Consider the following 72,089-nt stretch of genomic DNA (forward strand, 5'->3'; position numbering starts at 1 on the left):
TAGTTCATTGCATTCACATGCAAAATGCTCTCTATTACCACAATTATAGCATTTCACATTTGCCATGTTTTTTTTTTTTTGTTGTTAAGGGATTACAAGCTGGTCCCTTACGCTTTCCATGTTAACTCTCAATTTTCTCAAAACAAGCACCTTTAGCTTTATTTTGGACATAGTTTCCCTTTTGTCCTTTGCGAGAAAATTTTCGTTTAAACTTGGGAACACCTTTGGAGCTAGATGCCATCACATAAATGTCAGCATTATGTCTAAAGACCTTAATACGGTCATTTTTCAACTCCAAATGACGTGAAGCATCTGCCATTGTCTTAATGTTCATATTATGCGTGAGATAAATCTTTATGTGTTCCTGGTTGTGGGGTAGGGATCTGATAACAACATGCACTTGTTGTTCATCAGTGACGGTTACACCAGCATCTTTGAGTTTATTGACCATATTGGTTATCTTTCGAAGATGCTGCCTCATGCTATGGTTTGATTCCTTTTTATATATATCAAACTTAATAGTTAGTTACCTTACCTTTGCAACTAGAGTCACCCCAAATTGCTCCTTAAGAGCATTCCATATTTCATTTGACTGCTCATACTTTCTGAATTCATGCATGATTTCTCCATAATGCTGAGCAATGTAATGCAAGCAATAGAATTCTTCTTCTTCCAGGAATTGTAAGCTTCTCTATCTCTCCTATGCTGTGCAATGGTTCCTTCAGTAAGTTCCACCATAAACTAATTTAGAGATTCAATTGACTCTTGTTTCTCAAGAACATATTGGATCTTTATATTCCAAATCTCAAAGTTATCCCATTCAATTTCTCGTATTTTATCAAATCAGCTATAATGTTTTTGGAAGAAGCCATTCTCAAAGTATAATTTACATAAAATTTATTTTATTAATGCCATACCTTACACACATTTACCAAATTAAATTAAGAATAAATATTCAATTGGATTCGGGGTTAAAAGTTTACTATGTTCCCAATTATCGCCCATATTCCAATTGTCCAAATATTATTAATTTTATTTTCTCTACCTCAAAACAAATTTGAGAATGTTTAATCCAACTCAATAAGGAATTATTGTGACATATTTAATCACAAAGATTAATGATTAATAATAAAGAATTAATCATAAAAATTAAATAATCAACCATAATTCATTTCATAAAATAAAATAATAAACATAGTTTAGAAAATTGCTCCAAAAACAAAATAAACTAGATACAAAAATGATCTAGAAATAATTCTAACTCTTTAAAGAAAAGCATGAGCAACAGCATAAAGAATAAGCACAAAAGTTCTAACCACAATATCACTAATGATATCTATTGGTAGATTGCTTGGATACAAAGCCAATACAATTTCTTTTCTTCTATATGCATGTATAAAAGAAAACAATAGCCAATCAAATGTTTTATTTGGGAAGCCTGTTAGGGTGGAAATTTTCTCTAATTATAGCATAGAATATTGTACATTAATTTTTTCCTAGAATGGCTTCTTTCCTAGAATAGCTTCTTGTATCACCTTATATATATTAGTCTTGCATATTGTAAAATTGACTCAATAACATCAAATATTCTTCAAATATTCATTAGTTCTAAATTTAACATGGTATTAGAGCAAGGGAATCACTACCTCTTGAATTTTCCAAAGCTTCTTATCCTCTTTATCCACCTACCATGGGACAGCCAAGTTTTCATGCTATACATGCAACAACAACCACATCAATACCTATGAGCAACACATGTACCACTCCACAAGGGCTTGTCACTGTTCCCTCCTCCATCAGTCTTGATTTGTAAGCTATTTATCCAGGATTATCCATCGAACAATATCAACAATTAACCACTGTCATGGATAATATGGCACACTTGCCTAAGGGTAATACTGATGTTTATGCAAATGCAATAGGTTTATATAATCCTTCTCTATTAATTCCATTTTGTCAAATTCTTAGATTTTAGGTGCCTTAGTTTTTGTTTTTAAACCTCTCACAGTACCAGGGCTATCGACGGCTTAGCTCAAGCCTTTTTTAAATAAAATTAAGCTTCGAAATGCAAAAGAAATATTTAAATTAAATATTACCAGGACTACCTTCTATTTAATTCTAATTAATTTTGCATTTACCTTAACTGTGTTGTCCGAATTTCCTACTAAGCTTGCTGCCTTCCTTCCCGTTCTTCAAATTCCTTTCTAGCCCCCTCATATTTATAGGCCTGACAAAATGGGTGAGTGGCAAAAATGCCACGTGGTAGCATGAGATTGCGCTAAGTGGCATAGCAGCAAGGCTACTTGGTGGCAGCTGCTACACGTGGCAACAACAGCAAGGGCTACGTGGACCTTGCGTGTCGTGCTTAACTCGTTCTACACATATGGGCTTCAAACGACTTCTTTTTGGCTCCTGATGGATAGATTAATTCCAGCAAAAAATTCCAACCCCCATGTACCCCAGGCTCAAACCCATGAACATCGCCAACCCCTTGCGTGCGTGTGCCACTCGATCTACTAGCTTCATCACTTATCAATATGTATATTTTATATTTAAGGGAATCGCACTCTCAATTTTTGAAATTACACTTAAACCCCAAATTTTTTGAATATTTGATATTATTTCTTAATTTAAAAATACATCAAATTTAACATCTTTTACCTAATGCCTCAAACCCATAAATTGACATTAAATCGTGGATAAATGGGTCATTACATATAGTATAGGTTTATTTGAAAATTTGGGTACTAGTGTAGTTATCAAGATTTTGGGGAAAAAAAATTGTTATGGTTAATTTTTAAGGAAATGTCATGAAAAGAAAGTAGTGTTTGAGGTAAGTTAATATGTAATTAGATAATAGTATAATTTACTAAAAGTATTTGGCTTTAGTAAGGGGCATTAGCAAACTTTTTTTTACATTATTTGACATGTTGATTTGATCTCATGGATGCTATTTTAAGTACTTCGTGAATAAAATTTGAAAATAATTTTGCATATGCTTATTAGGTATTCTTTAGAAAAATACATGTTATATGTAAACGTTTGATGCATTTGAAACATGTTGAAAATGAGATAGATGTTAAATGGTTTATGTAAATGTTTGATAAGTGTACAACTCACCCTAAATATATTTCCTTTACAAAATGTATATATGTGTAGATGTGGGAGCAAATCTTTTAGTAACAAAGAGAAGATTGTTGAATCAAAGAATATGAGATATGGATGAATATTTAATTTAATTTTGACTATATATTATAAGTCTGTGTTCTTGTAAAATTTTAATTATATTTTTAACATAAACCAAAATGTGTATCAAACCTTTGATGCAAGATCATTGAAAAATTATTTTCTATATTTAATTATGAATTCTCTTATGAAATTTGTCCAAACAATCTAAAATAAAACACTTTTACAAACTAGTCAATTTTGGTGGCTTCTTGGGAGCAGTAGATAACATATTAAATCACAAAAAAATTTCAAAAGTTATGGGTCAGGAAGTTTAGTCTCTATAAAACTTGGATTTGCATATGTTTTATTTTTGTGAAAATTAAATGTCAATTTAGTAATTATTACGTAGCTTGTTCTGATAAGATAAGTTGAATTTGAATTAAATTCAGAAAGACCAAATCTTAATAAAATCAAATAAATTATGAATTTATAATAGTTCATCAAATGATATTTCTAAGAGTGTATGATTTTTATGAAAAGATAGAGATTTGATCAGTCATATACTCAAAGATATAAAAATGTTTTGGTAGGAGTAAAACTGTAAATGGTTAACATTATATAATTTTTTGGATGCCTAAATGATGCCCTTTGAAGTTGATATTTTTTCTAATTGTTGTGAAATTTTCATGAATTTAATAATGTTTTATTTATTTTAAATATCTAATTTCAATAAGATGTCGAGTCATAATCATATTAAAAAAAAAAACTCCAAGTCTCTTAAACTTAAGGGTAGTTAAAATTGATTAAAAAAGAGTATAAAATAATAATATTATTGACATTCAACCTAAATATGTTTAGAGTATTGAAATTCTGATTATTAAACATGATTTTATAATAATTGATAGTATCTTCAAAATGGATTAAGGATTAGGCTCTCTAGTAATATTTTTACAAATTTACATAACCAAACAAAAAGGTAGCTTATGCCGATTCCTTAGATGAGGATTCTCTAAGGGGGAGGAAAATTATTTAACAATGAAAGTTAGAATAATTATTTCCTTTTTCAAAATAAAATCCCTTAATTTTTTAACAATGTTTCAATAAATTGGGGTTAGCTCTCCAATAATGATGTTTGTGTTGAAAAAATTGTCGTTTGAAAAATGCACTCTTCAAGAGTTTTTTTTTTTATATTAGTCTCAACATCATGTTAAACACCTCTATCACGAGCATTTTTAAGGCAACCCAACAAATTCAAAAGTGAAAGTGCCCTATAAATGCCCCTACAAGAGCAATTTTTAGCCCATTCCTACTAGAAATATTTTTCTTTCAGGCCAGGCATACAATCATTTCGTGAGAGTAATACATTGATGCTAAGAGCAAAGATGAAGGATCAAAGCCCCATAGATCAAACGGTCGGATTAGCAATATACTAGTGTCAATCTGATAAGTTGCGAGTTCGACCATCGTCCTACACAAGGGTCAAAGGCTCAATCTGCGATTTAGTTCTCTTAGAATAATTGAGAACATGAACACTGAGAGTCACACAAAGGCGATCATCCCAAGATGAAGGATCAAAGATAAAGAAATCAATTGTCCTTTCTAAATGCAAAAACCAATGCATCATAATCCATGAAAAGACAGAATATATCATAGGCTTCAGGGTGGTTGGTTTACAGCGTTCAGTTGGGTGGCAACAGTGCCCAATACATCAAATACATCAAAGGCAAGCTATTTGCGCTGATTCCTTTTCTTACGCCTGTAGTAATGTTTGCCAGAAAATCTCTTTTTGACTCCTCCATCACACATCTTCGCATATCGGACATCATTTGTCTCAAATTCAGTTCCACAATCAGGGCACTTGCAGCCCCACGTCTCTAGAAGACTTTGAAGACAGGGATTGCAAAACAGATGACCGCACTTGAGAATAACGGCCTGACAAATAAACCAAACAAGCAAAATGAATTATCAAATCGAGGGGCAAACTGCAAGAGAGTGTGGATGGAGTGAGTGAATGAATGAATAAAGCCCCATCAGAATGGAAGAAGTCTATAACTTAGCACGCCGCCTGGTGGTGATAGTGAAAGAAAGAAACCCTACGAGGTTACAAGAAGGATGCACCCGTACCTCCTTTGGCCGAGTAAGACACACGCCACACAAGAGCTTAGCCTTGAAGTCCTTGATTTCATCGCAGAGTTTCTGTATTGTAGCCTCTCTAGCTTCGAGACTCATTTTAGCAACTTCACTGTTTACCTCCTTCAGCTCTTCATCAAGCTTTTTCCTTTCACATCTGTTTTTATATAGAGGAACAAGTACATGGTTAAATTTAGAACTTGTAAGCCCATTTCACAGGAGAAAATGAATTCATTCTTCACAGGCAAATGCATTGACCCTTTCAAACCCAAATGCCACACTTGGGTTTGGGATTTACCAGAATGTTTTCTTCCTTTTTGTTTCCTAATAGAAGGCAAGGACTATAGGCATGCAACAAACATGAGTGGGCCTTTACCTACGGGATCCGATTCAGAACATATATAACCCACAGGGGGTAGCCATTGAATAAGAAAATTCTCATATCGGAACAAGACAGTTGCAGCCCAATATGGCACAAAAGAAAACAAAGGCCATTTGGCTTCAAGCCAAACAAGGTTCTCAAGAAAAGAGGCATAGACTTAATATGCATGAGCCCAAAAAGTAAAATGTAAAGACAAGCACCTTTCCCTTTCCAACTCCATTCGGGTTTCGTCAATTTTTCTTTGTATCTGCTCGTATTCATTTTCATAAGAAGAGACAGCAGATTTAAGCCATTTCACTTCCTTCTCTGCATCATCCAATTTCCACACTGCAGCTTGCAGATTAACTGCAAGGTTTAATTCTTCTTTTGCGGATTTTACTTCTTCAAGAATGCAAGCTTTCACCTGCAAGGTTCTCATATTTGAGGGGACACGTGGGGACTTTAACTACGAACTATTAATGAATCGTACCTGGTGGTCAGTGGAAACAGTCCTCAACTTCAACGACTCTAGTGCTGCATGAACTTGTTGAAAATCTTCAGATAAAGTGTGCCTTTCAGAGTTCAAAAGATTTCTCTCTTGCTCTATTTTAACAATCTCAGAAACCAACTGCAGTATAGAACAAACAACTTAATCACGAATTGCCAGAACTAACATCCAGGAGCATATGATAGTGCAATGACAAGAAGATGCTAAACGGAATCATGAAGTTCAGCTATGGGAGGCAAGAGGTGCACAGACCTTGTTGTTATAATCTTCCCTCTGGCTCACAAACTGCAACAAGTGTTGGTTCTGCGTCCGCATATCTTCATATGCTTTACCCATAGTCTGCAAATGAGTACAAAGCATAAAAAGTGAAGAGCAAATGAACAAAGATAGAATTGGGATGAAAAACAAGTGTGTATTTAGGATTTTCTTTTCTAAGTTCAAAAATGGTTTATCATGCCTCAATTTCAGAAACATAAGCATCTCTCTCATTGTCTTTAATTTGAATAGCCTCCTTCAGCTCTAAAACATCTCTGCAAGTACAGTAACAGGAGAACAAGATCAAGAATTTAAATTAAAAAAACAAATCAATAAGAAAAGTTGTATATGTCTTTCTATAGAGAGGACAAAAAGGAGACACAATTGATGATAAAATATGATTTGCAGTTATAAAGGGGAGTGCAGGGTGCAATGTCGTGAACAGTTGCAGCAGTAAAACTGGCAAGTTAGACAATCAAAAAAGTATTTCCATATAATTATTTCTCAAAAAGTATTTCCAACAAATGAATTTTTTATTTACTTAATGGGTTTAATTGCACTTAGCATATGGAAGCTTCTAAGAAAATCCCTTAGTCGCTCTTTTCTTAACTTGAACAATGTACATAGTATACTACTGGTAAAGTTGCAAAGCAACCTTTTCTCTCCCTTTTTCTCTAATGGAAAACTTCCCACATGATGTGTACATGTTGTATTTTTAAGGTCAGCAATTTAATTTAATAAATTTTGGAAATGATAAGATTGACCACACTAGATGGTTTTAAATGAACCATACCAGATAAAACCTAATGGCTAAATCTTCCAAAACTTCAACACCACGATTCAAACTCAATTCCAAGCCAAGATCTGAGTATTCAGAACTGACAATGGGTGAGAGTACTTTCACTCCATCCTTGGATCATACCTGATGAAGCAAGGCATAGTTCATCAAAGTTCATGAGTAGATACTCTTTAGCAAAATGGTGTTGCTGAAAGGAAAAATTGACACATACTTGAAGTTGCTAGATCCCTTATGCTATCCACTAGTTTTGGGGAGAACCTGTACTTACTGCAGCTTATCTAATCAACAGAATGTGATCTCAAGTTCTCTACTTCCAAACTCCATGCCAAATCCTCCTCCATTCCTATCCTGACATTCGCCATTGGGTGTACTGCCTTTGTTCACCAACACCCCAAACACCGGAGCAAGTTAGACCCCAAATCTACTAAATGTATCTTTCTGTGCTACTCTGGAAATCAGAAAGGCTAAAAGTGTTACTCACCCAAGACACTGAAATTTTACACTTCTATGGATGTAACCTTTTTTAAACATCAGTCTTAGAATGCCAAACCTGCTATTCAGGAGGAGAATCCTCTTACTCATGACTAACAACTTTGGCTAACTGATATTACCAAACCATCAACTAGTCCTCAACCTACTCCTCACCCCAATGATCTTCCAAATCAAAAGACCACACAGGAAACAGAAAACACAGAACTAATTGTCTACTTAAGGAGGCAGAAAACTCAAAAGGACTGCACACTATCAACGCAAAACCAGTAATTGAAACCGAATCTAGAGACACTTGAAACTCTCACAGGTAACTCCCTTACTGAATCTGATCCTATTTAATCTCCTACTAATCTTGACCAACCAATTGCTTTGAGAAAAGGTGTGAGATCATGTACTTAACATCCTATAAGTAATGTTGTGTCTTATGAAGGATTCTCCTCTAAATACTGAGCCTTTGTCCCTACCCTAAACAGCTTACAGGTCCCAAATTAACAGAGTCATTATATGGTCTCAAGCAGTCCCCATGTGCATAGTTTGATAGACTAACAAAGGTGGTAAAAAAGTATGGATGTTCTTAGTGCCAGTCAAATCACACCCTGTTTGTTAAACACTGGCCTGAAGGGAAAATGACCATCCTCATTGTCTGTGTAGATGATATTATCCTCACTAGAGATCACGAGGATTGAAAAGTCTCTTAGAACTAGGAACACCTTAAATACTTCCTTGGCATGAAAGTAGCTCAATAAAGAAACGGTATTTCTGTCAGGGCAGAAGTATGTCTTAGATTTACTAAAGGAAATAGGAATGCTTGGATGCAAACCTGTTGACACTCCTATGGACTCTTGAAATAAGGTGGGAATGGAAGGAGGAGTTAATCTACAGATAAGGGTAGATATCAAAGACTTCTTGTTAAATTTATTTATCTCTCACGCATAGGGCCTGACATTAGTTTTTCTATCAGTATGGTGAGTAGGTTCATGAGCAATCCAACTGAGCAACACTTAAGGGCAGAATATCAAATCTTACAATATCTAAAGAAGAGTCTCGGCAAAGGCCTATATTTCAAGAAGACATCAAATAGAGACATTGAAGTATTTTCTAATGCAAACTGGGCAAGAACAGTGACAAACTGAAGATCAACTACTGGATATAGTACCTATGTGTGGGGAAATTTGGTTACTTGGCGAAGCAAGAAATAGTCAGTTGTGGCAAGGAGTAGTGCAAAAGTTGAGTTTAGGGCTATGTCTCATGGCACATGTGAGGGATTTTGGCTAAAAAGGTTACTGGGGGTGTTAAAGACGTTAGCATGATAGTCCATAAAATTATCTTCTCCCAAGGTCTTTTGGTCAGAATGTATACTTACAAACACATATATCATTAACCGGTTACCTTCATCTATGCTCCATTGGAAATCACCCTACCAACTTTTATACAACAAAGATCCCAATTACTCACACATGTGGGTCTTTGGATGCCTTTGCTATGCCACTAACACCACACCAAAGAAAGACAAATTTCAACCAAGGGCCCTTCCATCTTTGTTCTTTGGTTATTCATCCTCCCAAAAAGGTTATAAACCATACAACCTCCAAACAAAGACCATCTTCATTAACCATGATGTCCATTTTTTGGAACCACCTTTCCTTTCCTTCACCTTAATCCTCCCAACTCACTTCACAGTCCATTGATTCCAATAATTAGCCCTTCTCTTGATTCACAATTTCCTTTGCCCCATTCTTCCTCTCCCACACTTACTGATCACTCTTTTTCACCACCCTTAATACAAGAGATAGTTCTAAATACAAGGAAAGTATCAAATCAGAAAATCAAATCAAAGAGATAGTTTCCTAAACTAAAGCTATTTACAAATTTAGAATAGAAATTATGGAAGAAATTTTAGGGATTCTAACAACCATCAATATTGTAATTCCAGAATCAAGAATTACCAAATGTGCATGGCCAGTTGAAAAGAAAAATTAGAAATGAAACCTGTCAGAAGCATCCAACTCGGCCCTTAGACGAGCTATTTCAGCTTCAGCAGCAGAAAGACTTCTTTGCCTAGCAGCCTTAGCTTCATTGGCTTCTTTTAGTCTCAATTCCAGAGCATGTTCAGCCAGAGCATTTGGCAAATGTTTGGCTTGTGAGGGAGCTCCCTGTTCTGATTCCTTGATTTCCATTTCATCTCTAGAATCATAAAGATATAAAATTAATTGACAAAAACAATAGGATTATGCATAACAAATTATGCTGAATGCTGTGAGAAAATAAAATGAAACAATCAAATAAAAACTATGCTAAGAAAATTGACCAACTCACAATTTGATAAAAGTCTATTAAGCTAAAAAAATTTGGACTGGTACAAGAAGGCTGTATAGACCTGTGTTGTCCTTAATATAATCACCTCCATTACAAAATTTTCCAAGTTCCTTTTCTATGCAACAACATTCAGTCTACTTAAGTGTATAAATGTTTTCCTATCAATCCAAGAAGAAAAAGGAAAAAAAAAAGTAAAAAAATTTGGAGAAATAAAAAGTGTACAACTTTTTGCCCCCCTGGAATATACTTGCCATCATAAATGGAAAAATGGAAAGATAAAAAACTATATGTATGGATAAACATATAAGACAATAGTAATAAATAAATAAAATAAATATACATATTTTAGAATATATAAAAAAGGGAAGAGAGTTTTTCATTTTTCAGAAATTCAATTTGAAACTGAATCAATTTGAAATCCGATAGCAAATAGGATGTGGAATGACAGCAGTGGTGTAACCCAAAAGAATTGTGGACAACTACTTGAGCGTATAACATATGAGAGGAGATAAAGATACACAAAGAGGGAGAAGAAATCCAATCCTACGCCATGACAACTTAAGTCATGTTTGTGATAGAACCCTTACACAATTGATTGAATTTAGCAATAGAACAGTAGGAATTCTTCAATTACCGAAGCTTACAGCAGTAACTATGAGTGAATACAAACAAAAGAAAGCAAAATCGGCCTATTCGAGAGGGCCTTCTCTCTCCCATGACTCCTTCCAAAATTTTCCAGATCCCTCCTCTTTCCTTCCCCTTCCCTTTTATATGTAATCCTTAGTCCGTTATAGTCACGTGAGTGGCTATTCCCTCCCTAACTGAATGTGACTCTTTTGCCCTTGAGTCATTTTCATTGGCTACCCCTGCTTCCCCCCTCCTTTTACGTCGCTAGTAAGTGCAACTAATAGGGGTCCTAACATTACTCCCGCCCATGAGACTCACCTTGTCCTCAAGGTGAAACTCAGGGAATTGATCCAGTATCTGCTGGTATGACTCCCAAGTTGCCTCCAAGGGTGGCAACCCCTTCCATTGGATGAGAACATCAAGACTCCTCAAGTTTTTTCTCGTGCCCTGGCCTTATCCCCAGCAGAAATTCCAGCTCCACCTTCATCTCCAGCTCGACAATTAGCTGGTCAGGGATCCCCTACACTGCTCTTTCAGCTTTGCGAAGCTGGGAGACATGAAATACGGGGGTGAATAGCACAGGAGGGTGGTAGAGCTAGCTTGTATGCCACCTTCCCGATCCTTTTCTCTGCTGTAAAAGGCCCATAGAACTTCGGTGATAGTTTCTCATTCAGCTTAGTAGCCAATGTCTTCTGTCAGCAGGGACAGATTTTCACATAAACCAATTCGCCAACCTCAAAATAAACGTCACGCTGCCTTTTATCTGCTATATCTTTCATTCTTGCTTGCACTCGCAACAATTAGCCCTGCAACTCCTCCAAAACCGAATCACGCTCCCGTAATGTTCTATCACAGAAACAACCGTTGTTCCCTTTTCAAATCTCAACAAGGGGGGAGGTTCACGCCCATAGACTATCTGAAATGGAGTTAATTTTGAGGAACCATGGCAAGAGGTATTATACCAATATTCAACCCAAGGAAGCTAACTACACCACGCCTTTGGCTTGGTGGAAGAAAAACATCTGAGGTACTTCTTCAAAGTGCGGTTAAAGACCTCCGTTTGGCCATCGAACTGAGGGTGGTAGGAGGTGTTTCTATTCAACTTAGTGCCTTGTAATCTGAATAGTTCTTCCTAAAAATGGCTAACAAAAATTTTATCTCTATCGGAAACGATAAAGTTTGGAACACCATGTAACTGGACAATCTCTTTCACAAATATCCCTCTATGCTGGCTGTTGTAAATGGATGTTTCAAAGCAATAAAATGTCCATACTTAGTCGATCCACAACCACCAAAATAGAATCCATTCCAGCTAATTTGGGCATCCCCTCAATGAAATCCATTGACACATCCTCCTAGTTTTGATGAGGAATAGGGAGTGGTCGCAGCAGACCACCGGGTGATAATGCCGCATACTTACTCTGCTAGCATACTGGGCACTGACAAACATATTGATGAATGTCCCGCTTCATCCCAACCAAATATACATTGGCAGATATTCGTTTATAAGTCTTGAGGAAACCGGAATGGCTCCCAATCTGCCCATCGTGTCCTTCCATCAACATCAGTGGAATTATAGTGGAGCCTTTAGGAAGATACAACTTCCCTTGGAATAGCAAATGGCTAACCCACCCAAAGTTGGGTTTGCTAGAGGTATCAACTTGCACCTCCCTAATGATCTGCTGAAGTGTATTATCTTCCTCGACCTCTTTTTTAAGTTGGTCCAGCTGCAAGACTCGATGAATGATGAGGGCCATCAATGTGACAGGGGACTGGAGGCGTGAGAGGGCATCTGTTGCTCGGTTCTCCAACCTGGGGCAATATTGGATCTCAAAATCGTATCCCATTAGCTTCACCACCCATTTTTGACATTTCGAACTGACCACCTGTTGCTTTATCAAAAACTTAAGGCTTTGTTGATCAGTCCGAATAACGAATTTCCGCCCCAATAGATAATGTCTCCACTTCCTCACTGCAAATACTATCACCATTAGCTCCTTCTCGTACACCGATTTATTTTGACCACTTGAATTTAGGGTGTGGCTAAAGAAAGCAAAAGGTCGTTGCTCCTGCATCAAAATTGCCCCTAATCCATGCCTCGAAGTATCTGTCTCCAGAATGAATTCCTTTGAGAAGTCCAGTAAGGCCAACACCGGCAGTTCTGTCATAGCCCTTTTGAGGGACTGAAAAGCTTGCTCCTCTAACTCATCGCGAAAGAAGTTATCCTTTTGAAGGCACTCGGTCAATGGCCACGCCAATTTGCCGTAGTTCTTCACAAATCTCTGATAATACCCTGTAAGGCCTAAGAATCCTCGGAGTTCGCGTAGAGATTTAGGTTTGGGCAACTCCATAACTGCCTTAACTTTTGCGCTATCTGCAGCCACACCTTCTTGTGAGATGACATGCTCCAAATACTCAATCTCCCGCTGCCCAAACTGACATTTTTTTGCACTAGCATACAATCGATGAGCTGTTAGGACCCATAATACATACCTCAAATGCTACTTGTGTTCTGCCATACTCTTACTGTAAACCAATGTCATCAAAGAATACCAAAATAAATTGCCTCAAGTGCTCCTTAAAAATCTCATTTATTAAGGATTGGAATGCAGCAGGTGCATTTGTTAACCCAAACAGCATAACCAAAAATTCATAATAACCCTCATATGTGCGAAAAGCAGTCTTCGGAATGTCATTAGGTGCGATTCGTATTGATGATACCCCGATTTCAAGTCCAACTTAAAAAAAACAACAACCCCATTTAGTTCATCCAATAACTCTTCAATAACTGGAATTGAAAATTTATCAGCGATTGTTACCTTGTTTAAAACCTTGTAGTCCACACAAAATCTCTAACCACCATCATTCTTCTTAACTAACAACACAAGATTGGAAAATGGGCTAATACTCGGCCTAATGAGCCCTGTTGCCAGCATCTCCTGAACCAGCCTCTCAATCTCATTTTTTTGGAGATGAGGGTAACGGTAAGGTCGTACAGTTACCGAAGGGACCCCTAGTTACAACATGATAGTGTGATCCCGCCTCCGGTGTGGGGGAAGCCCACACGACTCCTCAAAGACTTCCCTGAAGTTTGTTAGTAGCTCTCGCAGAATGCTAAGAATTGCCACTTTCACTTCTTCAACCTCAGTTGTCAAGCTTCCCAATTCTAGCAGCACTCCTCCTCCATTTTCTCAGAATGCCTTCATCATCGACTTCAACGTTACCAATGTTTTGCTGAGGTTGGGATCCCTAAGCAATGTTACGGTTGTGCCCCCCACTCTAAACTTCATAATTAATGAGTCCCAATCCACTTGTGTCTCCCCAAGCGTGGCTAGCCACTTCATCTCGAGGATTACATCTGAGCTTCCAAGCTCTAATGGCAGGAAATTCTTGACTACCTCAACATTTTGCAATGATAGGGTCACCCCCTAACATACTCCAGTCCCCTGCATTGCCAGTTTGTGTCAAGATCAGTCCCAATTTCTGCACCAGATCAACAGCTATGAAGTTATGGAAGCTCCACTATCAATTAGGACCACCACTTCCTGGCCCTCTATTTTCCCCTTTACCTTTATAGTCTATGGAGGTGTTAATGTAACGGCCCGCCTCCCGAGCCTTCGCCAGCATAGAGGATCTGTGAGAGAGTCATTATTTGAATGATACAGAACAATTCCCACTAAACATCTAGCAAGAGAAAATATGGCACATGACATTTCATAATCATCCTTACATAGTCAGCCACGTGGCAACTCAAGTCAGGTTCTTACATAATCATACATAACATGAGACGTTTTGGAACTACATAACATACATTGATCTTAAAAACAAAAGACCATCAACCTGACCAACCAAAACGACACCCAAGACCCTGGTTTCGGGAGAACTTTGCACATACTACCATGGCTCAACGATCTAGATCCAACCCCACTGTACGTTTTTGCCAACTCAGGCGTTTCCTTTACCTAGAATGATGTTCAAACAAAGGGTGAGTCACAAGACTCAGCAAGCTCAAGGAAAAAAGGCAATAGGTTAAGGGTAGAACTCTCCCCCTATCACAGGCGTTTCATGCCAATGCAGCAACATACCATGCCATGTTCAATACGTGCATTAACTCTAAATGCATAGACATAAAGTAAACTGCACATAGAAGGTCCTTGGGGCCCACATAAGGTACACACATTGACGCCCAAGCCCTACATACAAACCTGTTAACAGCTCACTATAGGCTACCATATCATTCTTCCTGATTTGCCTTTTATAACATCATTTGGTTTTTCCTTTCATTTATAACATATCGCCTCACTTGGCCTTTCCTATCATTAACATAATACATCATCGTAACATGTTGCTGTCGTGGGTCCGTTCCACGGTTTTACGTGCTTTTCTCATGTTAGTCACTCTTCCTCACCATGCAATGCAACACATAGGAAATATAACGGCTTCTGCAGCATAAACATAATGTCAAGGCCCCTTATAAACCAAGCATCAGGCCATACTACGCCCACATAAGAACACACATATGCGAAATGCTCTAAATGCATATACTCACCTAATATACCCAAGTTGGCTCTTAGGCCAATCGGGTCATGCCAATGCATACACATCCCTACACATCCAAAGCATGTTTCGCCCAATGAATACAACCCAATCTCCATGCGTCACACAATATCATGATATGCACAAAGTCAAGGTGAGTGAATGGCAGTACTAGCTTACTTAGCCTGTCTATAGCTTATTGCAACAGTTGATAATTGGCACCCATACATCCAGCCATCGATTGCCACAACCTACGGTCGACAGTCAGTAGCTTTGTACCCCACCCCTTAAACACACATAGATAACGTTAAACTTACATACTTTAGACTTAACATTTCATAAGCTTCCCCCATGGCTCTTCATGCACTTGGCAACATAGACGTCAACATACCATTCCTAATCTCGTTTCATCTCGTACATAGGAAACTGTCTCGACATACATATTACTAAACATTACACTTTTCTCATTAAGACTCTTAACATAACCCAATAAATATGACCATAGCCACCTCTCTAAGAACCTAGCCCCAACGGGTTCGGCATTATTCCCAAAGGGAGCGAAGCGATACAAAGCCCCGTAACGGATGTAATCAACAACACCAAGGAATCATTTACCTAACTTATTCCATTGACAACAGACCCATCAATAACGCATAAGTCATAGGATGGTTGCTATGTGGATTTACATTATTAATGCGTGGACCTGAGTCACGGTAAGGGAGGGAATAAAATATGGAAAACAATGGGGACTTGCGTAGGGATTAAAGAACATAAGAAAAGGGTTAGGAACTTGCCTTAAAACGGTTAATTCTTGCCTTTTTTGCGCTCCCGCTGTGAAGTAACACGCTTTACCGAAATTAATAAGATTACGCCTTCAAAATAATTAAATCTAATCACATAAAATACATAGTCTAGCCGTATAAAATCCATAATTTAAACATACAATGTTTTTACTAATTTTACCCACTTACCTGGATATTTTAAACACCGAATAACTCCAAAATTCCTTGATTTTCCTCCCATTCTTCCCACTTTTCCTTCTTCTTCAACCGTTGATGCCAAGCTCCCTTCTTCTCCAATTTTTCCCCACCACTTGCTCCCTGTTTTGGCACCAAAATGGCCAAATTTGGCCTTAAATAGCACAAAGCAATGGAACTTGGCAGCCAAGGTAGAAATGAGCGGCTTAAAGCGCATTACATGGCGCCCCCAGCAGCTGTCGCGTAGCCCCCCACTAGCTTACCAAAACAATGCCATTTTGGGTGCCTGGAGGCTGAATAAATTCATCCAAAAATCCCTCACACACGCATGCACGGCTGCGGGTCGATCCCGCGACCGCCCACCCGCACACGTGCACGCGCGATTGCCCATGCCAGCTACTCCCTTAATACATATACGCACACCATTAAATTTAAGGAGACACTCGGCCCCTTTTCTGGAATCACACTTCAGCCCCAAAATTTCCATAAAACCAACACTTACACCCCCTTTAATAATTACACTAATACCCCGAAACTTCTGGAAATCCCAATTACCCCCAAATTAATAATTCCATAAATACTCTCAAATAAAATAATTAATTGTCCTAATTACCCATTTCCTCAAAACAACATAAATTATTATTTTCCCTTAAATCCTCAAATATTCAATAATGACCTTAAATACCGAAATTAATCATTACTATCTATCTTCAAAATTTTGGGATGTTATAGTTAACCGCACTACCGAATTCAAGGATAGCTCCACCATTTCCCCCACTTTGATCGTGTCTCCCAATTCCGCCGAACACTTCCTTGCTTTGGCTCCCTCTTTGCCTTTTGTCCTCCTCCCTTTCCTCTTCATAAATTACCATCACCTGCAACTCCCCGTTCTTGCATTTGTGCCCCACTGAGTACTTCTCATCACAACGAAAATATAAGCCCTTTGCCCGATTAGCTTGCAACTCACTCTCACTAAGCCGTTTGAAATGGAGGTTGCTCCACTTTCTGGTGGCCGGAGGCCGATGTGAGGGGGCAGGGCTGGGCAACACCGATTTTTGTGACACCTGTGAAGGAGGCGGAACTACCACTTGCTGGTAATTTGGAGTTGGGGTTGAAATCGTTTGACCTCTGTTTGGGCTTGATTCAGAAGTGCTTTAATGGATCACCTGATTCCTTTCCTCAATCCATTAGGTCAGGTCCATCATCTGCTCTAGACTAGTCAGCCTCAGCACCCTCATCTCAACCCTGATATCTGGTCTCAACCTATTGATAAAATAACCTTCTAGTAAGGTCTCCGACATGTCTTCGAGCGGTGATGCCAGAGTCTCAAAGCAGAGGTGGTAGTGCTTGACAGATCCCCACTACCGGAGAACGAGGAATCTCTCCTCAATCGTGCCTTCCTACATGGATCGAAATCTACTCCTCAGCATCACCTTGAGCTCCTCCTAGCTCCTTACCCATTGTCGCCTTTGCTCCCACTGGAACCATGAGAGAGCAACCCCTTCAAAACAAAGGGTCGCAGAATCCAGCTTCTCCACGTCCGTCAATTGATTCACGACGAAGTATCTTTCAGCCCTAAAGCCCAACCATCAAGATAGTCTCCCTCAAATATGGGCATCTCCAAACACTGACTTCTAACTTCCGGCCTCTCGAAGCCCTCGAACCCACTACCTACCTCCCTACTCTTTTCCCTAAGTTCCAATGTATCCTCCAAGGTGAGGGAAGAATCCACGGGTATGTTCTCCCCACTCTGTTTTCCCTTCCTTCCCTTTTCTTGCTCCCCCCAGCAGCTGTCACGTAGCCCCCCCATTTCTCCACCGACTAACATCACCGCCATGTTTTTCTCTATATTTTGCATCCTCTGGAACTCATTTCTCATCAAATCCAATCTGACTTGCAATCCATCCATTCTCCCCTCTATCTGTTGTTGATAGCTCTCCAATCTCCCCTCCTACTCTCCCACTCTCTTAGAGACGGTCACCCCCATGGATCAATGCTCTGATACCAAAAATGATAGAACCTTTACACAATTGATTGAATTTAGCAATAGGATAGTAGGAATTCTTCGATTACTGAAGCTTAGAGCAATAACTACGATCAAATACAAACAAAAGAAAGCAAAATCGGCCTATTCGAGAGGGCCTTCTCTCTCCCACAACTCCTTCCAATATTTTCCAGATCCCTCCTCTCCTTCCCTGTCCCTTTTATCTGTAATCCTTAGTCCGTTGTAGCAACCTGAGTGGTTATTCCCTCCCTAACTGAATGTGACTCTTCTGCCCTTGAGTCATTTTTCTTAGCTACCCCTGCTTCGCCCCCTCCTTTTATGTCGCTGGTAAGTGCAACTACTAGGGGTCCTAATAGTTTGATTGGAGGGAATGGAGTCAAAGGGAATGGGATTCCCACAATATGTTGTTTGGTTGCTATGAAGGAATGGAATAATCCATTCCCTCAAATTGATAGAAAAGCTTTTCATCACAAAATGGATGGAAAGCCTTCCCATTCCATGGAATGGGTGTTATAATTACAATTTTACTCCTAAAATTACATTTTGCCTCATATATAAGCCTGCCCTAAACCATTTTTCACATCTCCTTCAATCCATTTGGTGTGAAAAATCCCTCCAAAGTAGATCTAACTACTTGTCGACGTTCGCCACCACTCGCTGACCTATCACTGTTCGTCGAAAATTGATGTCATATTAGTTCAAATTTATCCATGCATATTTGAGATCTAACCAAATTTTATTAATTACATGTAATTATATTAAATTATATTTATTTTTTAGCTATTAAATATGTAAAAAATTAATTTCATATGTTGAGTTCAATTAATTCATCTATATTTTGAATTAATATTTGCTATCTTTTAAATATTACTTGAATATTATTTATGTATTTTCCATTAAATAATTTTTTGACAATTAAATAAAACTTTATTTTTATTCAATTTTATTTAATATTTTTAGCTAAAAAGGAAAATAATTTTTTAACATATATTTGATAATGTTGGGAATAACAGATAATTTTTTAGAATTATCTAATGTGTGAACTATTATTTTTTTCATGTAATTGTTGATGTGTTTTCAGTTGTATTTACTTAGTAGTGGGCTAAGTTATGGACTTAGTTTGTGGTCTGTTTCAAATTAGGTGGTTAGCTAAGTGTTTCCTTATTTTAAGGAAGTGGTGTTGTAACGGCCCGGTATTTTGAGGAAAAGAACAAATGTAAAGGAATGGGGGTAATAAATTTTATGTTGATTTAATTGTGGCAGCTAGCTATTTGTGGGCTAGGAGGAAGATCGCATGTGGAGTTTGGAGGTTGAAGTAGTTACATGTGGTATAGGAAGTTTAAAGTTTGAGGTGAAATGAAATATAGAGAAGCCAAGCGAAGGGAATTATAAAGGAATGAGATGTTGTGTTATTGAAGTGAAATTTGGGGTAGTTGGAAGAAGTGTAGTCGATTGTATGGTGTATGTTTGTGAGTGCATGTGGAGGTATTGTATTTGGGATTGGGAGGTGGAAAATTGAGGTAGAAGGAAGCAAAGTGAGGAGAGGAGGTTGCTGGTTGTCGACAGAATTGGTGTGAGGAAGGAAACTATCGACAGATGGTGTGGATCTGACAACAGATTGGACCGAGTCTGTCGACAGATTGAGGAGAATCATTTCTGGTAGTCGGCAGATGCTCTTGAAGCTGTTGACCAACTTCAATTGGGCTCGATTTTCTAGGCCAATTGGTACATAAATTGGTGAGGGGAAACTTGGAGAAGGTTGTAGAAGCTTGGAGTCAGTGGAGAGAGAGTCGAGAAGCATTGAGTCTTCTTTTTCTCCTTCTCCTTCTCTTCTTCTTCCTTCTTTCTTCTCCTTTCTTTCTCCTTAATCTCTCATTCTTCTTAGTGTATTTTCTGGTGTTGAAGTCTTTAGGAGAGGGGAAGCAAGTCTAGCAGGTAGCTTTCTCTTGGTTTGGCCATCTGAGGAAGAAGTTAAGGTAAGTTATGTTTCCTCTTTCTTTGATAAAGGGGAAAGTTCTTATATTAGAATTGTCTTCCATGGCAAGACTCTTCATTTTATACCTCTTTGGTGGCTGCAAGTTTACCCTCTTGTGATTGATGATGCAAGTTCTTCTCTTGATATCTTGCAAGCCTTACTTCCTTTTTCCTTTGTTGCTAAAGGGGCAAGTTTTACCCCTCCCTTCCTCTTAACTCTTGATCTGGGTGTATGGAGGCTTTAAACAAGAAAAACCCTCATGCTTTTCAAAGATTTGTTCTTGTTGGAGTCTATGTCAAAAGCTTTGTAAATCTCTCTCATCTTTGTGTTGATCTCATTAGTCTCTTTTGGGTTTCAAAATAGGGTTTGTTCTACCCTATAAATCTTGGGAAATGATGTGTTTTATGTTAAGTTGTGATTTGTGCAAGCAATTTGGTGAAGCTTGCATGGTTCGGGTCCTTTGCCTCAGGCCAAAGCTCTTTGTCTGTCGACAGATGGCTTCCTGTCTGTCGACAAAATGCTCCAAAAGACACAATCTGCCGACATATAGCCTTGCATCTATCGACTATCTGGCCCTTAAGATGGAATCTATAAACCGTTTTTGGCTAACTGTCGACCGATTCAACAAATTCTTCTAAGTTATGTTTTGGCAAGTTTTGGGGGGTTTCTTCTTAGTTCTAAGGCAAGTCCAGATGCTCTTGAGGGATTAATCGAGTAATTCTATGGTATATTTAAAGGGTGGTTGAAAGCCATTGATGGGCTATGTATTATCTTTTCTAATATCAAACTCCATAGAAAGTGAAATGAGTCTAATGTGTATCTTGATGCATTTTGTGTTCAACAGCCGAGTAGGGCTTATTTCTCCTTACACTTCTTTATGGAATGATGCCATAGCTTATTGGGATAGGTTCCAAATGGTCGTTATTAGGTTGCTGTTGTATTTCAACCTATCGTTGTATGGCATTGTTTTGTGATGTTGGGCTATGGGTTACATTCATTGGGGATCATGCTTTGTATTTGTGGGGAGCGTGAGCATTGGTATAACACAGTTGGCCTATGAGTGCTGACTCATGTATGATAGACGAGCATATGCATGTAGAACATTTCGCATGTGTAAATTACTATGTGGGTGTAGTATGACCTGATGCTTGGCTTATGGGGGCCTTGCCATCACGCTTATGCTGCAAAAGCCATTGCATTTCTTATGTGTTGCATTACATGGTGAGGATATGAGTAGTTGACTTGAGGGAAAGGAAGTGCGGCTTCCATGATTTTGATATACGAGAAGAGACTCAATTGATCTTGATATACGAATAGAGGCTCGATGTGATATTCTTGTGAGTGCTTTGGCACATATTGATGATGATGGCGAGGGTTTGGTGTGGTGCGGTGCTGCTTTTGATATTGATTTGGTAGCCTGTTCATGACTGCTGGCAGGTTTGAATACAAGGTCTTGCGTGCTAGTGTGTGTACCTCACATGGGCCCCAAGTACCATTATGTGCATATTTATTTATGCGTTTATTTCATAGTTTGAGATCCATGGATTGGATATGTCTACAGTGTGCATGAGGCATGCGGATGTTTAGTTATTTTCCTCCCAATACCTATGTATATGCTAGATTGAGATATGATTCTATTCATGGCATGTATGTGTGATGTTTTGGGAAGGTTCAGTCCTTAACCATTTCCCGTTCTTTCTTTATGCTTACTGAATCTTGTGACTTACTCTTGCTTTACATCATTCCAAGTAAGGATGAACACATCATTGAGGGTGGGTCCAGCGATGTCTGATTTCTCATGGGTAGATGGTGTGTGCAGAGATCACTTGACCAAAAGATGCCTGGCTGGCTTGTATGTGTGTTGTGTCCCAGAAGGGCACTATCATATTTTGTCGAGTTATGTTATTTTGTATCTTATGAGAAAATGGGGCCCGAATGTTATGTAAAAGATTTGACTATGTGCTATGTCATGCTTTCATTGTATCTAATGAGTTAAGGAGAAATTTCCAGTCTTTACAGGGGTAGTGGAGTAGTGCTTCTCCAAAACTGTATATATATTGAGATAGTGTATTGGAAATAAGATGATTTTTCCTTGCTAAATCCTAACATGATATCAGAGCCATAAACATCCTATTTCAGAGAAGCCAACACCTTCTTCTGTGACCTAAAGCCTAGCAATCTCATGACCCAAGAAATCAAGCACAATCTCCTTGAAAGCTATCTCTGCCTCAACTAAATGAAGTGGCGCATCTAAAGCACCAGTTCTAGCAATGATTAGCGCGGAGAACAAGAATAGCTCCTCAACTGGAGAATTGCAGAACATGCAGGCAGCCTATAGATGAAATGGTAAGAACTATTTAAAATGGTCTCAATTGGTTCGTACATTTCTAAAAGGGAGAGGCAAGCTAAGCCACCTACTCGGTACTAGACCTAAACAAGAAGATCCTATGTTTGGAGCTTGGGATGAAGAAGATTCTACGGTAATGGAACTCAATGCTTTGTCTTTTTTTTCTCAAATCATGAATCAGCCTTGGAGCCGATGCAACAGACATTTTGAGTACTTCAGTTCATTAGCTTAGACGTCTTGTTTTGGTAGGCCCCACATTTGTTCGTGTGGGAAATAGTTATTTTCTTGGTTTTGGCATCCTTAGTGGTTGGTCAGATTATTTATGGACAAGGTTGCATAGACATTGACTCAGTTTATTATAATGGAACAGATTTTGCTATGGATCAGTTTATTGGCTATTATTTGTTATGGCCATGACATTGTATGTAAAGAGGCTTGCTTGAGCCTGATGGCCCTATGGTTAATTAAGGGTTAGGCACTCGTCACAAGCCCTCTTTTTTCAGTTGTGACAATAAGTTCATCTCAGCGAACAAACCTTTGACCTAAGATGGACAGATTCCAAATTTACCATGGTGCCTACCACAACATATCAAGCTTTAACCCTACTATGTGGGGTTAGGTATGTGAAAATGTATGCAGAACAGAGTAAAGAATATATGAAAGAGAGAGATAGGAGGGAAAAAACTGATTCAATACTATTGAGCTAAGGTTACAGGTATTTATACTAAACTACTGTAATTGCTATGTACAAGTTATCTACGCAAGGTACAAGGTACAACTAATATATACAACACTTAATACAATCAGACTAATATGAAATCCCAACACTTTCCCTTGAGTAAGTGCAAACATATCATATGTGCCTAGCTTGGAACAAGTGTAAATCTTTGGACCTCAAAGAGCTTTAGTAAACAAGAAAGCTAGATGATTCATAGTAACAAATGCTGTAAAAATTTCATCAAATATCAGTTTTTCTTGCAAAAAAGTGAGTATCTATTTCAATATGCTTTTGGTCCTTTCATGAAAACAGGATTAGAGGCAATATGAAGAGTAGCCTGATTTTTACACATAAGATACATAAAACCTGAATCACCAAACTGCGACTACTTAAGAAGTTGTTTAAGCCAAATCAGCTCACATGTCGTTAATGCCATGGCTCTATACTCAACTTCAGCACTAGATCGAGCCACAACATGCTACTTTTTACTCTTCCAATAAACCAAATTGCCTCCAACCAAAATACAATAGCCGGAAGTTGACCCTCAAATAATAGACCTCTAGTAGGGAAACTATTAATATATCGCAAGATACACACCAAAGCCTACCAATAACCATCACAAGGAGAATCCAAAAACTAGCTAACCACATTAACATCAAATGAGGTCGAGTAACTGTAAGATAATTCAGCTTCACAACTAGTCTCTTGTAACGCCCTGAGTCATGAATAGGTTCCCTCTGCCCAAAAACAAGCTTAGAATTAGGATCCATAAGTGTATCAATAGGCCTAGAATCCAACATGCTTGTCCCCTCCAAAATATCAAGAGCATATTTCCTTTCAGATATACAAATGCCATTCATAGATCTAGCAACTTCAATTCCCAAGAAATACCTTAGTGGACCCAAATCTTTAATCTAAAAATGAGAATACAAATAAGCCTTCAACTGAGAAATTCCTACTCATCATCTCCAATAATGATAATATCATACACATAGACTACCAAACAGGTGCCACCACTAGGAGTATGGTGATAGAAAATAGAATGGTCAACTTCACTCCTACTCAATTCAAAAGATTGAACTACTGAGCTAAGGTGATTAAACCACAGGGATTTCTTGAGGTAACAAACTAGGTGAGACTCCCTTAGAGTAACGAACTTTTGGTGGTTGCTCCATATAAACCTCCCCAAGAAGATCACCATGAAAAAAACATTTTTAATGTCAAGTTGATGAAGAGGCTAATGTCCAATGGTAGCTATAAAAAGAAAAAAACGAACTTGTTAAGAGGGTTATGATTTGATTACAATCTACATATTAAGTAACTGTATATTTTGTGTAAGTCTCTAGTATATATCATTTCCTTATATTAGTATATGATGCATGTATATAATACCTTGAACCTAATCATTTGTGAAATACATTGAGATACACTATTTTATTTTACATGGTACCAAAGCCATTGTAAAATAAAATAAATAGTAAAAAAAAACAAAGGGAGTGAGAGAGAAACCCTAACCCTAGTTTTTAGAAGAAGCAGCTGCTATTGCAGTTGTTATTCACTGCCTTAAAATTGCCAACCATTAAAGCAGCCACTATCATCTCCGTCACCTTCAGTCCTTGTCATCGATTGCGATGCCTTCAATCATTGTTGCCAATCATGACTCATCCTTCCCACAACCCTTCTTGCAACTTGTCTTGCTTGCCCGACTTGTCCTTCTTGCAACTTGTCCTTCTAGTGACCCCTCCACATTTGGCAACAACTCCAACGTGATGCGACACAACCCAAATTGCGTTTTTTATCGCCTTTTGCATCTGTTCTCCAGTCCATCTTTGATCAGACCAGTCTGATCTAACATCAACAATTCTAAATCTACCCAGATCCAACACCAACAACCCTAGATTTGCCTTGATTTCTTTCATTAGAATAAACCCTTTGTGTCCAAATATGCGTTGTCAGTTTCTCAATGCCACTGTCCGGGTTGTGTGGTATTGCTATCTTGGTCTACGGTTTTAGAAACACTAGAAAATGTCTCGCGTTTACATTGGAAACCTAGATAGGGTGCATCATCTTCACCGTAGGCCCTAATTCCTCGTTTAACCCACTAACCAAACTCAATACAAAATAAGCCCTAGTCAGGGTTGGATGGCAATTTAGCATGAGTAACTTCAACTCCTGAAGTCGAACTTGGTATTCCATTATGGAACCTTCTTGTTTCAACTTGTTAAACTCTTCGATAACATCTTCCATGGATTGTTCTCCAAATCGCTCATAGAATTCTTCCGCAAACTTCTGCCACCTGTATACATTCCTGATCCGACTCTATCCTTGGAACCAGGCGTTAGCTATATCATTGAGATATGCTGCCACCAGGTTCACCTTCTGGTTTTATGCCACTTGATAATAGCGAAAACCTCTCACACCTTCTAATCCACCATCTAGGCTTATCTCCTTCAAAAATTGGAATCTCCAATCTAGGAATAGGAGTATGATGTAACATCCCGCATCAAGCGATAGGAGGGACGCGAAACAACTTACCCTGATGAGCCTACACGAACTTCCCAATGGGTCACCCATCCTTGAGCTTCCCCAGCTCAAGCACGCTTAGAATTCTTTGCCTACATTCAGCCCAAAAGGTATCTAGCTGGTATTGTTTCTTTTCTTACTTATCTTCGATATATACTACCCTTCTCTGGACTCTTGAGGTATTACATCCCTCCCCCCCTTTGAGCACATGACGTTCTCATCATACAACCTTACAACTGGTCCCAAATCTTCTCCCCTTAGGAGGCTGCTATCCTAGAAGCCTGCCAAGAGCCGCTCCTTGTTCAGGCCCTCGCACCCCGACGCCACTTCCCGCCCTCATCAGATCTCTTTCTCCAAGGGTCGACTCTGATACCACCTGTAACATCCCGCATCAAGCGATAGAAAGGACTCGAAACAACTTACCCTGATAGGCCTACGCGAACTTCCTAGGAGGTCACCCATCATTGAGCTTCCCCGGCTCAAGCACGCTTAACCCGAGAGTTCTTTGTCTACATTCAACCCAAAAGGTATCTAGCTGGTGTTGTTTCCTTCCTTACTTATCCTCGATATATACTACCCTTCTCTGGACTCTTGGGGTATTACATATGAGGACTATGGGAGTAGTATAAGGGCCTCTCACCTGAATTTCTAGCTCAATTTCTATCCAGTCATCAACTACATGTAGATCAGGGGCTTGTGATAGAATTCTAGCCCTTGCAGTGGCTCTTGGGGGGAAATCCAGCAACAAGCTCGTTTGGGGCCTCCTATAAAACAGATCAAGGACACTATTGATCCTTTGATTTACAGTAGCAATCTCCAGATGAATTCTAGAGAATTGCTCTTTCATCCCCTGATCTACCCTGCACCGCCTCCCTGGCCATAGCACTCTCAACCCTGTTGTTTTACTTTTGTATACTTAGTTTTGATAATGAAAAACAATATTTTATTTAATCCCTAAGTCATGAATCAAGGTTGTAGTTTTCAACATAAATCAATTTCAACATCAAGTATTACTTTGTGAGAATGAAAACCAAATGAATTTCAAGTATCGAAATTTCAAAATCATATTTTTCTAAATCTGAAAGGTTAGCACCTTATAAGGAGACATATATGAAAATGTTTTCTTTTTAGAAAACTAACTCCTGGTATTTCAATAGCTAACATTCATTAGTGATAAAATGATTTTTAACGAATTTTTCAAAAAATAGAAAGTGTATATCTTAGAGGTGGTAAAATCGTAAAATCCTAAGTTTGTACTAAAACCCAAATTCTACTTTTTTATTCTTATGGATTTTGATTTTTTAGATATTTTTATTGAATCCAAATGGGGGGTACTTTCTTATTTACATTTATATATTAAAGTAAATGAAAAGTAAAATATAAATTAAACAAAATGATGACATTTACTTAAACTAAAGAAATGTAAATATGTTGTGATGTTTTGTATCAATCAAGTGTACTTCTACGTGTTATCAGTTAAGTGTTCAGATTTTCCAAATTGATAGTCGACTATATGCCTAAGTGCTGTCGACTATGCCTAAGGATAGTCGACTATGTGCTTGAAGATAGTCGACTATGCTTGCATGTTCTGTCAACTATTATGAAAGGATAGTCGACTATGATTTTTCTTCTGTCGACTATATATGTATATGATGTTATAAAATTCTCTTTGTATTTTTGATCTGTCGACTATGTAAAAGGATTTGTCGACTATGAGAAGTTTTGGTTGAGCAATAGTCGACTATGTCTTGTTTTATTTGAAAATATAGTCGATTAACCTATTTTGTTTGTCGACTGTTTGTTTCTCAGAAGTCAATAACGGCTAGTTTTTCAATCTCCAACGGCTGGTTTCTCATTCTCCAACGACTAGTTTTGGGCAAGACTCTTGGGATGTTTATATATACATATCAAGGAGATCAAGAGAAGGCTAATGGACAGGAACGAATTGAATTGAGCTTACATTTTATACTCGTTTCTATTTACATTCACCGTGCTTCTATTTTCTCTCTTCAAGGCTGTGATCTTAATCTGTATACATTCATTTAAGCCTTGTATCATTTTTGAAAGACATTGTAACTAAGAGATTCATCTCTTAGATTCTCTCCAATTATACATTTCTTGTATTTCTTAGCTTATGTAGCTAGAGGGCCCATTTGATTGAGAGGTTTGTAAATTTCCTAGTTGAGAACTAGAGGACCTACTCGGGTTGAGTAGGGGGTTGATAGTGGATTGTTTTGAAAATCCTTAGTGAGGAGCTAAGGTAGTGGATTAGGCTTGGGTTAAGCCGAACCACTATAAATTCTTGTGTTCATCTCTTGCTTGTGCTTTTATTTCATTTATTATTTCAAGCATTTCAATAACACTTGCATCAAATTTTCCATCAAAATGATTTCAAGTTTCTATCAAGTTTTTAAAATATCCAATTCACCCCCCCTCTTGGTGTGTGCCATAGCACCTCCCAGTCTAACAAACCCTACCATGACTTAGCTCTTCTTGAGTCTAGCAAAGCTCAAGTTCCATAGTTTTGAGCATGACTTCTAATTGTTTCATTCTCATCCCTTTCGCCATACCTCAACCCCAACAACTTCCTCTTATCTGCAATTGAATTGTCTACTCTATTTTCCAACTAATAGGCTTACTTCGATTTGCACCGAATTATCACTTCTGATCTGCAATCACTATCTCCTCTTATCTATAATTGATTGCTGATCAAGACTAACAATGATCACAACTCACAATCCCCCAATCCAATCCGATCGTTGGGAAATCACTACAACTAATTGCTATGGATTATTTCCCTCCAGATCTGCTTGCGATCATTGCGGATTCAAGATAGCTCAGACTCTAATTGCAATCATTGTGATTCAGCAATCACCCCTAGACCTACTTCCACTTCACGCATTCCTTGCTAGAATCTTAGTTCAGCAGCCCAAGACCGCTAGCTTTGATACTAATTGTTAGATCCTAAGATTTGATAGTGGCTATTTAGGGTAGAACTTGAGAATTAGAGAGAAAATGTAGGGAGAGTTAGACTGAAAGAGGGAGAACAACAAGAATTGGGGAGGAATAGAGGGTTTGAGAGACAGAAGGAGAGAATAGAAAAGTGGAGGGAAAAGATTCAATTATCATTCACATGAATCCCCATCCTCTTACAAGTGGCCTTTTATAGGCATAGGCTGGCTGCTCTTTAGTTATTGTACCTAAAGGTACAAACTAAAATAGTAGCAGCCATGTGCCCTAACAAAATTACAAATAATATGTAGCTTAATTACAATATTACCCCTCTATTGCCCCTAGGGTTGTGACAGCTCTCTCCCAAGCAAGGGAAAGAGTTTCCCCTCCCTCCACTTTCCCTAAAACCCCAAACCCTCACCCAAACAAAGGATAAGGCTATGGATCACTTTTTGTGTGTATGCACGTGTGTGTTTTTGAAGCATATTATGTTGTACTAGCATTCTACTACATTCATGCATATGAAAGAGCAAATATCTTTGTTACTCATCAAAAAGTACATTGACATGTACTACATTCATGCATGTGAAAATGCAAATATCTCTACTACCCATCAAAAAGTAAGCATCAATTCGTGCCTATTCTTTTTCTCTTATTAGAATAGTGCAATAAATTTTAATTGTAACTGTTTAAAAACCCAATGACCAAAAGCATTTTCAACGGATTCACTAAACCCTGATTTAGGAAATGTACCTGTTGTCATGTATTTGCTGCCCCACCATGTCCAGTAGCATTTGTGATTCTAGTTTTTTCTTTTGCATCTTCTCTATCTGCAGCAATTTCACATTCTGAAGTTACCAACACAATCTAGTTCATCTATGATCCCAAGTCCAAAGGTTAAAGTTTTTTGACAAGTAATGCTTGCTTACTTTAGAATGATCTTTAAAGAGGAAACCATAAACAAAAGAGGTTTTAAAATGTGGACTAGAGTTAGAGAAACTTACAAGTGCTTTTAAGGATTTAATCTTTGCATCCTGTTGGGAACATGTATCTACCAAGCTCTTCTCTTCATCAATCTACCAGAAAAGAATAGCTAAATCTCAAAGGAAAAAAGGTAGCATAATAGACAATGTAACTAAAAAGAAATACCACACAGTAGATACCAATAACTTTTGGACCCCAATCAAATTCATAACAAACCAAGAAAGTCTTACAATTTCAAATACTTTCATTTCTATTTCTATTTTTTCACTAAAACTTATGTCAATTACCTGCTAAAAAATTGTTCCTCAAATTTCATATTGTACTTTTGGACAGCAAGGAATTATGTGAAATTTTGCAATCAAGATTAATGGACACTGACCCTAGGAAAGGGATGTACTAGTACAACCATACAGGTTGATCAAACCCCTTGGGTTTTTCATTTTCCTTTCTACTTTACTGAGGAGGTCAGTTCCTAGTGTCATTAGAAAGGGTGAGGGGTTTATTTAACAAAAATTAAAGCTAGATGTAACCACTTGAATTGCATTTTATTTAAAGAGAACAACGGGCAAGGACTTATTAGGGAAAAGGAAATAAAAAAAGGGATCAAGGCTAGAAAACCAAGATGCCATAGCCAATTAAGCAACTTTATCAAGGCGTCCAACCAAATCTAACCTGGAACCAGATACATATTACCGTTTGATGAACAAAAGTTCTTACAAATCAAGAGTATTACCTAAATTAATGTGCTCTTGTTTTGCTAGTTCGCAGGAATAGATTTCTACAAATAACCACTATTGGCTCTTTTATTGCCCATAAAATATATTGCCCTTGAAATTTTTCACTACGGGAGTGAGTTATAGAAAGGTCATTAAACATATAACTTCATCACAAAAGAAAGGTTGGGTGAAACAATATCCAATGGCAATGAAACAGAACCTGCTCAGACAACATAACTTTGAGTGATTGGACTTTTTCTCTTAAAGAAATGGCTTCATAAGCTGTTTCTTTCCAAATCTCCAGCTGAGCTTCCATCATCCCTAATTCTTTGGACAAAATTGAGGTCATCACATGAATTTCTGCTTCTATGTCTTTTCCACCTGGAGAAGGAATCAAGACTTAGAAAGTTGAAGCTCATTGATAAACATAAATTTGTTATCATAATAGAATTACTTGACTCTTGCACAGCTTCTTCCATTTTAATCTCCATGTTATTTTTTCTAATAATGCAATTCTGCAATTGAAGCTTTAGTTCGTTAATAATAGATTCAGAATTGATGGAATCGTTCAGAGCAGCATGCCATGATTCTGCTTTTGTACTCAGTTCCTTTTCCTTTCTGACTATGGAAGACCTGTCAGCCTGTAAGTAAAATTTTTAGAGGGACCATATAGGTGAAGCATCATATAGCTTAAGCAAGTAAATAAGCAACTTAACCTGTAGGGAGTCTATGAGTTCTTTATAGTTTTCTACTTGGAAATTCCAATGCAGGAACTGATCATCCAACAAATTATATAAATGGGATGAATAAACATACTTCTTGTCCTTCATCTCAACCTACAGGAACACATTACTAATTTAAGGTTTATTGCTCGTCAGAGCTGAACCAATTTAATCTAGCATTTTCAAATGTAAGTATGAATCAGATGCACACACAAAAATCGCATTTAATACCTGATGCTCTTGCAGCTGCTTAAAAAGCATTACATTTTTCTGCTGTGCATCTTGCAGCTCAGATAGACGGTTTGCTGCCAGAATCTACATAAATAGTTAAATACATATGCATGAGAGAGAGAGAGAGAGCGAGCGAGCGAGAGAGAGAGAGAGAGAGAGAGAGAAGATAACACCTTAGTCCCCTCAATGGAATCCTTCAATTCTGACAAACATATTGTCGTACCAGATATTGTTTCAGTTGACAAGCTTCTACTTGCTTCCCCAACAACAGAGGTATGAACCCCAGAACTAGATGCCACATCCTTCTGCATTTTCAGATTAACTAGTTCTCTCCTAGATTTTTGAAGTCAGGCCGTGCCCTTGTTTGGTTAAATTTAGGATAGAGAAAAAGATAATATATAAAGAAAGATAAATCAACACAAGGCATTCACAAGAAGCAGGTTAAGGTAGTGGTCTAAGTATTGCTCATCAAACATATATCTATATACATATAAAAGTTGTAAACTTGTATCTGTAGATTTTTATGTTACATGGCATTCATCAAATTTATATATAAATATACGTAGTACAACTTATATGTGCGTGTGTGTGCAGAGGTATATGCCTACTAACAAAAATGTTGAAAATATATCTCAAAGCCTATGGAATTGTCTCAGATTGATCTTATGAATGGCAATGAAAATTTGTTTATAATTATATCCTTATGTGTAATCTTTCTGCTTCAATAAAAGAACAGCAATCACCTATGCAACCAGACAACCTCCATTACCATCAAGTCATCAATCATTGGTAATTGGATGATAGTATTCAATATCCCAAGTTATAAAACAAGAAAAGAAAATTTCCCTGTCTCATTTGGAAGGACATCGATCACATCATGCAGAAGAACAATCATCAAATCATCAATCCTAGATAGCTGGAAGATAGCATCAGATAATCCCAAGTTATGGAAACGAAACAAAAAGGAAAACTATTGTCCAAAAATTATTTTATCATCTTGATAAATTATTAGAGAAACAATACCTTCCTAATTGATGGCTAATAATAAGAATTAAGAACATTATGAAAACAATTTGAGGATTTTCATTTGCAATAAGGGCTTTCCCCAAGGCTTATGCCTTTCTCGTTGGTTCTATGATAGATGCTACACAATGTTATTTTCCCCAAAATAATGCTATTTATACAAAAAAATTCCCAAAAATACTAATCAGATTCAACTATTTCCTTGTCTAGTAGACTATATTCCATGCCAATGACATCTCATCTATTGTTTTTAGTTTCAAGAGTTGAATAAAAGTCGACTTAGCCATAGACTATTCAATATATGGAGTTAATAGTTACCAAACCAATAAATTGTGTGGTCAACTAATCAAAGGGAAGTCAACTGATGTATGAAGTTGGTTCACAGAAGTGTAGTTTGCAGTGTCAGGAATCAACTAGAAGTCAACTTAGCCATAGACTATGAAGTGAATGGAATCAGTAGTTGAGCAAGCCAATCAACTAACCACCTACTTTGCGTCTTTTGTGGCTCTGCGCCGGAGTCTATGGACTACCTCTTCGTCCATTGTGAGACTGTTTTGTGCTTGTGGCAGCAAATCTTTAGTTGGTGGGGCTTTGAGTGGGTTTGTTCGAGATCGGTTGGGGGCCTTTTTGAGCAGTGGGATTTCTTTGCTCGGGGTAAAGTTCAAAGAAAGGTATGGAAGTCTCTATTTTATTCAGCGCTATAGACAATGTGGCTGAAGCAGAATAGGCTAATTTTCAAAAATCGAGGGTCAAGTGCAGTTGATATCTTTAACTCGGTGCTTGCTAGATTGGTCGCTTGGGTGAGGGCTGTGGAGCCATCTTTCCCCTACTCAGTGGATCAGGATCAGGTTATCATGTCAGCCTCTACTCTGGGCTGCTAAGTTCTTCTCCCTCTTCTAGGCTTGTTGGCTTTAATGTCAGTTTTGGGTTGCCATTGTCCCCTAATGGCTTGTGTTGGGGGGGGGGGGGTGTTTGGTCGATATAGTTTTGTTTGGAACTCTCTTGTTCCGTGTCTTTGATGTACATCTTCTATACTTTCATTAATATATTGAGCTCACTTTTTTCAAAAAAAAAAACCTAACCACCTACTTAATGTGGAAAATAATGGTATCAATTTTTGGAAAATATTTGAGGATTATACAATGGTATTAATTAGTGTCGCTACGAATGAAGAATAAGCTAAAAATCAGAATATAATGGTATTAGTTTTTGGTTGACTGCCAGCTACTTAGCCTATCCTAGTCCTCACAATCATCTCCATAGTCAAATCTTGTCAATTACTAGTTCTACTTTGCCTAATTGACCCCAATGTCACTATTCACCCATTTCTCCTTATTTCACTCCAACACATTCCTACAAATACATAACCAATCATCCATAGGCCAATTTCCTAGACTATGGCATACACATCCTTGGACAAAATATACTTGCCGTTATAGGTTATCCTATCCTGATTAGGGATATTTTATCCCCATTCTTGATAATGTTCAATTGATTGGACACCTAAGTTCTAGGACCATTCAAAATTGGCTTTCTTGACCTTTTGATCGCCTTAAGATTAGGGCCTATATTGAGATAGGATGTTGGGGCTTCGATAGTGGCTAGAAATTCAATTTCCAACAACTTCATTGGCCAAACACCAATTATGGAGACCAAATAGAAAGGAAAGTTGAGAGGTGAAGGCCTTAGGTCGCAAACTTTCTACATTAGCAATAAAGCTCAAACAAAGGGGAAAATGGACCTCAACTAGGGTTCTAGCGAACTAGGGTTGGCCAGGAGGGAGTTCAATAATAAAGAGGGGTAGTATTGATGGAGGGTTACAATGGTCAAAAACAAGGAAGAAAGGATCTTGAATCTAAGGTTTTAGTAGTTTACACATTAAGCATGTTCAGAAAACCAGCAAAAACTGAAAGAAGAGAGAGAGAGACAGAACAAAGAATCAATAAACCAGTGGGAATTAAAACCTGCTTAACTAGAAACCTCTGGCAATTATCAATGTACTGCCTTTTCCTCTTGATGCTGAGGAGATTCAGCCTTCAACCCTCCTTATACCTTTGCTTGAAGGTAGAGAATACAGAGAAACTAGGGCTTTTGATGTTTGCTAGAGAGAGAACGAGGGCATGCTTGGAGAGAGAAGAGAGTAGAAGGAAACGGGCACCTTCGACCCCTTTACGATGCTTACATAACCCTTTAGGGGGAGAGAGAGAGAGAGAGACGGTAGAAGCAAATGGGCACCTTCGACCCCTTTTATAATGCATACATAAACCCTTTAGAGAGTTAACCTAATGGGCCCTACATAGCCCCTTAATTTTCCTAGGGCCGACATAATGCAGGATATGCAGGCCCACTAAGGTTACTATATCTTCACCTAGACTATAATCATCTTACCAATTTCAAAGTGGATTTTATTTAATTGTCTAAACCTTAAAGAAAAAGGGTCGTCTTGTATCATATTATTGGTTATAAATTCATTAGAGAATGACAATCTCAATTTCTATTATGGCATCTCTGAAAATTAATTTATCTAGAATTTCTAGTTCAGTCTTCAAAGGATCTTTAGGAAAAGTACTGAAACAATGATCCCAATAAAATGTAACATTGTAGTAACAGACTAACAATCAGGTTTTTTTACATGAGAGAACCAATTGATGGAATTGATTTCTCTTTTTATTTTTTCCTCTTTTAGAAGAAACAATCAAAAAAATTCACACAAAAAAAACGCAAAGAAAAGGACCAGTAACTGTACTCTCTAGGTAATGCAATCAAATTTTTATTTTCACAAAAAACAATCAAATAAAGAAAACTAATCTTCAGTAAGATGTTAAGTGGCACTTTTAGAACAATCATAATCATCAAAACAAATCAAATAAAAAAAGAACATACATCCATAGTAGAAAAGAAGGTTGGGGACTCATTCGATCAGTATCTCTGGTCCAGGTGTAAGAGAAGGGAAGAAAGATTTGCTGGAAGAAGGGGAGGAAAAGATAGAAGATCTTCTGAGAGAAGAAAGATCATACCAGAAAAATCATCAGATTTTGGCCAGAAATGATCCTCGTCTTGGTTTAATGTTGGCATATTGCTGCATCCAATGAGAGAATTAAGGGAACAGCCAGCCAAATGATAATGGTCTCTCTCAGTCAGACTGCTGGAGAAACAAAAGGAAGAAATATCTGATCTGATTTCATCTAGGACAACTTTCTGGGCATTCTATAGGTAGGAAAAATATTTCAGTTATATTTAACCATAAAGGATCCATAACTACCACCGGTTTGAATTGCAGATATTGCTGATTTTTTGCTAAGATGTTGGTTTTCCCTCCAAACAGGTCTAGGCATCAATCCAACCATTTATTGGACTGGTTGCCAATTTCAGGCTGGCTGGTCCAGCCTAGTTTTCAAAATACTGCAGGGGTCATGACTGCCCTTGACCGCATCCTCTTTATTTTTTAGTACAATTCAAAGTTTGAGATACCTTGATTAAAATTCTCTCTTTTTGTCCTTCAATACTTAGAAATGGAAGGAATTGAACAATCAATGCAGTAAGGGTGAGGTAAGACATTGTGCACTGATATTGCATGGAAGAGGCAGGGATTCAGTACTTTGCAAGGAACCAAAGTATATTGCCAAAGACGGACATGTGAAGGACAGAGACTCATATGACCAATCAATATTTTTGCAGGGTGAAAATTTTTTGAGAAAAGTCCCTAATACATATACATAATTATTGTTTACAGATGTGATTTTCTAGTGCATTAATCAGGAGATGTTTCAAGTTTGAAGCACCAGCTGCAATACAATGAACCAAGTTGTTCCCTCAATGAATTTTATGTTATTCACTTCACCTCAGTCAACATGCCTCAATGCCATGACTTTTCTAAATGTAGAATGCATCACAAACAGACTTATGAAATAACCACTGATCAATTATTTGATCACAGCCCAGATATTATCATAGGAATTATTGTATACTGTCAACTATTAATTATTCCCTTTTCAGAATTAGATCTAGTTGCAATTTTGATGCTTGGGCATGAGGTCATGTACAACCCTTGGGGCCTTAAATTTCCCATAGACCTTTACTTTTCCTTTCAGAGGAAACAGTTCTTCTAGGTAATTAGACCTCCAAATGGGCAACAAAACAAATCACAACTTAGAATTATATGCACCAGGTTATACTACCATGTCCTAGAATTGGAAATTATTTAATACATGTATCATAGTTCCTTATCAAAGTTTGTTGGCTTTCATTCCCATTTTGAAGAAGAGCTGTAAATTCCAACCAAAGGACAACTTTGCATACAGAAAAGGTAAGAGAAGAAAATAAAATTGCAAAATTTAATGAACCTGATCAGATTTGTAACAACTAAATCAAAAGGGAGATGAAAATTAAAACAATATCATGAAGTACTTCTAGGCAAATGTTACCTTTCCAAATTCTCACTATAATAGTATCATAGTCAAACTAAAAGGCCTCTGAGAAAACTAGGCATTACATCCCATTGATTAATAAGTGAGGGCACTCATCAATGATATTTTGATTGACAAGAGAGCAAAAATTGAAGAATGTTACAAACCTTGTCTGCATTACAAGTCTTCAACCCGCTTGGGTAAACCCGAATGATCAACACCAATTTCCAAATCTACAACACAAAAACAACCTATAGTCAATTGAAACAGAACAAGAAACATACCCACATACACATGCAACCCCATTTAGTCATCATCTTGCTGACCCGAAATGAGTGGGTTTGCAGGAAATCTCGCAAAACCAGCCTTGGGGAGGACATAAAAGATGCAAGGAAGCAGGATTTCAAGCAAAGAAACATGTACTCTGATGAAGTTCTTGGCATAGGATTAAGTGACTCTTCCCACCCAAAGAAAGCCCCCTTCCAATGTATGAAAATAGGGATTTGTCTGGCAAAGCAGTAGTTTCGGAAGGTGCTCCAGGCAATCTCTTTGTTGGCTTCAAATGAAGATTCCATCTTCATTAATTTCTTGCTTTGTTGTTTTTTCTATCACTTCAGTTATAAAATGTCACAATATTTCCATTTTTAGCAATTACAGCTATATATTTTAATTGGATGATTATCTATATAAAAAAGACAAAAAAAAGTCATAATTATGTTAGTTTATGAAAATAATAATAGTTTAAAATGTGCACATTTTTTCTTTCTTTTTAAATAATCAACCTACTATTCCATTTCCATCCCAATATACTATTTTTCTTGAAAAAGGCACATTAATTATAGATATAGATCAAGAGGATAAAATCAAGTTTGAAAGCTGATAGTCCATCAAAACAACACATCCATAGTAGCTAATAAGGCCTCACGGCCCTCACCCACACTGACAAACAAAGCTTAACTGAAAACATAAAGAAGAAGATATGCATATGCTCCAATCTAGTCATATCTTCACAAAGTGAACATCATTCTGGCCAAATGCAGTTCCACAGGCAGGACACTTGCGATGCCGGAGCTCTAGATTTCTTAGAATGCAGGGGGAGCAAAATAGATGATAGCACTTGGTGGTCATAACCTCCTTTGGCTGATCAAAACATACTCCACACTTGAGGATAGCCTAGCACTCCTTGATTTCGTTCTCCAGTTTCTGTACTGCACCTTCTCAAATTTCGGAACTCATTTCAGCAACCTTCTTATTCACCTCCTTCAACTCTTCTTTAATCTTGTACCTCACTTCTATTATGGAAGCAAAAACAGAAGTTAAATACACAACTAATTATAAACTGAAAAAGGTGAAAATGCTGCTCATCACGGAGTACAGACAAATACACCTTTCCTTTGTCCTACTCCATTCGGTCATCAACCTTCTTTCTCTGCAATTGCTTATATTTCCTTCTCAGAGGAAGAAACTGTAGATTTCACTTCAATTCCTTCTCAGCATCTGCCAACTCCCACTCCACAGTTTTTGGAATTCACTGCAAGGCATCTATCTTCTTTAGTAGACCTCAAGGCTTCAGCAATGCAAGCTTTAATCTGCAGGGTTGGGTTCTAATATTGGTTGGAGAACGCTCAGGAAGGGTAAATGGCAACATTTGACTACAAACTACTGATAAACATTACCTGCTCCTCACAGTCAGCAATCTCCAACTTTAGAGATACCACTGTTGCACTTCCCTGCTGAGATTGCCCCGACAATACCTGCTTTTTCAGAAAGTAAAAACCTCTGTGCCTGCTTCATCTTCATAATCTCAGAAACAAGCTGCAGTAATAAACAAACAAACAACTAAATCGTGAACCCAGCACTAGCATCCAACAACATATGAGTATGGGAGTAACAAAACAGGGAACCGTGGCACAGACCTTAATGTTATAATCAACCCTCTCAGCCAACTGCTGCAACAAACACTGGTTCTGTGCTTGCATATCTTTATATGATTGCCCTATTGTCCGCAAATAAAGTAAAAAGCATAAACAGAAAGAAAGGCAATCAGATAGAAATGATGACAGGATAAAGGCATCAAAATACCTCCAACTGAACAGAAAAGAGGTAATTTTAGGAAATGTGGTTAACATGCCTGAATTTCGGAAACATAAACCTCCGCCTCTGCATCTTTACTTTTAACAGCCTCCTCCAACTCTAAAACATCTCTGCAGTGAAGTTACAGTAGAACCCAGGAACACAATCTGGAACTTCATTAAAACAGAAAAATAAAAAGAGTAAAGAAAATGCATATTTTCGCATGATTCCACATGGAAAGGAAAAGGAAATATGAAATGATATTAAAATTGGATTCATCGGGTTAAAGCGAGCAGCGTTGCCTTCAACAGTTTGAAGTACTAATGACAGCGGGAAAGACAAGTACTTCAATGAGTTCATTTCTCAAAGAGGATATACAAGTTAGAATCAGAATAACCAATTCACAGGATTAAAACAAGAGTAGAAATCTTAGGCATTAAATTATTAAAACAAAGAAAATCTCCACATGATTCTCATTGCACCAATTCCAGCCCAAATAATTACAAAATTGAGATAAAAAAATTCTTGAAATATGGGAAACTAAAAATATCTTCCTTATCTATCTGTTTTTAGTAGATGAATATTTACCTTTACCCTCACCTTAACACCACTAACCTAGTTCAGGTTACGTAACTGACCCCTTTCCTGCAAAGTTGAGGTGAGAGTGAGCCTTGCCCATAGGTGAGGTAACTGACCCCATTCATATGTATGGTAAAATCTGAACCAAGAATATGAGAATAATCTTGAAGACTGGAAATTGTAAACACCACTCTTTTTTCCCCTTTGTCTATTTGTTATGAATAATGAGTGGTTGATTGTTGTCTTTAAATTTTCATGATATATAGTGAGTTTACATATCTTCCATGTGAGGATTGTTTTTGATATAGATAAAGGGAAATATTTAAAAATAAAACCTCTTTACAACATCTGCACCCCCATCATTTCCACATCCCCATACCTATTGTCCATATTTTATTCACATTTGTATCCATGGGTGTGGGTGTTATCTAAGCTAGGTACAAGGTACAACTAATATATACAACACCTAATACAATCAAAATAATATGAGATCTCAACACTCCCCTTCAAGCAAGCGCATATATGTCATATGTGTCTAGCTTGGTGCAAATGTAGTTAATCCTCAGACCTCAAAGTGCTTTAGCGAACAGGTTAGTCAGCTGGTCATTAGTACCCACAAAACCAGTGGTAATCTCACCAGAAACCAGTTTTCCATGCACAAAAATGACAGTCTATTTCAATATGCTTGGTCCTCATGAAAAAACTGGGGTAGAGGCAATATGAAGAGCAACCTGATTGTCACACATGAGCTGCATAGACCCTGAATCTCCAAACTACAACTCCTTAAGAAGTTGTTCAATTCAAACCAGCTCAAATGTAGCTAGTGCCATGGGTCGATATTCTGCCTCTATACTAGATCTGGCCACAACATGTCTTACTCTTCCAAGAAATCAAATTGCCTCCAACCATTACACAATAACCTGAAGTAGAGTATCTGTCAAAAGGACAACCAGCCCAATCAACATCAGCATAACCTGTAACTTGTGTATGACAACCAATATCTTGAAATAACAAACCTCTACCGGGTGATCACTTGATATATTGCAAGATGCCAATTAAACCATGCCAATTGCCCACAAGGTGAGTTCAAAAACTGGCTAACCACACTAATAGCAAAAGCAAGGTCAAGTCTAGTGATTGTAAGATAAATCAGCTTCCCAACGAATCTCCTCTACCTCCCTGGATTAGCAATAGGCTCCCACAGATCAGGAACCAACTTTGTATTTGGATCCATAGGTGTATCAATAGGTCTATGAAGAAAGGAATGATTCTTCTATATTATGAATGGAGTATATGCTTTACAATGACTATATATACAAAAAGGAAGGAATGCCAATATACAAAAGGGAAAGACAAAAAAGAAAGAAAGAAAAACAAGAAATCTCTTATTTCAGGAAATCACCTATTCCCTAAAATAGGAACGGAAATCTCCAACATAGTTTAGAAAGGAGATATTTAGGGATAAATCCTAAGAAATCTCTAACAATCTACAACACTCTCCCTCAAGCTGGTGAATGAATATCTTCATTCCCAAATTACTCGTTATTTCTTGAAATCATGTAGTAGGAAGTCCTTTAGTGAGAACATTTGCTAATTAATCACACGATGACACATGTGGAGTGCTAATCGGCCCACTGTCAAGCTTCTCCTTTATAAAGTATCTATCGATCTCCATGAGCTTAGTTTGATCATGTTGGACTAGATTATGTGCAATGCCGACAATCAACTTGTTATCACAATATAGCTTCATAAGCCCAATTCCTCTAATCATCAAGTCATCTAGGATTATTTTCAGCCACAACAATTCATAAATCCCATGAGCATTTGCCCTAAATTCAACTTTAGCACTCGACCTAGCAACCACAGGACTGCTTCTTGCTTCTCCATGTCACAAGATTACCTCCTAGGAACATGCAATAACTTGTAGTAGACCTTTTGTTAAGAGGTGATCTTGCATGGTCTACATCTATATAAACTTCTAGAGTTAACTAACCACCTTTTTGGAATAACAATCCTCTCCCAAGTGTAGATTTGAGATACTAAAGTACTTTTTGAACTGCTTATAGATGCTCATCCCTAGGATCATGCATAAACAAGCCCACTACACTGATAGCATTGTTGGAGTAGTTTAGTTTAAATGTCATGCGCTTCTCTCTTGTTCTACATATGTTGTTCTTTATTCTTCTTAGTTAGCTTTATGTTTTTATAAGCGGTAGTTATGTGTTTTTTTATGAGCTGTCTTTGTCATGAGCTGTCTATTTAAAAGCAGCTCATCTTCATAATCAAATTAGAGGCTTGATTATTTTTCTCTCTACTGGAAATCCTACTCGTGTTCTTTCTGGTTTTATTTCTGCCCTAGCTGTTTCATTTCATGGTATCAGAGCCCAAGACTCGAAATCGATGGCCTCCAATCAAACTCTCGATTCTTCCTCGTCTCTCTCTCCTCATTCTTCCTCCTCGTTATCGACTGGATCTCAGTCAGATTTTTCATCAGTTGCTAAGGCGTTGAATTTTGTCCCGATTAAACTCAATTCTGGCAATTATATCTTTTGGAGGGCACAAGTTCTTGCTACGGTGCGTGCCTTCGATCTGGTGTCGTTTCTCAATAAAACGACACCTCCTATGAAGTTTCTGGCTGCATCCGACAGTGAAGAAACGAAGTTAATCTAGCATATTTGAGCTGGATTCGATCCAATCAGCTTTTGTTGGGATGGATGTTCTCAACAATCGATCAAGAGGTACTTGCTCGAGTGATTCATAGTGAGTCATCGGCTGAGGTATAGAGTATTCTAGAAAATTTGTACTCTCGCCAAACTATAGCTAAATCTTTTCAATTAAAACAGCAATTACGGTCTATTAAAACAGTCGGACACACTTTGGCAACAATAGGTGAACCACTGAATGATAAAGAATTGTTACTCGCAATTCTTAATGGCCTAGATCAGGAGTATGAGACAGTTGTTAGCCTTATTACATATCAAATGGATGAGATAGACTTGGAGAAGGTACAATACTTGTTGTTGATGCATGAACAAAGACTTTCAATCAAAAACTCCGCTGTCAATTTTGATTCGATCTCTACTATGCATGTAAATGTGGCTTTAATACCTTCTGCTCAGAATTATAATTTTGGTAGCACTCGAGGAGGATCATCTCAACGAGGCAATGGATATGGTAATAGAGGAGGAGGAAGAGGCTGAGGTAGAAATTCTAATAGGAGAATTTATTGTCAGTTGTGTGGTAAGCCAGGCCATTTTGTGGATCAGTGTTATCATCGGTTTGATAAAAATTTCCAGCGGCCATCAAATGCAAGTTTTGGCATATCTGATGGTGGTAATCCACCACAGTTTGTTAATCAGCCTCAGTTTATGAATCAACACCCTTCTAGAGCTTACTTTGCCTCCTTTAGTGATTCTAATGGGGTCTACACTAATGATATGGCTTCAACACAAGGCTCTCACTATGGTAGTTCTTCTAATTCTTTCACACCTAACAACTTTACAGCTTCTCCTTCTCTTCTAGATTCAAACTGGTTTGTTGACTTTGGGGCAACTAATCACATCACCTCTAACCTAAATAACCTTTCTTTGCATGCTCCCTATACTGGTGGAGACAAAGTTGCTGTTGGTAATGGTAAGCAACTTCCTATTACTCATGTTGGCACCAGTTATTTGCAGTCTCAACCACATTTAGTTCTTCATTACCTAATGTTCTCCATGTTCCTAGTATGAAGAAGAATTTGATTAGTGTATCTCAGCTTACTCATGACTATAATGTTGTGGCTGAATTTGATTCAAATGTTTGTTTGATTAAGGACAAAACTTCCAGACTGGTGCTGCTTCGGGGACACCTTAAGGATGGGCTTTATCGGTTGACTCCAGCCTCTTGTTCTGCAGGTGGCAGCATTCTTGCTTCATCCCTAGAAACTTCTTTGGTTCCTTCTACGTTTCCTTCAAATACATGTAACAAACTAGATACATGTACAAGGTCAAACTCATTTTGTCATGAGTCCCCAGACGTTGTAAATGTTGTTCAGCATACTCAAATTTGCCAACAATGGCATGATAGGTTGGGACATCCTTCTATGAATGTACTCAGATCTATATTGAATAAAATGGGAATTTCTTGCTCAAGGTTCAGATTTGTCATTTTGTGATTCTTGTAAGATTGGAAAATTAAGTCAGCTTCCTTTTACAAGTCATGATATCACTACTGTTAAACCCTTGGAATTGATTTATTCTGATCTCTAGGGACCTACCCCTGTTTTGTCTATAGAAGGCTATAGGTACTACATCATCTTTGTTGATGCATACACTCGGTATACTTGGATCTACCCCGAAAGCTTAAATCAGATGCCTTGTCTGTCTTTACTATCTTTCATAAGTTTGCAGAACTTCAATACAACACTAAGCTTAAGGCTTTGCAAACTGATAATGGGGGGGAATTTCGAGCTTTCTTACCTTATCTTCGAACTCATGGAATCCAATCTAGATTTATTTGCCCACATACTCATCAGCAGAATGGTGTAGCCGAACGCAAACACAGACACATCGTTGAAATTGGTTTAACATTGTTGTCTCGTGCTCATATGCCTCTTCGGTTTTGGGTGGAATCTTTTCAAACAACAGTTCATCTTATTAACTTGCTTCCTTCTTCTTCTCTCAAGTCTTTAACACCATTTGAACTGCTGTATAATAAATAACCTAATTACTTCATTCTTCAACCTTTTGGCTACGCTTGTTTTCCCTTTTTTCGTCCATATAATCGACATAAGTTTGATTTTCATTCTGCCAAGTGTATTTTTCTTGGCTATAGTCATACTCAAGCTGGTTACAAGTGCTTGCATCCATCTGGGAGAGTGTATGTGTCTTGGCATGTCCAATTTAATCCTAGTGATTTTCCTTTTTCTTCTTTGTTTTCTACTTCTTCAGTGTCTACGTCATATGTCCCTCACAGGTATTCTACTGCCTTTCTGGAACCTATTTTCACTCACTCTAATTCTTCATGCTGTCCCTCGATTGCACCAGTTCCGGTCTCCACACAGTCTAGTAGTCAAAGAGATGTCTCCTGTCCGTTTGCAGAACACTTACAGGAGCTGCAATCTAATCCAACTTCTTCATCTGTATTTGTGCCCCGTCCTATATCTACTTCCGCACCTCAGTCTAAATCTAAGCCATCTAAAACTGTTCCTGCTCCCTCTCTTCATCCCATGGTCACCAGATCCAAGTCCAAACAGTTAGTTGCTCCTTCTCTGAAGAATTTAGAGAATCAAAATTCTGATTGAGAAGAGATCCAAAGCACAAAACAACTCTACCTATTCTGTGGTACACGGTTGTGTTAAATACAACAATACAACCTATCTCCAAGCTAAAAAATAGGACATTTAAATTACAAATTAATAACAACTTATTTAGATAATAAAAAACCTAATTTTTCGGATATAAAAGGCTTTATCTTCTATCTTCTTATCTGGCCTTTAGTTTCAAATCTCCAAGATATAATTTCGGCTTTATCTTTTCCAAGATTATCTTTAACACTCCCCCTCAAGCTGGAGCATAGATATCCTTCATTCCCAACTTGCCTCTTATTACTTCAAAGCCTTGTTTGTTCATTGCTTTTGTAAAGATGTCAGCTTCTTGTAGGCCAATAGGAATGTACATCAGGTTTATTCCACCATCTTCAATCTCTTGCTTGATGAAGTGCTTATCAATTCTCACATGTTTCATCCGATCATGTTGAACTAGATTGTTTACTATACTGATGGCAGATTTACTATCACAGTATAATCTTGTAGGATCAGTATTAGTCATCTTCAAATCATTCATAAATTTTTCCAGCCATATTATTTCACAGACTCCTTGAGCTATAGCCCGGTACTCTGCTTCAACACTACTTCTTGCTACCATACTCTGTTTTTTGCTTCTCCATGTGATAATATTTCCCCACAGCTTTGTGCAATAACCAGAAGTTGATTTACTATCTTCAACTGAACCTACCCAATCAGCATCTACAAACCCTTGAATTCCTCGGTCTTCGTATTTTTTGAATAAAATACCCTTGCCAGGAGTTCCTTTCAGGTATCTTAGGATATGATAAACTACATCAAGATGTTTGTCATGAGGTGAATGCATGTATTGACTTACCTTACTTACTACGTATGAAATGTCTGGTCTGGTAAGAGATAAGTATATTAGCCTCCCCACTAATCTTTGATACTGCTCCTTATTTACTTCTTTTCCTGTCCCATCTATATTGGCCTTCCAATTGGGTTCTAGTGGGGTACTAGCTGGTCTACAACCCAGCTTGCCTGTTTCTTTGAGTAGGTCTAGTGTATATTTTCTTTGAGATATAAGAATTCCCTCCTTGCTCCTTGCTACTTCCATCCCAAGAAAGTATCTCATCCGCCCAAGGTCTTTTACTTCAAAAGTCTACTGTAATTGTTCTTTTAAAGCTTTGATCTCCTGATGATCATTACCTGTAATAATAATGTCATCCACATAGACAATTAAAATTGTTTTTAGACCATTAGCAGCATGTTTAGTAAATAGGGTATGATCAGACTGCCCTTGTTAATACCCCAGCTGATGTAGTGTGGTACTAAATCGCTTGAACCAGGCCCTAGGAGATTGTTTTAGCCCATATAGAGATTTGATTAATCTGCAAACCTTCCCTTTTTCTTCAAATCCGGGAGGAATTCTCATATATATCTCTTCTTCTAGCTCTCCATTCAAAAACGCATTCTTTATATCAAGTTGGTGTAGTTCCCAATCTAGGTTGGCTGCAATTGATAATAACACACGTATAGAATTGAGCTTTGCAACAGGTGCAAAGGTCTCTTCATAATCTATACCTTAGGTTTGTGTGAACCCTTGCGCCACCAACCTTGCTTTGTATCGTTCAATGCTCCCATCAGCTCTATGTTTTGTTGTGAAAACCCATTTACTTTCTACCGCTTTCTTGTTCTGAGGAAGTTCAACCAGTTCCCACGTGCCATTTTTTATTAGGGCATCCATTTCTTCCATTATAGCCTTTTTCCAATCAGGATTTTGTAGAGCTTCACCAATGTTTTTTGATATGTACACCTCATCCATCTTTATAGTAAATGCCCTGAAACCTGGGGAAAGCCGAGAATACACCAAATGATTAGCAATGTGATGTTTAGTACATGATCTTACCCCTTTTCTCCAAGCAATTGGGACATCCAGATCAACTGATTCAGCCTCCGAATTTCTTGTTTCTGATTCAGCATTCTATATTCTGTTGCGATCTTCAATTGGCACTACTGATTCATTTCTTGCTCCCTCTCCATGTGTTGGACCTTGTTCCAGGAATGATGATTGGTCTTGCCTTGGTTCGAGATCCTTTCTTCTTGAATATACCTTGAGTGGCAGCTTTGATTCAGGATTAGGATCGGTTGCAGTTTTTTCTGTTTTTTCTGCAGCAGATTTCTACTGTTTTCCCCCTGAATAAGTTACAGTATTCGGAATAGGAGTAGAAGGAACAGCTGTTTCAGGCAAAATACTAACATCCCAACAATTATCTCTACCAAAAACTGCATTAGTCATCTCCCTCTGCAGGTTAGTGGTAGGACAATAAGACTGATTCTCGAGAAAAGAGACATCACATGATACAAAAAACCTTTTAGTGTTAGGACAATAACACTTGTATCCTGGTTGGGTGGGTGAGTAGCCAAGAAACACACACTTCAAGGACTTAGGATGCAATTTTGAGTGATAATTGTGAACATAGGCTGTACATCCGAAGATTTTAGGGGACAAGGAATTCAGCATACGGGTTAGGAGAGGATATGATGTAATGAGAGTGTTTAATGGGATTTCGAAATTGAGGATTTTAGTAGGAAGCCTATTAATGAGATAGGCTGTTGTAAGACGGCTTCTCCCCAAAAAGATGTAGGCACAGAACTAGAGAACATCAATGTGCGAGCAGTTTCTAGCAAATGTCAATTTTTCCTCTCAGCAATTCCGTTTTGTTGGGGGTCATAGGGACATGTGCTTTGATGAATAATGCCATTGTCTCTCAAGCATGTCTCGAATTCAGAGGAGAAGTATTCTTTTCCATTATCCGAACGAAGGATATGAATGGATGTTTGAAAATTGTTGAGAACCATTTGATGAAAGTTCCTAAAAAGTTTAAAGACTTCTGATTTTTCCTTCATCAAAAACACCCAACACACCCTAGTATGGTCATCTATGAAAGTGACAAACCAGCGAGTATTGGTTAGATTAGATAACCTAGTTGGCCCCCATACATCACTATGGATAATGTAAAAAGGTTTAGTTGGTTGATATGCATGAATAGGATGAGAAGATTTAGTTTGTTTATCAAGAATGCACTCTTCACAATTAAATGAATCACTCATATTATTGCTAAATAAATGAGGGTACAAAATCTTTAAATATCGAAAGTTCGGATGACCTAATCTTTTGTGCCATAAGTAGATGTTAGAATCTGAAACAGTAGAGGAAACAAAAGAATTCTGTAACCTAGAAAGAAAAACAGGAGCTGCGGCCAATCCTTACACATAGTAAAGACCTTCTCTCTCCTTAGCATTGCCAATCATCTTCCCCGAAACGAGGTCCTAAAACACGCAATGAGTAGGAAAAAACGTCACTTTACAATGCATATCTCTAGTAGCTTTGCTGATAGACAGCAAATTGCATTTTAATGAAGGCACATATAGAACAGATTTCAGCCATAAACCATCTAGATATACCGAACCTTCACCTTCAACATGTGATATTGCACCATCTGCCATAGTTACCCTTATATTCTTCTCACAACGTTTGTAATCCATCATACCACAAAGAGATCCGATCATATGGTCGGAAGCTCCCGTGTCAACAATCCAATCATTCTTATTAAGCAGCTTAAAAAGATAACAATCATAAACTATACCTTGTTTTACATGGGAGGCTGTTGGGTTTGATACTTCCTCAGAATCAGTGGGTTTTGTAACCCTTGTTTGGTTTAAAACTTGTTGCAGGATTTCCAACTGGTTGGACGTTAGGATGATACTTGTACCTTCTTCTGTATCTGCTGCATAGGCTAGTTGTGGTTTTTTCTAATTCTGGTTTCTCCCCTTCCAATTAGCCGGCCTTCCATGTAACTTCCAGCAGTTGTCTTTGGTGTGGTTTGGTTTCTTGCAATGATCACACCAAGATTTATCTCTTGTATGATCTCCTCGAGGTGCTGTTGTCCTTTGTTTGGAGACTGCAAGTGCTGATCCACCCTGATTGTTAACTTCCGTTGCTGTGTGCATCATCACCTTTTTTCTGCTTTCTTCCCTCCTTACTTCGGCAAAGGCCTCCTTGATGGAAGGAAAGGGTTTTATCCCTAGGAGTCATCCTCTGACTTCATCTAAGTCAGAGTTTAGTCCTTGCAAGAAATCAAACACCCGCTCCTTCTCAACCATCTTCGCATACCTCACTCCATCTTTTGTACACTCCCAGTTTATATCATAATATAGATCCATCTCTTGCCATAGTTCAGATAGAATATTGTAGTAATCAGTGATTGAGTTGTTACCTTAGCGGGTGGTTCTTAAGGCCGATCTTACCTCAAAGCATTGTGCTGTATTTTCCATATCCGAACACAGACTTTGAACGGCATCCCACACTTCCTTGGCTGTCTTATAGAATAGGTAGGTTCTTCCTATCTTTGGCTCCATAGAATTGATGATCCAAGCCATCACTATGGAGTTTTTAGCATCCCAGGTACTATACTCGGGTGTATCAGCATCTAGCTGTGTTGTTCCACCTGTGGGATAACCCATCTTGCCTTTTCCTTTCATCACCAACATAACCGACTGAGACCATTCCCGATAATTGGTTCCGGTAAGCTTATGCTGTGTGATTTGAAGGGTATGATGGTCTACTGAGATAGGCGAAGGGGATGGAAGAACTGATCGTGCTGCGGAAGGCGTGATAATGGAGGTTGCACCGGTGGTTGAGAAATCGGCCATATTGAGGAGAGTTAATGTGCTAAGGAAGGTATGGTAATTTACAAAAACCTAGGCTCTGATACCATGAAGAATTTAGAGAATCAAAATTCTGATTGAGAAGAGATCCAAAGCACAAAACAACTCTACCTATTCTGTGGTACATGGCTGTGTTAAATACAGCAATACAACCTATCTCCAAGCTAAAAAATAGGACATTTAAATTACAAATTAATAACAACTTATTTAGATAATAAAAAAACCTAATTTTTCGGATATAAAAGGCTTTATCTTCTATCTTCTTATCTGGCCTTTAGTTTCAAATCTCCAAGATATAATTTCGGCTTTATCTTTTCCAAGATTATCTTCAACATCTCCTCATGCCTTAGTGAGTTCCGTTGAGCCTAGTTCTGTTAGTGAGGCCCTTTTAGACTCACGATGGGTTAAGGCCATGAATGAAGAATATACAGCCTTGCAGAAAAATCATACTTGTGATTTGGTTCCTCTGTCTAAGGATATGAATCCGGTTGGCTGTAAGTGAGTGTTTAGGGTGAAATACAATGCTGATGGTTCTGTTCTTAAGTACAAAGCCAGGCTGGTTGCTAAGTGATTTCATCAAACTCCGGGTGTAGATTATGCTGAAACCTTTAGCCCGATTGTTAAGGCACCAACCATTCGAGTTTTGTTTGCTTTGGTAGCTACCTATGGTTGGGACATCCAACAAGTTGATGTAAATAATGCTTTTTCTCAATGGAGACTTAAATGAAACAGTTTATACGGTCCAACCTAAGGGTTTTGTTAATACTCAGTTACCTACACATGTATGCAAGTTACAAAAGTCTTTGTATGGGCTGAAGCAGGCTCCTAGAGCCTAATATATGAAGTTAAGAACAGCCTTACAGTCATGAGGCTTTGTTCGTGCTATATCGAATGCGTCTTTGTTTGTTAAGAAGACTGTTGGTTGTGTGCTCTATGTGTTGATCTATGTTGATGATATTCTACTCACTGGTTTTGATAATGATGCACTTAAGTCATGTATTAAAGCTTTGGACACTCATTTTGCTCTTAAGACTCTTGGTTCGGTGAACTATTTTTTGGGTTTTGAAGCTTATAGAGACAGCAATGGTATCTACCTAACTCAAACTAAGTATGTTCTTGACTTACTGAAAAAGGTTGCTATGCACGATAGCAAGCCAACTCCTATGGCTGTTGGAGTTTCATTAACAGATGAAGGAGAACTATTTTTCAATCCTTCTTTGTATAGAACTCTCATTGGCTCACTGTAATACTTGACATATACTCGCCCGGACATAGCTTTTACAGTTAACAAACTGAGTCAATTTTTGTCTTGTCCCAAGGTGCAGCATTGGTTAGCTTGTAAGCGTCTTCTTCGATACCTAAAGGGCACAATTGGCTTGGGCTTGGTTTTCTCTCCCTCACGAGATGATTTGTCCTTACAAGTGTACACTGATGCAGACCATGCTGGCTGCAAGGTGACTCGGCGCTCTACCAGTGGCTTTTGTGTCTATTTTGGCAAGAATCTTATTGTTTGGGGTTCCAAAAAACAGATTGTTGTTGCTAGGTCTGTAGGGAGAGGCTGAATATCGCGCTATTGCCTTGGGTGTGACTGAATTAATGTGGCTGAAAACATTGTTTCAAGAGTTAGGCTATCCATATGCTGTTGTTCCTATTGTGTGGAGTGATAACTTAGCTGCCAAAAGCATGTCCGAGCATCCAGTTTTTCATTCTCGAACCAAACATATTGAAGTTGATGTTCATTTTGTTCGAGAGAAAGTGAAAAGTGGTGAAGTGAAGGTTAGATATGTTCCTACAGCTAATCAGGTGGCTGATGTTCTTACAAAAGGACTGCCTAGAGATCGATTCAAATTTTTACGAGCAAGACTTGGTTTGACATTATCTCCTGTATGTGCTGGTTCTACAGATGGTGAAAGATTGTCTACATCTGATCACTCAACTTCAATGGAGTCTGATTTGAGGGGAAGTGTAGAGTAGTTTAGTTTAAATGTCATGTGTTTCTCTTTCTGTTTTACATATGTTGTTCTTTATTCTTCTTAGTTAGCTTCATGTTTTTATAAGCGGTAGTTATGTGTTTTGTTATGAGCTATCTTTGTCATGAGCTATCCATTTAAAAGCAGCTCATCTTCAGAATCAAATTAGAGGCTTGATTATTTTTCGCTCTGCTGGAAATCCTGCTCATGTTCTTTCTGGTTTTATTTCTGCCCTAGCTATTTCATTTCAAGCATAAGCTATATCTAACCTTATGTGTGATAGATAAATTAGTTTTCCAACAAGTCTTTGATAGCTCCCTTTATCAAAAACACTACTAGTTTCTTCTTTGGCTAATATGTGGTTCTGTTTAATAAAGACATTTGTTAATTTGCTACCAAGCTTTCCAGTCTCCTTAAGTAAATCTAAAATATATTTCCTTTGAGAAATAAAAATTCCTTGTTAAGAGTAAGCAACCTCAATCCCAAGGAAATATTTCAATTTTCCCTACTCCTTAATTTGAAATTCATGGGCTAAGCAATCTCTAAGGCTCTTTTTTTCAGTTTCATCATTTCCAATAACAATTATATCATCAACAAAAACAAGTAGGGCAATTACCTTACCTCCCTTGGTATGTTTAATAAACAACATATGATGCCCTTGACTTTGTTTATATCCCACTTGCAGCATAACTTTCATGAATCTCCCAAACCATGTCCGGGTGACAACTTCAACCTATATAGTTCTTTAGATGGCACACCTTACCTAGTCCAATTCTTCCATCAAAACTAGGTGGAATCTCCATAAACACTTCTTCTTCACGTCAAATTGTTGTAAATTCCAATCAAAGTTGCTACTAAAGACAAAAGGACCCTCACGGTGTTCATCTTGGCTACTAGTGCAAAGGTTTCAAAATAATCAATTCCATATGTTTAAGTATACCTCTTTCCAACCCACCTTGCCTTGTACCTTTCGAGAGAACTATTAGCTGTTGTCAGGACCCTACGGTAGTTAGATGGCTAGTATGGATGATTATAATAGTAGTCAGTAGTAGGGTTAACAGTTAGATTAGGCTGTTAAATGGCAGTTAGGTGGTTTAGAGGAACTATTAATATTCTTAGAGGAATAACTACTAGGTGTAAGGGTGTAACTGTCAAGGATTGGCGAGAAGGAGGACCTATATAAAGGGCTTCCCCTATTTAGTAAAGGGATCGATGAATATTGAGATCAATTTATAGTCCATTCCCTCTCTTAATATATCTCTATTACTTCTCTCCCTCTCAACTCTCTCCCTCTCGTTCTCTTTTTCTCCCTCTCGTTCTCTCAGTCCCTCTCAAACCCAACCCTAATTCCCTTTACACAAGGAGAATTTTCATTTATCAAGTCGAGACCCTAACAATTGGTATCAAAGCAATCAATCCTTGATTGTGATTTTGATTCAATTATCAGTGAAATTAATTGAGCAGTGACTCAACGGATTCACTTTCATTTTCCGACGCTGTTAAGATTCGATGTGGAGCCACATTCCTTAGTTGTGATTCCTGGAAGTTCACCAGCAATCTCGACAGCAAGATAGGCTAGTGAAGTATTGACGACTAAAAGGTTGGTTGGTGAATTGCGATGATTCTAGAAAACTAGAGCGAGCAAGCAATTCTTGGTTCAAGTCTTGAAGGCCAAGCAAAGCAACCGACCAAAAATTCTTGTTCGACTTTTGAAAACAACTTGGCTAAGCATTCTAACAGTGCTTTCAACGACTCTTAAGAGCGGGCTTGAAGCGACCGGAACCCAACCCAAATTCAGCAGCACTCCAGTTAGAATTGTGGCGGGTGATTCTTACCATAGCGAGAAAACGAGACAGACCTAGAGAACTCCGGCTGAATTCCACTAATCTAAAGGCTGGATGATCTTCATTGGGTCGGCACTATGAGGTGAGCAAGACCAGACGTGAAGCGAGGAAGATCCTGAAAATCCGAGAGCCGAATTCCTTTGACTCAAGAACTAGGCGATCGCAATTGGGTCCAACACGATGAGACGAGCAAGCCCAGCAGTGTTCTTGGCATCAAACGAGGTCCGTGAACGGATATTGGAGTTGAACAAGTGGCGCAAGCGACTCAGTGCTGTTAGGCGAGCAAGACCAACGGTGATCTTGGAATCGAACCAAGAAGCCAAGTCGACCCAGTATCATTCCAGAAAATTAAAGGGTGACTGTAGGCGTTGGGTGTGTGAATTGTAAAAAGGGTGCCCAAAAGCTTGAATCTTAGCTTACAACAACTTAATCCAAACAAGAAACAATGGCTAATGGCACAAGATTGAAGCAGATGGAGCTACGGATTCAACAAGTCAGTGTGAAAGTATAAGCTAAGAGAAGAATGATTTCTATTTCACCATAAATGAATAACATGACTCCTCTCTTCTTATAAAGGGAGGATACAACAAATTAGGATATTCTAATTCTAAACTATAATCAATGACTCAAAAATTTAGGCCATGGGATTGGAGCCAATCCCCACTAGTCAAGAGATTTGTCTCCTTCCCCACAATCAAGGAATTGGAGCCAATCCCCACTAATCAAGGGATTTGTCTCCTTTCCATTTCAACACTCCCCCTCAAGCTAGCTTGAAGATATCTTCCATGGCAAGCTTGCTCACTAGATTTTCAAATTGTTTCTTATGTAACCCCTTTGTGAGGACATCAACAACTTGATCAAGTGTTGGAACGTAAGGCATACAAATTACCCCATTGTCAAGTTTCTCCTTGATAAAATGTTTATCCACCTCTACATGTTTCAATCTGTTATGGAGAACTGGATTGTGAGCAATGGAGATTGTAGCTTTGTTGTCACAATAAACCTTTGCCGGTAAGGAAATAGCAACCTTTAAGTCCTCTAGTAATCTTTTTATCCACATAACCTCACAAATCTCGTGGGCTACTAAACGGAATTTGGCTTCAGCACTACTTCTAGTTACTACATTCTGTTTCTTACTCCTCCAAGTGACAAAGATTACCTCCCACGAAGGTACAATAGCCCGAAGAAGATCTTCTATCTATAACGCTGCATGTCCAATCTGCATTAGTATAGGCCTCTATGTGTTAAGTGTCCTCGTTTTTTAAAGAGCAATCCTTTTTAGGTGTTCCCTTCAGGTACCTTAAGATCCTGTAAGCAACTCCAAAATGCTCTGAACCTGGTGAATGTATAAATTGACTTACAACACTCACTGCAAAAGCTATATCAGGTCGAGTGTGAGATAAATAGATGAGTGTACTCACAAGTCTTTGGTATTTCTCTCTATTTACCACATCTTTGGCTTCGGCAGGTTAAAGCTTCAAGTTGGGTTCTATGGGAGTTTCGACTATCTTGCATCCAAGCATCCCTATTTCATTAAGCAAATCCAAAACACACTTACGTTGATTGACGAAATTCCCTCTTTTGATCTTGCAAATTCCATCCCAAGGAAGTACTTTAGGCCCCTGAAATCCTTGATCTCGAATTCATGAGCTAACTTTCTCTTAAGCTCTCCAATTTCTGCACTATCATCACCGTCATTATTATATTGTCCACATATATACAATCAGAATAGCCCTTTTACCATCTCTAGGGTTCTTGAAGAACATTGTGTGGTCAGATTGACTCTGAATGTAACCATAGCTCTTCATTACCTTTCCAAACCTTTCAAACCACGCTCTTGGTGACTGTTTGAAACCATACAAGGATTTTTTCAATCTGCACACCTTGTTGGCACATAGAAATCAAGTTGGTTGACAAGTTAGGAGCACGTAAAACATGGTTAATAGGAAGATTAGGGATAAGAGTAACCCTTCCCTAACCCTTGATAGGAATAGATGTCCCATTGGCAATAATAATTTGTTTGGGTGTCTCAAGGGGCTTATAGGTGTCAAAAACAGTGGTGTTATGGGACATGTGGTCTGTAGCTCCTGAGTTAGAATCCATATATCACCCCTATTGGTTTTTGAGGCCGTTAAAGAATTAGAATTAAAGCTATTACCTAGCTGGTTACCTTGTTGGGCAATGGAGCATGATCCATCCTAAATGATTTTTAGGAACATCTTGAGTTTGTTGATTTCATCAGCATTCAGTTGGTCCAGCTCCGATTCAGTCACTGAGTCTGCCTTTCCCACAGTCTCTTCTTGCTTGTTGGAAAAATAGGCCTAATTCATAGAGGATATGTTTCTAAATCCCTCTAGTTTCTGCACCACAAACCTTCCTTCCAGTGTGACTTAAACTGCCCATCAGTCCTTCCTTCTTGTGATTTGAACATTAACCCTTCTCCTTTGTTAGTTAACATGGCTGATCCTTCAAAACTGATTTCCCCTAGCATTACTATTCTCCTGTTCTCCTCACTTCGAACAATTAAAAAAAGCTCATTGAGAGATGGAATTTTTTCCCTTCCCCTCACTTCGAACAACTAAAAAAACCTCATTGAGAGATGGAATTTTTTCCCTTCCAAGAATTTGAACTCTTATTTGGTCATACTCAATGTTGAGTCCAGCCAAAAACTCCACAATTCTATCTCTTTCAATAATAGAATTGAGAGTAGTTGCATCTTTACCACAAACCATTTTAATGTCTTGGTAGTGGTTAAGTTCCAGCCAATACCCATTCATTTTGTTATAGTACTCAGTGATTGTTAAGACCCCTTGTTTAGTGCTACTCAATTTCATCTTAACCTCAAAAATAATCGAAGCATCTTCAATTTTAGAGTACGTATGCCTAACTGTCTCCCATATGTCTTTAGCAGTGGATAAAAACATCTAATTTTGACTAACCTCCGGCTGCATTGTGTTCCACAGCCATGACATGATCATGGAGTCTTCTATATCCCAAGCTAGGAACCCGGTATCTAATGTCTTGGGGACTGGATCTATCAAGTGATGTAGCTTCCCTCTCCCCATTAGGAAAGTCTTTCCCAACTGAGCCCACAGTAGGTAATTCCATCCATCCAATCAATAGGATTGGTGCATCCCTGGTAGACCATTGGTAGGCAGGCCTCCCATTCAGTGTTATTAAAGGTGCGCGAAGGCGCAAGCCTGGCGCCTAGAAACAAACCAGGCGGGCGAGATTTCCCAGGCGCACCTAGGCCCTCAGGTGCAGCCTTGGGCTTAGGCGTGCCAAGGCTGCGACTGGTTTGTTTTAGTTTAATTTTAGTATTACTTTTCAGATTTTAAGAAAATACTAAATTGGAATTGATTTCTTGCTATATTTTAATCAAATCTAATCCTAATTCAAATTATACCTAAATAAAAGAAATCAAGATATTCTGAAAAACTGAAACAAAGAGATTTAAGATACAAGAAATCCCTAAAAGTCAAGTCTGTAGAGTTATCATGTCCAGCAGCTCTCCTCTCCCTTCTTGGCTATTCTCGGCTATCCTCTCCCTCGAACGGCACTCACAACACAACTCCAAGACGACCAGGACTCCTCTCCCTTCTCGGCTCTCCTCTCCCTCTTCAAACGGATGGCTGCAACGGCACAACCCTCCCTTCTCGCTCAACTCTCCTCTCCCTATTCAAACAGATAGCACAACCACCCTTCCCGACTCTCCTCTCCCTCTTCAAACGGACAGCTGTGACAACACAGCCTTCCGCCCTTCCCTTCTCGACTCTCCTCTCCCTCTTCAAACGGACAACACAGCTACTACATCATCTACCTTCTCGACTCTCCTCTCCCTTCTTCAAACAGACGACCCAGCTTTAGGTAGCAACGGGAAACAGCAAACAACAAACAAAGGAAACAGCAAACGATTTCCAGGTATGTTTGTTCATTGTTATCTCCTCTCTTTATTTATTTTCTAGTTTCGAGTTACAAGTTTCAACACAAAGGGCAGCAAGCCAGCAACAATTGATTTCTTATTGTTGTTGGATATTTGTTTGTTCTTGGGGGAGTTATTTTATTACTCCTAACAGTTCATTACTGTTCTATAAATAGAATAGTGGTCAGCAGCATGAGTTGCATGGCTGCAATGACCCTTAGGCCTTAGCAATTCAATACTATTCAATACCTATTTTATACCTTTTTCTTCAACTAAGACATATATTTTTATTTTTTATTTTTTATTTTTTTTATTAACTTGCGACTAGTTCCACCAGGCTCTCGCCTCGCCATGCGCCATGCGCCATGCGCCTTGCGCATCAGACTCCAAGACCCTTGTGTGCCTTAGTGTGCCTTGGGCCTTTAATAACACTGCTCCCATTAGAGTATCAACCGTGTTGGTCCCCTCCGAAGTCATAGCTGGAGTCATCTCGAAGATTTCAAACATGATCGAAGAAGTGGATGGAGTAGTCTATTGCAATGAAGGCAAAATAATGGGAAGGACTTTAAGGGCACTAATGGCTGGGGAATGGCAATAAAGGCTAGAAAGAGTCGGAGAGTGCTGAAAAACAATGAAGGCCAAAATGATTTCAAAAGCAAAGCTCTGATACCATGAAAACTTGAATGGAAAGCTTGAATGTTTTATTTACGTGCAGCCCTAGTTATAGGGTTGGATATTTACAGCTTTAGGAAAGAATCATAACTTGAATTTAGGAAACTATTCTAAACAAGATTTAGAAACTTTCTAAAACCTTCAGGTGGAAGGATTCAGTTACATCCAGCAGGCACAAGTGGCATCATTTCGTGTAGAGAGAGGGAGAGAGAAAGAGAGAGAGGAAGAATTAGAGGTAGAGGAGTATAAATAACCAGCAAAACAAGGAAGTGGGTATCCAGAAAATAGAGTGAAGATTGGGAGAGTAGCAAGGCCTCTCGAAAGCCTAGCAAATTAGTATTTCCATTCTGTTTTCATTCCGTTCGTAATTTTGTTTCAGTTACAGAAAATATCAGAAATATCTCATTGATTTGTTCATCCTTACATTTCCTATTTCATATTTGTTCTCAAAGGAAATACAAAGTTGTCTTGATCCTTCTCTGTGAGTCCCTATTTTCTTTTTCCTTTCAATCACCTGCAACAATTAGAGGTGATGTTGGGTTTTACATTGAGAAAACTGTCTACAAGGTTTAAAAGAATAGGAGATCCCTCGAGTGAATGGAAGCGATTGAATATTCTAAGTTAGGAAGAGGCTAGCTTGGGCATTTTATTATAAGGGGCATTTTAGTCTTTGTGTAGGGAAAACAACAAGCCTCTATAAATAGAAGGCTTTGTGAGAGGAAGGGCTTTGTGAGAAGGAAAGTTCTTTGTAATCTTTGTGAGCAGTGAATTCGTGTGAAAGAGAGGGAAGAAGAGAGAGATATCTTGTACTCTTCGAAGTTGGTTTCTGGTGAATTGCTCTTGTTTTGGTGGCTGGATGTAGGGCTATTTCTGCAACCTAAACCACGATATATCACGCATCTCTTGTGTTGGTTTGATTGTATCTTTTCATTCTTTTCTTGTTCAATTTTGTTCTTGCATTTCGGTTTCTTATTTCTGTTGTTGGTTTGATTTCGGGTGAGGAGTGTGAGAGATTGGTATTTGTAAGCATTGATTGAGTTGTCTAAAGCACTCCTAATCCTAACATATTGGTATCAGAGCCAAGAACTCATTCAAGAACTACCAAGAACCTTAGAGATCAATAGATTTTACCCCCTGCCATGGCTTTCGCAGCCTCTTCTGCCCGTTATGATATAGAGAAATTTGATGGAACAAATGACTTTGGGCTTTGGAAAATGAAAATGAAAGCCTTGTTGAGTAACTTAGGGCTAGAAGAAGCCTTAGAGGCTGAAAGGAAACTGCCCGAAACCGTCACTGATGAACAAAAAAGGAAATCAATGAACAGAGAAAGGAAATCAACAAGAAGGCTTATAATACTCCAATTAAATGTTTCCACTGTCATGAAAAGGGTCATATCAAGAAAAATTGCCCTAGGAGAAAGAGAATCCCAAGAAAGATCTAATTCTGAAATTTCATCCTCCCTATGTGAGTATGAGGGAAGTCTAGGTCCAAGTCTAGAAATGGTAGGAAACCAATTAAATGTTTCCACTGTCATGAAGAGGGTCATATCAAGAAAAATCGCCCTAGGAGAAAGAGAATCCCAAGAAAGATCTAATTCTGAAATTTCATCCTCCCTATGTGAGTATGACCATGATAGTGTGGATGCATTGGTTGCATCTTGCCTAGAAGATAAGGATGTGTGGGTTTTAGACTCGGGTTGTTCTTTTCACATGACATCCCATAGAAAATGATTTCTAAACTATAAAGATATAGGTGGTGGAAACTTGATCTTAGGGGACAACCATGAGTGTAATATAAAAGGGATAAGAGACATAAAATTGAGGATACACGATGGATTGGTAAAGACCTTAGAATCTGTTAGGTATATTCCAGATTTAAAAAGTGTTAAATCATTTATATTAGATTAGTTAGAGAGTCTCGGGAGGGCATTTATGTCAGGAATGTATTCGATATTTCATTAGTTAGTATTTCTGTTAGTTGGTTAGTTGTAATGGCCAAGGTCAGCCGATTATGTCTTGTTTGGTCCACCCCTTATGTTCTATAAATAGGGGGTCATGAGGTCTCTGCTATTCATTCTGTTTTCATTATGTCTTGTGTGTGAGTATGTGCTGTCTGAGAGAAAAGCCGGTGAGTGCTTTGTAATCTTGGGTTTAACTCTATATTGCCTGGGAATAGGGCTGTGAGAAAGTGTTCTACAATGCATGTAATCATTCTTGTGGTTCAAGATAGTGGAGAAGAGGCCCAAGGCAGTCAGGGATGTAGGTTTCCTTTCAAGGGAACTAAACCAGGATAAATTGTGTTTTCTTGTGTGTGTGTTCATCTATTCTCCATTGTTTTCATATTCTGTTTTATCTTTCATGTGTGGAGAGTTTCCTATTATTCTTGAGGGTTGAGTGTTTGAATAAATAAGGCGGAAGACTGGGATAACAATCTAGTATCAGAGCTATCTATGATCGAGAACTCAAGAAACCCAAGGGAAGGAGATGAATTCCAATAAAAAGAAATGGCATCAACCTCATCAAGGTACGATGTAGAAAAGTTTGACAGGAACAATGATTTTGCCCTTTGGAAGATTAAAATGAAAGCCCTCCTCAGCAATCTTAGTCTTGAGGAGGTGCTGAAAGAGGAGAAGAAGATGTCAAAGACCCTTACGTCAGAACAGAAGCAGAAGCAGGAGATCACCAAGAAGGCCTTCAATACTCTAATATTGAGTCTTGGTGACAAAGTTCTCCAGGAAGTATCCAAGATGAAAACGACAGAAGAAATTTGGAAGAAACTAGAAAGTCTATACCTAAAGAAGACCCTGTCTAGCCGTCTCTACCTAAAAGCCAGGTTCTTTACATTTAAAATGCATTATCATCAAAAACTTCAAGATCACATAGATGAATTTAACAAACTTTGCTTAGATCTTGAGAACATATATGTAAAATACGATGATGAGGATAAGATCCTAGTTCTACTTCACTCATTACCTGGGTCATACAAGACTTTTGTAGACATACTAAAACATGGCAGGGATAAGTTGTCCTTAGATGACGTAATAGGTGCCCTTAACTCAAAAGAATTGAGGTTTAAACTGGATGGAAAATCCACCCCTAGAGATGTCCTATCAGTAAGGTCTAGAAGCATGAGAAAAGACCCTAGAGGTAGAGGAAAATCACGATCAAAGTCTAGGACAGGAAAGAATCCCATACGATGTTACTATTGCCATGAAGAATGACACTGTTAGAATGTCTCAAGTAGATCTAGATTTTTATAGCAGTTAAAATGTATCAGTTTAGTTGATATAATCAGGTGATTTCTCAGCTTTGTAATTAGTATTAAGTTTGAGGGTAAAATCGGGAATGTCTAATCCTATTATAAGACCTAGAGATTAACACCCTAATTTTCTATAAATAGAATAGGGGTCTAGGCTTATGTCACAGAGTTCATTCTCACGAGGAAGTTATAAAGAGAAAAGGCTGTGTACAAGAAATAGTCTTTGTAATCTTGGAGAGTCTTGTAATCATGAGGGCGAAGTTGTACTGCTATCATTCTGAATAAAAGAAGGCTGCTATCAGGAGGCTTTAAGAGGCTAGATGTAGGGTTGTCCTAAGGGCAATCCGAATCAAGATAAACTGCTTGTGTTCTTCTTGTGGTTTGGTTTATTTTTCTGTCATTTACATTCTATTTTCATTATCATTCTCTTTTGTTTATGTTATCATTGAAATCTGAGAGTGTGCGCATGTGTGAGGCAATAAATCCTATCAAGAAATCTAATCTAAGTGCTCCTAAGTTAACAACTTGGTATCATAGCCAGTCTTTAGGATCAAGAAAGCTCAAGATTCTCATTGTTTAAAGTTTCTGTCATAGGAATAGTGTCAAGAATGTCGGCCACTAGATATGAAATTGAAAAGTTTGATGGCCAGAATGATTTTGGCCTCTGGAAAATGAAAATGAGAGCTTTACTAGGGAACTTAGGATTGGAAGAAGCCTTAGACGGTGAATCAAAAATGCCTAAGTCATTCTCGGATGAACAGAAAAAGGAGATTGTCAAGAAAGCCTATAATACCTTGATATTGAGTCTAGAGGATAAGGTGTTAAGAGAAGTATCAAAGATGAAAAACGCAGCTAAGATTTGGCTTAAGTTAGAAAGCCTTTATATGACCAAGACCCTATCAAGTCGATTGTATTTAAAGGCTGAGTTCTTTACTTTTAAAATGAATGAAGGACAGAAGCTTCAAGACCATATTGACAGTTTTAATAAGCTGTGCCTAGATCTGGAAAATATAGAAGTAAAATATGATGATGAGGACAAGGCATTAGTATTGTTGCACTCTCTTCCAAAATCATATGAGACCTTTGTAGATATATTAAAGCATGGCAGGGATACCCTAACCCTAGATGATGTAATAGGGGCATTAAATTCAAAGGAATTGCAACAAAGGATAGATGGGAAGAGCACAGTTGGGGATGTCTTAACAATCAGATCTAGATCCAATAAAAAGGATTCTAAGCAAAAGGGAAGATCTAGGTCTAAATCCAAGAATGGTAGGAAAACTATAAAATGTTATAACTGCCATGAGGTAGGGAAAAAGAAGGATTTTCTAGATAAACCTAAGACTGAAAATTCCTCATCTATTTGTGAATATGACTATGATAGTGACGATGCACTTGTAATAAGCCTTTTATTTTTGTTGGTTTTCAAGAGTTGAAAATCGATTCTTTTCCCGTCCATTCATAAGCCTTGTTAGGAGAAGGAACTAGCACTCCCATTCCGCTCTCCTCGCCAACGGACGCGCGTCGCGTATCATAAGTTAGAGACCGGACACTTAGACGGCTCGAATCTGCAAACGACTCGAAAATCTAAAGGTTAGATTTACTTTATTATATATGTGATTGTTTGATTTCGACGTTGATCCAATCGCCGGATCAGGGTAAGGTTCAAATTTTTTGAACTACGCTGCTTGTCCCGTAGCGATCTTGCTTTACTTTCACTTCCAACCTCAGTTGTGGCTTATATTCTACCTAATAGCCTCCCACATGCTCCCATGTGCAATATAACAACTAGCCTACTTGCCTATAGAATAGGACAAAGCCCTATAACAGAAAGAAAGGAAAAGAAATTACAATTATTGTATATTGCAGGCCAACTCCTACTATTATATTTACTAAACTAACCTTGGGATCATGACACCCGTGAAGTAGAAAAAGACGACCATCTGCAAGGGGTTATACAGGATCTCTAGCGTGACCCTTCTTCCCAACCAGACTTCCAACTAGTGGACATCCAACTCATTTACAAAGGGCGGTTGTTTTAACCTAAAGGTTCTTCTCTAATCCCTTTACTACTTCATGATCATCAAGATGGGAATGTGGGAGGGCACTCTGAATTTTTGAAAACATATAAGAGGATTGTAGCTAATGTCTATTGGCTCGGAATGAAACGTGGCATTCATCAGTATGTGAGTAGTTGCGTTGTCTGTCAACAAAACAAGTATTTGACCCTAACTCCGAGAGGACTTCTACAGCCCCTTCCTATCCCAAATCAAATTTGGGACGACATTGCCATAGATTTTATCGAGGGCTTACCAAGGTTAGGCCATGTGGATTCAATCTTAGTGGTGGTGGACAGACTCAGTAAATATGGAAACTTTGTTGGCCTCAAGCATCCTTTCACAGCAGGAGGAGTGGCAGGAGTTTTTATCAAAGAGGTTGTGAGGCTTCATGACATGCCTCGCTCCATTGTCTCTAATAGGGATAAAGTTTTCATGAGCAAATTTTGGGAGGAAATGTATCGCCTCCAAGGCACAAAACTCAATCGCAGCACTGTGTACCACCTGCAAATAGATGGCCAAATGGAGGTCCTTAATAGAACCCTAGAAACCTACCTACGCTATTTTGCTTCATCCAAACCCAAGGAGTGGTGTATGTGGCTGCCTTGGGTTGAATTGTGGCACAACACTTCATACCACACAATTTCAAGGCTAACTCCATTTCAAGCAGTATATGGGCAAGAACCACCAGCTTTATTGAGGTTTGAAAAGGGATCTAATCCCGTTTCTGTAGTTGAACAGCAATTGGTTGAAAGCAATCAAATTCTAGAAGAACTAAAAACACAATTGTTAAGGGCACAAGCTATTATGAAGAAGGGGGAAGATAGGAAAAGACAAGATGTGAAGTTCGAGGTTGGTGACTTAGTCTATCTGAAGCTAAAGCCTTATCGCTGAAAGACATTGGCTACCCGTCCGAACACGAAACTGGCTCCCAGGTTCTATGGAGTATTCGCAATTGAGCAGAAGATCGAACCAGTGGCCTACAAATTAACACTGCCATCACACTACAATATCCACCCTGTTTTCCAAGTGTCATAGCTAAGAGGCAAAAGGAGCATTGAAAGCCGATGTGGAAATTCCCAGCCAACTTAGTGTAGACCTGGAGATGATAGTTAAACTAGAGGTTGTGCCGGGAGTTCGGCCGAGAATGGGTAATAACCCACGTGGTTTGGATGTTTTAATCCAATGGAGAGGTTTACCCTTGTTGGAAGCGACTTGGGACCCCTATAACACCATTCAAGAGCAATTTCCCACTTTCACCTTAAGGACAAGGTCAAAGTTCGAGAGGGGAGTGATGATAGGCCTCCAATGCATCGGACCTACCAGAGACACATCAAGCATCAACCATCAAGAGTAGAATAGTGATTTGGCATGTGCTAGTGTAACAATCAACATGTACACGAGGGGTAGAATAGTAATATAGCTGGCTGGCGTAACAATCAGCATGTGCGCAACCAATTCGAGCAAGAGAGGGGTAGGAACAACATATAACTAGGAGGAGAAGGAGAGAGAAGGTAGGCAGAAACTGAGTGGAAATCAAGGAGAGTTCTGGGCCTCTTGAACGCCCTGTTGTTTTCTTTCTTTTGTTCAATTTCAATACATTAGCAGTTTGAATCCATACTCAATCAGTGTTTCATCTATATACAATCGGTGGTTCAATCAAATTTCGGTGGTCCTACCACAAACAAACATTTTAATGTCCAAAACAATGAATTCTAACGAGCCAAAATCTGCTATTAATGATAAATGAAGGAATGCATTACATGGTCACTTGACTAAATGACAGTCAGACAACACTTCAAAATTTCACCCCAACTGGGTTGAGTTCGAGATATTGACAGAAACGCAACAACAAAATCGCCATTTCATATGCTCAAAGTTCAACCAACAATACTCCGTCGTTTTAAGTCCTAATTATGATTTGATAAGAGTAATCTTGCGAACAGGTATACTCATAGCCATTACCAACACTTTAACAAGTTGCTAGGAATGCACTTACTCGTTCGTTTCTTTGCATTCTCATCATCTGACATCCGCAACTTGATGAGGATATCCCTCAGATCCTTGAAAGAAACGCCGCCAATCCTTGATTCCGCTTCCTTCTCCTCCATCTCCCTCAACTTTATCAGCCTATCATTTAATTCCCCCAGTGAAAATAAACTCTCGCCCTTAGCCTCCAGCCTCGACGTCCTCAACTTCTCGCCCAACTCTACGTAACTGTACATCTTGACAAATTCCGTCTTCATAGCGGGCGATTACTTCCCCCTCTCCTCCGACTTTCCAGACACCGAAGCTGGAAGCTTATCGCTGGCGCCGCCAATAACAAGCCTGGGCGGCATTGAGTCCCCTGCATCAGGTCGCAATTTAAGACCCTCCTTGAACCTAGAGAGTGACATCAGATTCATTATTCTCTTGCCTTTTCTTCGCATTATTTGCTCGGAGCTGCCGTAAGCTCTGGCGAATGGATTCGAACCACAGCCTCCCGTCCTGGCTCGCTTTAAGAGAGTATTTGGTTTACTGGTTTGACTAAGTAAAAGCTGATGAAATATTTGGGTAGACCTTATGAAGTTTAAGTTATTTACTTTAAACATTATTATCACAACGTTTTACAAAAGTTGGTGGGGGGAGTTTTTACAATACGTTATTAATTTATAAGTTGTATTAACTGATTATTTTACCATTTTATCCTTATCTTTTTTACTAATTTTCAACCATACCTTTGTGTTATTGTACTTTTTGTACATTAATTTTGGTGATGAAAAACATATTTTGTTTAATCCCTAAATTATGAGTCAAGATTGTGGTTTTCAACATAAATCAATTTCAATATCAAGTATTACTATGTGAGAATGAAAACAAATGAATTTCAAGTATCGAGATTTCAAAGTCATATTTTTTCTTAGTCTGGAAGATTAACACCTTATAAGAAGACCTATATGAAAATGTTTTCTTTTTAGAAAACTAACTCCCGGTATTTAAATAGCTAACATTCATTAGTGATAAAATAATTTTTAACGAATTTTTCAAGAAATAGAAAGTGTATATCTTGAGGTGGTAAAATAGCAAAATCCTAAGTTTGTACTAAAACCCAAATTCTACTTTCTTATTCTTATGGATTTTGATTTTTTAGATATTTTTATTGAATCTAAATGGGGAGTACTTTGTTATTTACATTTATGTATTAAAGTAAATGAAGGTAAAATATAAATTAAGAAAAATAAGGACATTTACTTAAACTAAAGAAATGTAAATATGTTGTAACGTATTAGATTGAATTTGCTCTTACTTGGTCGACTAAAGCTATGGGATCTGTCGACTAACAGTGTGTTTGTATTTGCCTTGGTCAACTAACTATAAGCATTAGTCGACTAACAGTATATATGTTATGGTCTTGGTCGACTAACCTTAAACCTTGGTCGACTAACAGTGCTTTTGATGTGATTTGGTCGACTAACTCTTTGAGTCTATCGATAGATGGGTACCTTTGGTCGACTAACTGCCATGCCTATTTTTCTCTTGGTCGACTAAGTGCCTTGTTTTTTTTATGACTTGGTCGACCAACCTATATTCTCTGTCGACCAAGTTTGTTATTTTTTATTGATTCTGTCGACTAAGTTTCTTTCGCAGAAAGCGTAACAGCTAGTTTTTCAAATCTCAACGGTCACAAACGACTAGTTTCCTCTTCAATCTTTTTGGATGCCTATATATACAACTCATTGATGACCAAGAAGAGGCTAATGGATGAAAATGAACTGAAGTGAGCTTAAAGATTATTTCATACTTCTCAACTTACATTTGTGCTTCAATTTTTCTCTCAAAAGACTTTGTTCTAAATTTGTTTCATTTGATTCAAGCCTTGTATATTTATTGAGAGTTATTGTAACCAAGAGGATATACTCTTAGAAACTCTCTTTTGTATCTTTCTTGTTTTTCCTATCTTGTATTGCTATAGGACTTGCTTGAAAGCAAGAGGTTGTATTTCCTAACTTTGTACTAGAGGGCCTATCTGAAGTGATAGGAGATTTTAGTGGATTGTTTGCAAAATCCTTAGTAAGGAACTAAAGTAGTGGATTAAACTTAGATTAAGCCGAACTACTATAAATCCTTGTATTCTTTTGTGCTTGCGTTCTTTAATCTATTTATCTTTCAAGTATTTCATTATTCCTCACTTAGTTCACTTATTTATCTTTGCAAACTTATATTTGTCATTTTATATGCTTTACGTTTTTAAATCACTAAAACCTTAAATTGTATCAAAAAGTTTTTCAAGTTCAATTAAGTTTTTAAATTATCCAATTCACTCGCCCTCTTGGTGTGTGTCATAACACTTTCCAGTCTAACACTTTGTTCTTCAACTTTTGCCTTCCATCACCTGTCACCCCCAACTCTTCTAACTATTACTGTCAACCATCATTATCGCCCTTATCGGCCATTTCCCATCAGCCATTGCCCCATCGGCCATTATCCCATTGTCTCCTTCGTTCGTGCTTTTTCTCTCGCTGCCATTGTCTATGTATATATAACAACAATAAACATATATATATAATAATATTATATTAATATATTTTTAATAATTATATATAATTTATTAACATCTAATGATAAAATTTATATCATTCAACATGTTTATTTTCGTCTTTTTATCAAGTTGTAATAGCTTATCAACTCTTTTAAATCAAACACATAACTATTAACTGATATGTTAAAATCACATTTATCCAAACACGTTATCAGGTTAAACATTATCCAACTTTTAAGTTTTATACAACTTAAAAGTTAAATAATTTAAAAGTTATGAAAAAAAAAAAAGAAGGTAAGCCAAACACCCCCTTATTATCGGTTGAATCTTCGCCCTTGGAGATCACATTTCACTTATAAAACTCCTGAAACGAGACATACGGTTGCTTTTCCAGATTTTTATATAATCCATGAAAAACACGTAAGTATACACGATCAAGACAAGTAAAATGATGAATACAAATTGTTTTCATGAAGATTGGTAACTAAGCCTCTTAATTACTAAAATTAGTCACAATTAATTATATTTGGACAATTGATTACTTGAAAAAATTAATCCTTAAATTGTGCAACTAGGAAAAAAATAAATTAAATAACTAATAATCACTTAAGAATTAAAATTCAATTGTTTAAGATTTAGGGTTTTCTAAATTTACCTAACAAATCCACTTTATCAAATTACCTTAATTTTTGGTTAATTAAGTTACAAATTATATCAATTGAGCACTCTAATTTATTCATTAGCATATGTCTAGATCTAACAAGTTTATTCACATAACTTAAATCACTATATGTTTATATAAATTAGAATTAGTGAACACATTAAGCATATGTACTCATCATATGAAAATATTCATACAAATATGATCAAGGATTACACATGCAATCAAGTGAATGTCTTTCCCAATTAACACATTATTTTGTCAAAGAGTTTATTCATTTCTTATTTATGTCCAACATCATACGAAATCTCAAATCATGTAATTAGTGATCAAGCAATTATAAGCATTAAATTTAGAACAAAACAAACATAATTGAAGTAACAATTACAACCAAAAATTTAATAACCAATAAAGATTCAATGCATAGGATCCTTTAGAAACCCTAAACAATTAATTAAAAATTTAAAATCAACTCAGAGTGGTTGCATAATTGAAATCTTAAACAATTAAAGAAAAACAAAAATAAAAGAAACTACCTACTCATAATTGAAATAGATCTAGAACAGGTGTAGAACATATTTGCCGTGTATGTCTACTATCATGAGTGTGCTTCCTTGGTTGCTTCCAATTCTAAGTGTTCTCCCTGCTCTATCCAATTCCTTCGTCAGTTGCTTCCCCCTTATCTATAATGGATCTATTTCTTCAATTTATTCATTCGACTCCCTTCTATTTTCATTATAATATTATATATATATATGCTCCCAGCTTCCTCCCTCATTACTTGATTCCTACAAAAAGATTCAAATTACAAAAAATCTATATACACTCACACTTTAAGTAAGACAAATAATATAAAATTAAACTCAGAATTGAATAAAAATATGTATAAAATTAAGTTCTATCAAATACTCCCATACTTAACTTTTTACTTGTCCTCGAGCAAAGTAGAGAAGAAACTAAAAAGCAAACATTTTATTTTCACACTAGGCCAAAATCAAGAAATCCAACAACATATCAATGCATAATTAATAACAAAATTAGTTACCATCCATATTATCATATCAATTATAAATCCAACAACATTAATTAAAAGTCTTAATTATGTAAAATCATCACTTTTGCTTCCACGCATACTTCAAAATTAATTCATGAAACCTTGCAATTAACACAATTAAGTCATGCAATAGTTTTCTTGTAATTACTTCTCTCTGCTACTACAAACATAAGGAGTAACAGGGATGGGCATTTTTTTTCTTTATTTCCTACTTGGCTTTTGATGTGAATGTCGACATTTTGGGATGAAGACACCCGGTTACTCTAAATAATTGCTTCGGATGCATATACACTCATATTTTAAACCACCATTTGACATGGAGGATGATGCAAGAACATGTTGTCAACCTCCAATTACTCCTAAGCAGCTCAAAACATAGGAGTAGATATATAGCAATAACTTTTTTTTTTGTGTTTGTTTTTCATCATCCGTTCTTACTTCAACTCTATTTAGGCTTAGTTTTGAGAAACAATCAAAATATTATTCTCATATAATCAATCATACATAATTACAAAATCCATGACTTTTGTCAAAAAACATACATTTCAATAATCATGATAATCTGGCATTAAATTACTAGGAAAAAGCCTTAACCTAAAATTGTACAATAAAACCAATTGGTCAGGTTCAAATTTTCTATTCAAGATCTTTTGTCATGCTAGATCTTGGTTTTCTCTTTGTATAATTTGGCATTCTCATATGCATTTAACATGAATTCATCTATTTAATTTAATTACAAAAGCCTCTTCTCACTTCCAATTTGCATATCAAATTTTAAGTGCTTGATAGCCCAATATGCATGATATTCAAGCTCAACGGGAAAATGACATGTTGTACCAAATACTAGTCTATAAGGAAACATTCTAATGGGAGCTTTAAACGCAGTTTTATAAGCCCAGAATGCATCATCAAGCTTTTGAGACCAATCTTTCCTAAACCCGTTCACTGTCTTTTTCAAGATTCTTTTAATCTCTCTATTAGAAATTTCTACCTGTCCACTAGTTTGGGGATGATAAGCAATGACAACTTTATATGTAACCCCATATTTCGCAAGCAAAGCATCAAACTGTTTGTTACAAAAGTATGAACCTCCATCACTGATAATTGCCCTAAGAGTGCCAAATCTAGTAAATATGTGTTTTTTCATAAATCTAGTCACCACTCTAGCATCATTCTTAGGCAATGCCATCGCTTCTACCCATTTGGAAACATAGTCCACAACACCCCAGATGTATTTATTCCCAAATGAAGAAACAAATGGTCCCATAAAATCTATACCCCAAACATCAAAAAGTTCAATTTCAAGCATTATGCTCAGTGGCATCTCATGTCTTCTAGATATGTTACCAACTTTCTGACATTTATCACAATTTTTAACAAAGTTAAAGGCATCCTTAAAAAGAGTAGGTCAATAAAATCCTAACTGTAAAACTTTTGTAGCAGTCTTATTCCCTGAAAAGTGACCACCATAATTAGAGACATGACAATGCATCAAAATATCATTATATTCTTCACTAAGCACACATCTCCTAAGCATTTGATCATTACAAATTCTGAACAAGTAAGGTTCATCCCAAATATAATACTTAACATCGTGCAAGAATTTTTTCTTTTGATAAGCATTTAAATCAGGGGAAGGACTTTACATACAATAAAGTTAACAAACTCAGCATACCAAGCAATTGAAGAAGTCTAAATAGCAAGTAATTTTTCATTCGGAAACTCCTCTCTAATCACATCATGTGGATCCACAATGCTTCCATGCTTCTCTAATCTACTTAGGTGGTCAGCTACAAGATTCTCAATACTATTTTTATCTTTGATTTCCAAGTCAAATTCCTGTAACAACAACACCCACCTAATTAGTCTTAGCTTGGCATCCTATTTAGAAAAAAGATACTTGATTGTAGAGTGATCAGTAAAAACAACAACTTTAGAACTAATCACATATGATCTAAATTTGTCAAAGGCAAAAACAATGGCTAGTAACTCTTTTTCAGTAGTAGTATAATTCAATTGCATCATTAATAGTTTTCCTAGCATAATAGATGGTATGAAACAGTTTACCTTTTCGTTGACCGCACACTACACCTATGGCATGATCACTAGCATCACACATAAATTCAAAGGGTAAGTTCCAATTAGGAGTAGTTATAATAGGTGCAAAAGTTAATTTTTCTGTAAGAACTAGAAAGGCATTCATGCATGCATCATAAAAAATAAATGGCACATCTTTTTCAAGCAACTTGCATAAGGGTTTAGAGATCTTAGAAAAATCTTTGATGAATCTCCTATAGAAACCTGTGTGGCCTAGAAAACTCCTTACTCTTTTAACAGATGTAGGTGGTGGTAACTTGGTAATTGTCAAAACTTTTGCACGATCAACTTCAAAGTTTCTCAAAGAAATTTTATGGCCAAGTACCACACCCTCTCTAACCATAAAGTGACATTTTTCTAAGTTTAGCACAAAGTTAGTGTCTTCAAATCTCTGTAAAAACAAGTTTTAAGTTAGCCAAGCATAAATCAAATGAGTCACCAAACATTGAAAAATGATCCATAAACACCTCAATGAACTTTTCAATCATGTTAGGAAATATGGCTATCATGCATCATTGGAAAGTAACAAGTGCATTACATAAACCAAATGGCATTCGTCTAAAGTCTCATAAAAGCAAGTAAAAGTGATATTTTCTTGGTCCTTAGGGCAATAAC

General features: G+C 37.7%; 1 protein-coding gene across 8 annotated transcripts; it reads right to left on the minus strand.

The window, feature by feature from the left end:
* Window positions 1–4,746: 4,746 nt before the first annotated feature.
* LOC127794318 (E3 ubiquitin-protein ligase BRE1-like 2) lies at window positions 4,747–38,769 on the minus strand. Of its 8 annotated transcripts, XM_052325316.1 has the most exons (20): window positions 38,688–38,769; window positions 38,448–38,586; window positions 38,159–38,360; window positions 37,903–38,063; window positions 36,939–37,004; window positions 35,383–35,444; window positions 31,516–31,675; window positions 31,343–31,426; window positions 31,106–31,225; window positions 30,844–31,030; window positions 30,610–30,770; window positions 29,694–29,765; window positions 29,443–29,519; window positions 9,703–9,897; window positions 6,625–6,697; window positions 6,420–6,506; window positions 6,150–6,287; window positions 5,881–6,083; window positions 5,293–5,455; window positions 4,747–5,100 (listed from the first exon to the last, which is right to left on the minus strand). In XM_052325316.1, exons 7-20 carry the CDS (start codon window positions 31,651–31,653, stop codon window positions 4,897–4,899), a joined length of 1,902 nt encoding a protein of 633 aa, XP_052181276.1. In that variant the 5' UTR covers window positions 31,654–31,675; window positions 35,383–35,444; window positions 36,939–37,004; window positions 37,903–38,063; window positions 38,159–38,360; window positions 38,448–38,586; window positions 38,688–38,769; the 3' UTR covers window positions 4,747–4,896. The 8 variants fall into 8 exon arrangements, with proteins under 8 accessions (XP_052181276.1, XP_052181271.1, XP_052181270.1 ...); XM_052325311.1 differs by lacking the exon at window positions 35,383–35,444 and having other exon boundaries at window positions 38,159–38,302; XM_052325310.1 differs by lacking the exon at window positions 35,383–35,444.
* Window positions 38,770–72,089: the final 33,320 nt, after the last annotated feature.

Source organism: Diospyros lotus, chromosome 2 (assembly GCF_014633365.1).
Source record: "Diospyros lotus cultivar Yz01 chromosome 2, ASM1463336v1, whole genome shotgun sequence".
Lineage (NCBI taxonomy): Eukaryota > Viridiplantae > Streptophyta > Magnoliopsida > Ericales > Ebenaceae > Diospyros > Diospyros lotus.

Excerpts from the sequence above, each read along its gene's own strand:
- LOC127794318 (XM_052325311.1), bottom strand. Across the intron at positions 31,226-31,342 it reads AGCAGCTGCAAGAGCATCAG|GTTGAGATGAAGGACAAGAA; the intron begins GTATTAAATGCG and ends GTGTTCCTGTAG. Across the intron at positions 31,031-31,105 it reads AACTCATAGACTCCCTACAG|GCTGACAGGTCTTCCATAGT; the intron begins GTTAAGTTGCTT and ends TTTTACTTACAG.